Source organism: Vulpes vulpes, chromosome 14 (genome assembly GCF_048418805.1).
Source record: "Vulpes vulpes isolate BD-2025 chromosome 14, VulVul3, whole genome shotgun sequence".
Classification (NCBI taxonomy): domain Eukaryota; kingdom Metazoa; phylum Chordata; class Mammalia; order Carnivora; family Canidae; genus Vulpes; species Vulpes vulpes.
In genome coordinates this window covers 36,349,873-36,421,961 of record NC_132793.1, presented here as the reverse complement: position 1 = coordinate 36,421,961, position 72,089 = coordinate 36,349,873, and positions in this window count along the sequence as shown.

Sequence of the window (72,089 nt, the reverse complement as noted above, 5' to 3'; positions counted from 1 at the left end):
ACTGACTACCACACTGTTCTCTGTGGTTCCCATCCTTTCCACAAGCTTCCTCCCAGATCATGTGTGGCACCTGATTTTATGTTAAGCCAGACTAAATTGAGATGCTGTAATCCAGTCACATATTAAATAGTTGTTAAGTTCAATTTCTTTCCTTTTTAAGATAAAAATATATAATTTAAAACTCTACTTTGGATACTATTCACCCAGACTCTCTGCCCCAGAAAAATGAAACTTAAACTCAGTAGAATGCTTCTTGGCTCTTCATGATTTGTCTTCTGCTTACTATATCCAGCTCTTCTCACCACTTCTCATTCTGTGCTCCAACATCACAAACTTCCTTAAGTTTCTAAAAATCAACCTTGATATTTTATATCACTGAGCATTTGTAAACTCTCTTCTCTGTATCTGTTTGGCTCTCCATTATTTTATCAACCTAAAGAGTAGCAGTATCTAGCAGCTTCTATAGCAACTGCCTCTAGTGTTTCACAATTCTACCCCTTGGCTCACCACCAATGGCAACTGAATTTTCAAGGGAGACTTCCAAGTGAGTTCATTTCTACCTCATCCTATATAGTCCCAAGCATGCTGGCATCTTTTAGTTCTCTGCCCCAGGGACTTCTTTATGCTGGCTCCCATGAATATACACATTCCCTGGAGGAAACTCTACCAATGGAGACAGGAGCCCGTGGTATAAGTGCTCCAGCTTCCTGTCTTTCAAGTGGACAATTCTGGAAGGTATTGTGTTTCTCAGGAAGTCCTAGTGGAACCAAGCCCCACTGCCAAGATACCCATGGGTATCTTGTTAAATTACCCTGACAGTGGCTTTCCTCCTAACCTGTCTCACCTACCCTCACTAATGCTTCCTGGATCCTACTCCAAAAAAACCGACCTGCATCCAAATCCTCTCAGATTCTTCTCTCAGTAGAAAAGGAACAGAGACACCTTTTTCTGTAGAAGTGTCCCTGGAACCCTGAACTCCTCCCTCTCTCCACAAGCAGACAGATTATCTCTGTTTTCTTTGCTACTCTTCAACCTTGCATATATCGTGGTTGTTTAGCTCACCAGAAACAGATGTAATTGTTGGTTATCACGTATATGCTAAGGTCTCTCCTCTGGCCTCCTGCAAAGTGGCCATCCAACCAGGCAGAATGTCACACATACTTATACAGGTCTGTTCACCCTGGCTCTGCTGCTCATTCTGTGTGGCACTCTGGAGTCTTTGCTGTCACTGTGTTTCATGGGCACTGTGGTTTCCCGACACTGACCCATATATACTCTTCCAGGTACAGGTGCCCTCACTAGACTCAGCTCTCCTTCATGTTGCTCCATAAGGCAGAGCAACTATTGTTGGTCCTTCACGTGTCCGTGCTCATACCCTGGGCTTCCAGGCTGCCACAGCTCCAAGGTGCCTGTGAGGAATTGCTTATATTTCAGAATTTTTCCCATTTTGTGAAAGAGATGTTCCATTTTAATTTCTCTAATACACTCTCATTCATTCAAAAAATTAGGCAAAAGATGGGTTCAATCAATAGCTACCATTCTCCATTTAAAATTACTATTCTCCTTAATCTCCCTAAATGATTACTTTTTCACTAAGGCAAATTCATCTTTCTTCCCTAATCCTACCCTCAGTAATCTGTAAGGATCAATCAAGTTATTTAACTTCTACTGGCTTTAGAGTTTTCATTTATAAAAAGGAAGTAATAGTAACTTGCTTACTGAAAGACAATGTAGGTACCAACACTGACTCTTGAGTTTGACTTGAGTCTTCTTAGTACTCTAGCCTACGGCTTATGATTACTGCCACATAACTATATGATTTCAAGCTATTATTCTTGTACCAAATCAAATACATACTCTTACACACACACACATACATACATACGTGTGCAATATCCTCCTCCAGCCCTTGACTGATGCTGTCACCCTTTGAAGGATATTTCAGTTATATATCTGAAATGAGCCCACAATTATAAATGCTGACATCGATTTATTCCCCCCCAAAAGCCTTATTACAATGGTAAGTGTGTAGCACTCAATAAAGGATGTGACAATTGCGGATATAAATTCAAACTTTGGCATGCCAGTGTTACAGCATCCTCATATTTAGACATCAAACAAGACTTCCCTGTTGTACAAAGCAAAGGAACAGGAAAACGTAGACCACTCAGCATGACTACACTGGCTCCAGCAGGTCAGGAGGCTGCTTCTTCAGAGGATGAAAATACTCATGCTTCCTGTGTTTCAGGAAGAAACCGGGTCCATCTTGGCAACATAAAGCCCCTTGGTGCTTAAAAACAAGCATGCCTCATATCCACATCATCAGTCCTGAAATTGGGAGTGGGGGATAAAATCTTTGGATTCCATTGAGAGAAAGAGATATTAAGAGAATTAAATCATTAACTTTTAAAATGTTAGTTAGGGAGCAGGAATTAGGATGAATTTTTCATTTACTCATCCTAGATCATTTACTCATGCTTGTTTTGGGATCCTTTTGCTCTGAAATCATGGGGAATAAGGAAGCCCTGATCTAATCTTAAACTCAGGACAAAAATATTCATTTGGCAGAATAGATGCATGTGTGAAATTTTTTGTGAAGGAGACCAGCAGCACACAACTATTTCATATAAAGCACAAAGGAAAACATTAAAAAGGGTAGGATAGGATAGAATCATTACTCATCTAAAACATTTTTCTATACATTTCAAATATTTAAAAAGAAATACGACATATAATGAACAGCCATGCCTCATGTCCCCAGAGTTTCGAAAACTACTACTCTAGTGTGCACATTTTTAGTCATAGATACTTATGCCACACAAAGTTCAGCCAAACCTGACTGCAGTGCATTATGGCATTTCTTTCGCGCATGATTTTTTTTTCTCCTGCTGTTTGTAGCCACTATAAATCCACCAAATGGAAAAATAGGCCAAAGCTGTGTGAGTGTGTGGGTGTTTTCCCATGCATTCTATTTGTTTATTCATATAGTCCAGTCCCCAGGTAAATTTGTTTAAAAAGCTAGTTTCACTCTAGAGGATCCAAAGAACTCAGCATTTTACAAGCTCTGGGTCATTAATCCTTATAGCTACTTTCCTATGACGTCAGTAAGTGGGAAGTGTTATTATCCCATTTCACAGATGAAGAAATTGAGGACTTTTATGATTACATGTCTCATCCAGAGCCAAACTGTGCTGGCAAAAGAAGCAAGGACTTCCAATAAAGCTCATTTATTTAACCTTTAGATGAGCATTATCCAATAGAAATATAGTGTGAGTGACATGTGATTTAATAATTTCCAGTAGCCACATTACAGAAAAGTAATAACAGGTAAAATTATTTTTAATATTATTCTTTATTTAGCCAATGTCCAAAATATTATCATTTAATAAATATTTTAAAAATTATTAATGAGATAGTTTATATTCTTTAATTTATATTAAGTCTTCAAAATAAACATCTGTTTGACACTTAAAGCACATCTCAGCTTGGATTCACCACATCTCAACTACTCAATAGTCATAGGTGGCTACTAGTTCTCATAATGGGCAATGGAGCCCTAGACCATAAGTTCTTCTCTCATAAGGCCACACTTCTTCCCACTAGGCAGTTTAATCAAGACATGCCTTTTGTTGACTGTTCAGGATGCCTTCAGCTTTTCTTTAATATCACTTGGGTTTGGGCTAATTTAACCAAATTATAGGCATGAATTAAGGCTTTCAGAAAGTAAAGTGAAGTCCAAGTCTAGGAGCAGAAGGGGGAAACCTCAGAAGTTTAGAAAGAGGATATAATGTATATTGAACTCCAGATCCTATAGTTGAAAAGGTTTAATAAAATTAGGAATGAACTTGTCGTGGGCAAGCAAATCAGTTGCTTGTTATAGTATAAGAGCTGTGAAGCTATGATTTTTGGCATTAGTTATCAGGTAAATATTTAAAACATCTTTTTCTGTTGAAAACTCCAATAAATTCCACAAATTACAATAGTGATATAGTTAGTAAATAGTATGATTTTAGGGGAAAAGTAATAAATTCCATTTAGCTCACTCCTTAATGGTGTTCACATAGTCAGAGGGAGCTATGCCTCTTCTAATTAGAGACTACTTGCTTTCCCCATGGTAGGGGGCTGCCCTTTGAACACTGACCTTTATATACCACACAAAACCACAAGCAGATTTATTTGAATCTCTCTCTTATTTCACTGGAGGTCCCTGAATTTGGTGGTGACATTAAACAAAATGTGCAATCTCTAAGTATTTCACAAAGACAAAAATCCATGACAAACTAAGGAGACTTAGCATCTGGGTCAGAGGGAGACAGTGTGACATTTCGACAGGCAAAAAATGTAACTAAAGCCTGTATTCAACAAGTGGTGCCACTATGATGAAGGACAGCCTAAAGTGAAACAAATCCAGTTTGCAACCATCAAAATACATGACTTATTAGCATGTGACTCTAGAGTTAAGAAAACCATTACATAGAAAATTAAAGGTTTATAAAGTAATGAATGCCAATAGCAAATTTAGAACTATTTGTGATGGCTAATATTAATTAACCATAAATGCATCTCAGTACTAGGATATACATTGAATCTTCAGTTATTTCAGAGAATTTTTGGGGGTAGACAGTTTAGAAGAGTTGCCCTATAAATGTTCAAAAAGGAAAGCCAATAAAGGACTTTCACTCTATTATAGGTCTATTTATCCATCCACCCCCATCAATATATAGATCATTCATTCCCAAAGAAGTAAATCATAAAACTATAGTATAAAGCAAATTAACAGATTAGAAAAATATTAACATATATGAATAATATGAAAAAATGCCCACCCCATTTGCTAAATAAAGACCTATTCAATAGATAGAGAGAATGTAGTAGATAATAGATAATTATTCCTCATAAACAACGGAATCCTGCTATTTGCAACAATATGTGTGAAATTTGAGGGCATTATACTAAGTAAAATAAGTCCAATAGGGAAAGACAAACACTGAATGATCCCACTTATATGTGGAACCTCAAAAAGCCAAAATCATAGAGAGAGTGGATTGGTGGCTGCCATGGCTTAGGGGAAATGTGTATATGATGGTCAGAGGGCATAAACTTCCAGTTTGAAGTTGCATACATTCTGGGGATCTAATATACAGCAGGGTGACTATAGTTCATAATATGTGTACTTTAAAGTTGCTAAGAAAGTAGATACTAAATATTATCAACACTAACAAAAACAAATGGTAATTCTGTGTTAACTAACCTTATTAATCATTTAGCAATATATACATGTTTCAAATCATCACATTGTACACTTTCAACTTACACAATGTTGTATGTCGATTTGTCTCAATAAAGGTGGGGCTGTGGAAACCCATTCAAGAAACAAATTTCAAAACAGCTTTATTTTGGGCAAGACTATTTTAAAATTCTTTAAAACCTGAAAAATAGCTCCAGAATTCACATCCATCTGGATTATCTTGAAATGAACTATATGGCTTTACTTACTTGAAAGTGAGTTTGCCTTCTTGCTCACAGTATTCAATGTGATTATCATCGCTTTAGCTCTGCTTCTCTAGACTTCTCCTTCAGATATTTTACCTAGTCAAAGACCCTCTTATTCTAACAAATTCATTTAACTTTACAAGAATTCTGTCATGAAGTGAAACATGGGCACCCACAAGAAACATGCAACATGCATTTATTTGCATGCATGACCGATAAACCTGGATATATCATCAAGTCAAGTGGTGAAGCCAATGGAAACCTCAAGTTTCCTAGGAGGAAATCAGCCAGTGAGATAAGGAAGAAATGATTCTTACCCATATAATTCTTGCTTTCTTGCCAGAGGATCAGATCATCCAAGCTCTATGATGGCCTCTTTGGGAACTTTCCTGACTCCTACTTGGACAAACTCTGTCAGACACTGTCTTAAAGTCACCCTAATAAATAAATAGCTAAATGATTAGAAATTGTTCCTTCCTAAATGAACAGTAAGTTACCAACCACATCATCAGGTTACCAACATGCTTTTATATTTATGCCTTATAAAACAAAGGAAAGGAAAGGAAGAGAGCTTTTATTTCCTCTGTCTCTTGGATAATAAATGTAATACTTATTTTGTATTTTATCATGCTAAAGCAATTTATCATGTTCTTTGAGCACATGTATTACTATAAAGCTGGGCAAATTTTAAAACATTGCATATTTATTCAGTATATGGAGTCTAACAATGGTGAATAAAAAGATCCCTGAATCCTAAAGAAATTTTCAACCAAGAAAATATTTGCTTTCATAGGAGTTTCCTTTTCTCCCACAGACATTTCATAATCTGAGGATGGAAAATCAAGAGGCCATTTGATGAGGTTGGATATCAAACACACAGGCTCTCCAACCCTTAGGCAGTTTACTTGGTGGCCCCACATCACATCTGGGTTGCAAATCTCCCTCCAGCATAGCCCTTATATTCAGGCCACCAGGTTTACACAAAGAGACCGCCCAGCTGCTAGCTGGTAAAAGGCTCCCAGGGTCTCATGTAGTCCCTGAGAGCTGTGTAATTCAGTGCAGAAGCCGTCCATGCAATTACATGTCCCTGTAGATTACAGGGTAATTACATCAAGGAGATGAAAAATAATTGCTTGTAACTTGCACTGTGGCTGAGAAGGCATAAATAATCACATGTGCACTATGTAATGATGTGTGATCATTTTGCCACTACTGTGTCACAGCTACCACATATTTAGAAGATCAGCAGTGACTAGATGAGAAAAAGTACTTGGAGGTTATTTGTAAATTGAAATGAAAGAACTGAAGACCTGACAGCTACACCTTGCCTTTCCAGAGGATTGCCTCAGGAAAAATTTTATAAGACCCCCCCCAACCTGCATTCACAATGGGAGGAAAAGTGAGTAGTGTATTAAGTGTTGCTTGATTTGCACATTTCAGTTTGGTTTGTGCCGTCTGGCCCCTGTTTCCCAGGCCCCAACATTTGATCTTTAGAAAGATATAGATAAAATTATGCCAGTTGTTATAAATTCTACCTAATGCAAAATTGGTATTTGAGATATTATTAAGTCACTTTACATGTTTAATTCATGACATCTTAGGTATTATTTACTAAGATTAAATCCTTATTCCTTTTAGCAAACTATTCCTCAGTCTCATTCACTGTTATAAATTAAGAAAAGAAAGCATTCTATGTCCAAACGACATAAAATTTTAGGGAGCTTTGCTGTACATAGGTAGTTTATGCCTGATTTGCTAACAACTATAAATTACTTAATATATTTAGAAATAAAGTGAAAAAATGTGTATGTCTTTGTACGATTTCTTCCAGAGTAGTGTCGCTTGATCACTTTGCTTAATTAGATTTGTTTCAATAATTGATGAAGCATGGGAATAATTCAAGTATTAAATTAGATGTTTTGAAATCCCATATCAGAGTCCATTTTGATAAGATATTACATTTATTCTTTAAAAATAATGATTTTTCCAATGGAGAATAATACAACATTCTAATAATTTTGAAGTGGCAATAAAAATTCCTGGGAGAAACTCAAGCTTAATCGCTTTCTGATGGGGACTCTCATGGAAAACCAATGTTAGTTAGCATAGTAGCTTGAATTAAGAAGGAAACATTCTTAAAACTAGTTTCAAAGCTAGACAGATGGAAGGAAATAAAATTAACTTTGAAACAAAATCTAAACATTTGGAAGTATTATTTAGTATAGGAGCTTGCAACCTTTTTTATGCCACTAGTCTTGTGGCAATCTGGTAAAGTCTATGGTCTCTTCTAAAACTAATGTCTTTTAAAAAAAAATAATAAAAATAAAAATAATGTCTTTAAAAGCATAAGATAAAACAGGATTACAAAGGAAATCAGTTTTATGAATGCAATTTTTTAAAGTATTTGTGATGTAGTAAAACACAGTTTTTTGTTAGTGAATTAATGTGTGACTACTCAGTGAGTCTGCTACCTGCTGTAGTTTCAAAGACTGAGGAACATATATAAGATTTTCAAATATTGTAACAACTCTCATGCAATATGTAAATAATCCATATGCTGGTATTGTGGTTTGTTGTTCACATTCATTACTGAAAGAAATGCTTGATTTTTATTAGAAGTTACTGAGAATAAGATATAATGTTTACCCCTCCCAATCCACAAATGCCCTGGATCCTATCCATAGACCCTTTTGGGATGAGGGCCTTTAGTTGCTAGGTTAAAGGCTTCTGATTTTGTATCAGCTTCTAAAAGATATTAGAAACATAACTGTTTAATGTTGCCATTTTATTCTTATCATCCCTGAGATTAAAAGAAAGGGCAGAACTAGTGACTTGTTTTACAAAGATACTGGGAATATAAAAACATGTACTGAATCATCTATTTATAAAATTCTTCTGTTATTCAAGATCAGGGCATATCCGGTACATAAAGTTTTCGCAAGTGTGAATTGTATGCAGGGTGATAATAGTCCGGGAACAACTTTACTTCCTCAATCCTTCACTACCTTATGTACAAAATAGTGCAACTGGCCTGGATGACCCTCATCTGATATGCTAATACTAAATCTCTGCTAATCTGAAATTTAGACTATGATACAACTGTTTACCCTTTCCTATCTTCCTTACACCATCAAGCTGCTTATTTAATAACATTATTCCCTTCAAATCCAGTACAAGTTGGCAGTTTATAAAATCATTACAGATATTCCTGTTCCCATTTTCATTATTGCAAGCATAGAATTATGATGCCAGCATTTGAATTTCCCAACCCCCCTAAAAGATGTGAAATGCTACCAGCTCATAGGGCCAAGCTATGTTAGTAGGGGAGGGAAAACTTTTATTCCCATATATAAATACCCCCTCCCATGGGATATTTTCTCCTGAAACTTCTAAGAGCCCGTCTCTCGGTGATTATGCCATTATTATTTATTGAGTTGTGAAAAGTGGTTCTCAGTACACATACCAGAGAGGAACAAGCTTGCAATTTTAATAAGGCCCATAATATAATTAAGACATACAATTTCTTCTCTAATGGCAGGCCAGCAGGACTTCTCAATCTGTAATATGAATGACTGAATGCTTTCATGTTTGAATTTATACATGGCTATAAAATATATTTTGACTTTTTTTTAGTCAGCCCTTTCATTTGTCTTAATTTCCCCCAGGCAAAAATGAAACATCCCACATCTTGTTCCACTAAAAATGGGAAGTTCAATTGGGCTACAGCTCCATCTATTTCTTTTTTCAAATGTGTCCTGAACATTGTGTGCTTAGTCACTCATCTGCTCATGAAAAAAATAACACCAAACTGCCTCCTAGAATAACTCCATATATTTGTGAAATCCTTCCTCCAATCCTTCCTTCACTCTGTGAAGTAAACAAGAGTGAGAATGACTAATTTTGTTTTATAGATGCAGTCTTGTAGTCAACATATTTCTGGAATTCCTACAATGGTGGATTCATTGAGGGATATAGAATATGGACATCCCTCCTCCCCTGGAAGATGCATCTAGGATGGAGCATAACACACAGGGCTGAGTGTAATGCAAAGACCTCTATTAAAAGTTAAGAATTGATCTTAAGGAAGAGCTTGAGGAAGTCATGGGAGAAGGAGATAGTTTTACTGTTGAGGCATCAGAGAAACTCTATGGAGGTAATTTCAAAAGGCTTTGAAATTAAGAACTTTATCAGGCAGAGTCTGACATGGACAAGATTACATAGGGAGGCAGGGGTGGAGGTGTCTGTGACTGATCCAGAAAATACATTTGAAATGCTTGAACCAATGATTTCTGTTAATATATGCCTAGTGGGCCATTTCCCTGTACAAAGAATCAAGATGACTACAGGATAATCCGAGATGTAGATCTTATTTAGAAGTTGCATTATCAACTAATTTAAATGAAGACCCATAGGAAATTTTGAACTGTTGAAGTATTAGAGTGGAAGAAAGAATAGGTGGTATAAGAGGTGAAAAAACAAAGTTACTCAAGAGCACCGTCTTAAAGTAACTGCCTGAGAAAATGTAAAATAAAATTCTGAAAAACTAGAGATAGGTCCAAGTTAAAGTATCTAGTGTTAATCATAATCTATATATACATTTATGTTACTAACCATGGAGATACTTTGTACCAAGACAGATGGCCTCAGTGGTATCAGAGTGAGCATGCTCCATGGAAAAGATCGATTTTAATTTCAGTCTCCAAAGAGGTGAGGTGATAGAGAGTGTAATTTTCTCAATGATAAAACAAAGACAAGCAATAACTAGAAGACAAAAAGAAAGCAAATATTGGTCCGAATATGAAAGCAAACAAATTTTTTCATGAGGTAGCAAACACAGTTTGGAGCATCCAAGTTAGCATAAAAAATGGGAATGTATTATTTCCTCTTGGCACTAGAAACATTCTTCAAATAGCAATTCCAGATAAGTTTAAGACTTTGTACTAGTAGAAGAACTGTAATTATAACTCATTACTTGGCTCTACAATGAACAAGAGTTATATTATAATCATGTGTTACTAGATTTCACCTGTGAAACTCAACTTACATAAAAAGCAGAGAGGAACTTGACTGTAGTTACAGAATAGACTATAAATGTTATAAAACTTAACTATTTCTAGGGAGATAAGAAGTAGAAGTGATGGTAAGTAGTGACAGAAAGGGCAAATACAAAAGGTAGTATATCCTACATGGAAAGAATGAAAGAAATGTTCATAATGTCAGAAAAAGAAAAAGGCTTAAGTTTATAAATTAAAGATATATGAACTTATTCAATGGAATTAAATAAGGATTAAATATAAATCAAAATAAAAAAAAATTTGAGTGAAGAGAGTTGGAGAGAGATACAGGAGCTATACCCTCATTTTTCATATAAGAAAATAGAGAAACTGAAATTAATAATTTAGAAATTAGTGGTATGAATACAGTATTTAAAATTATGGACATAACCAAGGAACACTTGAATAGAAATATTAGAATATATTGCATCTGGAGAATAAAATTAGGAGAGGAGTTAATTGGAGGGGTAGAAGCAGTTTTTCACAAGAAAACCTATTCTATTTGATCGTTATATGTAACATTACAAAATTAATTATAAATTAATATAAACTACATTAAAAATTACAAAATGGAAAGAGGTATAGAAAAGAAACTCCAAAAAGAGAAGACTCCCTATTCAGCTTTCAAAGCACAGAGGATCATTTGGGAAGACAGTAGAGGAAATAAAAAAAAGAAGGCCAGGTAATTTTCCACCAAAGGAATGACCTTTCCTGCTAAGGGAAAAAGTAAAAGTGAAGCCAAGGACTCAGGTGGTGGAAGGGAGAAGTATAATGGGAATAATCTGAGTGTGAATCGAGAGAAAGCACTTCAAACTGAGAAGTTTGTAGGTATAAATGATTTGATCTAAGACAGAAATCTGTTCCTGATGATAGTGCATGAATAAAAAATTCAAAATATGATGCTTGAAGGCCGGTAGACTACTACACAGACCTCCTAATAAATAACCTATCCTATTCTTAAATTATTCAGGACATACACCTTATAAACAGAATAAAAGACTTTTTAAATCAGGAATTTCTTCCCAATTTTTAAATCAAGCACTACTGAAACCTAAGCAGAAAGGAGAATCTCTTCTCAGAAGTGGATTTGCTGGGTTAAGAACAGACATTTGTAATTTTGATAACTACTGCCAAATGTGTCTCTATAGGGACTGCATCAATTTACAATTCCTTTTGTAAAGTAGGGGGAAAATAGCTTGTTTATCAGCTTTATCAATGTCGATTTTGATTTTTTGGAAACTATTCTTTTCAACATTGTAATTGAGAAATGTTAGAAGCATCTAAATGTTCACTAATAGGGGAATGTAAAATTATACCATAGGGTGGAATAACATGCCACTATAAAAAAAAGAACAAAAAAGATTTTCTATCATTGAGATGGAATGATCTTCAAGATATATTGTTAATGAAAAATCAGACTTCAAAAAATATGTACACTATTCTGTGTATTGTGTAAATAATGGAAGGAAGAATAAGGATCTTCACACATATATATCTTTACATGCATGTATACTTCAGAAAGATATATAAAACCAAAAGGAATGGTTACCCATGGAAAAGTGATAGGTAAGAGCTGAAAAGATGGGTGCAAAACAGGGAATGAGACTGTTACTATAGATCTTTAATTTTTAAATTTTTGAATCTTATAAATATATTACTGATTATTAAAAAACACAAGACAAAATACAAAAGAGCAATAATTAATTTTCTTAAGCTACATGTATTTTATATGGTAAGCTATGTATAGTGTTGCTGTTCACAAAATATTCAAACTTCAGTTTTTTCAAAAACAAAAGGACTTTGTTACAACTTAATAAAAATGGCATCCAAAATGACTTAGAACAGATCTTTCAATACAGATGAGCGTTCAAAAGTCAAATACTGTGAGTGAGTATATATGGTTATATATCAAGTTCAGATTCTTAAGACTAAGTCACTTGCTTTATTTTTTTTCTTTTTTTCCACTTGCTTTAACAAACTTACAATTAATACAATTCATCATACATATTAGTAGTTCTAAAAATGAAAACATTTACCAAAATCCAAAACCTCTTCTGATATATACTCAACAAAACAGCAATAGATGGACATTTTCCTAACCTAATAAAATATATTATTGCAATCCAGAAGATAGCATCATCTTTAGTACAGGGAATCACTAGAGATACTCCCAGAAATGTCAGGAAAATACGATGATGTCCATTATTTCCACTAATGTTTAACATTCTACTGGAGGTAGTGCCATATATTTAGACACGAAAAAAATTAGCAGCATAAAATTGAAAACAAAATTTATCACAATTATCAAATGATTTGACTAAAAAAATAACATCTGAAATTTCAAGATTCAACTGAAAAGGTAATTGAGTAAGGTAATATGGCCATTTTATGGAAATCAATACTTTCATATTCACAAATAGCAACCATTTAAGAAATCTAATGGCAAGATCCTTTGGACTACAGTAACAGAATAGGTAAACTAGCTAGGAAAAAATATTTAATAAATGAGCAAAATCTTTTAGGAATACTTGAGTCCTGTATCAATTTTTTATAATTCTTTAGGCTTTATCACTTATTTTATTTAAAAATCATAAGTAATAATATGCAGATGAAGATAGAAAATAAAAATACATACATGAGAATTATTATGTGGACATAGTGGGTACTCTGATATTAAAATAATGGAAAAATGATCTTGATTGAATGGCCTTATTTAAGAAAGCAAAAATCTTTTAAAACCAGTAGGGAGAATCAAGAAAAAATCCTGAAATTTAAGTAGCTGGGCTGCAAATTAGAAAGAAGATAATTTTCCTTATCTATGAAGCTTCAAGCTGTTTTGGTGGATTTTGCCATTTCAGTCTTATCGATATCCTAATGTTTTGTTAACTGTGACTAGATTAAATTGATAGACAACATTATTAACTACTGTCATCTATTAAGTCATTGTCATGTACTAAGGCCCTGTTTTCCTAAAGATTTTACGTATTTTTCTTCATTAGATTACTCAACATAAATACCAAGAGCCATTATTCCTTTCTGCAGAAAAGACACTTGAAGTTAAGATGGTATATCTCTTGGCCAAGATTGTTTACATGATACAGGGCAAGGTCTGATTTCCAATCCGGATCTCAGCCTCACACAGCATACTTGTCTTCTTCCTACTTGAGAATGCTGCTTTCAATATTAGTCAACTTCCTATCACTCCTTCACACATTCACTTTTTTAAAATCAAGAGTTTAAAACTATCAGGGGCAATGGTGTTAACAAGAAGGTTTAAAAAAAAAGATATAAAAGTTCTAGAAACTCTACAACCTTAATAGTAATTTCCCTGTAATTACAGTTCCTGCATCTTCGAAAATAACAAAACAGGAAATTACACATTGACAACTTTAATCAACAAAAACAAAATTTAGAGCCCTTTAGTAGATACTGTATCCATGAAGTAATTGCATCTCTGTTGACAGTCTCTTTTTTTTGCATAATATTTTGTTCTTAGGGCAATGCTGTTTATATTGGAAATATTACTGCTTATTTTAAACAAGTGATTTAAAAATCACCTTGCGCTTCCCCTTGTGAAAGACCAAATCCCCATCATACCAATAGCATCATATCTTAAACCAAAAGGAGCATTTTGGATTGGAGCCAAAAGCATCCTCCCAAGAAAAACTCTGATCAATTAGGAAATGATTATTTGTGCTTTTATATTTTTCTTGTACCAAATTATCTTAGATGGAGCTGAACTCTGTTAAGCATTTACAGACTATGTTTATAGGTAGCGTTTAATATGCAATAATATTTGATTTGTTTTTTTATTCTCCTCAGCCCCTTTAACCTCTAAGCTGTAATGACTTCCATATGACTAGCCAAGTCTATTTTTAGATTGTTAATTATCCATCCCTATTTTTAGATCTCTTCTTTCTTTTGGTTGCTCATTATTATAAGATCTAAAGTGCCTTCTCAAATTTTAACAATGTTGTTTTTCTGCCAGATTAGAGGCCAGTTCTGTCTCCGAATACTAGTTTCTCTCCCCAATACCAATTTCTCCTAGTTTTATTTTTCTCCCAACAAATCAGTTAGGACAATATAATTCAATATATTTGTCAAAGAGCACTAAGTTATTTAATATTTTAGATAAATATCAACCTAGATACACATTTTCAAAGGGATTTTGGCCATGTGGCTACCATTAAGTTAAAGAACAGTTAAACTGCCTATTATAATACTTTGTGAAATTTGGGTTGAAAATCAAGTTTTGCACATGTAAAACAACTTATTTAGGATTCTCATTTCTTACCCTAAAGATATTTTTCTTATTTTAGAATACAAATGTGCAGCAAGAGTTACATTTGAGAACAATAAGGTGCATCAATTTCAGTCTTTAGAGACTATGGCTCTTGCCTTTGAAAATGCCCAAATATAGTAACATCCCAAATTGGTGAGTTTTAATCTATTCTTCATCACATGAAATTGTCAGGTTGTTTTCTTTCCCTTTCTTACTGTTTGTGTGAGTATATGTGTGTGTGTGTGTGTGTGCGTGTGTTTAAAGAACAACAGAGATTAAAACACCAGGGATTCATGCAAATAGCTAACGTTGAAATTCTTAGAAGAATTTCTTCTTTCAGATGCCTATTACATATAGTAATTTAAAAGTCACACACACCAAAAAAAGTCACCAAAATTTTGTTCTGTGAACTATGCTGTATCCCAAACAAGTAATTTTTAGAATTAGTCTAAACCCAGGTAGGAAAATAAATAAATAAACAAACAAACAAACAAACAAACAAACCCAGGTAGGAATACAGCAAGGAAGAGTTTTAGGGCTCTGCCCTAAATCCATTCTATGTTACTTTGCAACCTTAAATCTCTCTGTTGTCAAAGCGGATTCCAACAGTCTATCTAGAGTTTGTTCTGTTTGTGGAGGACTGGAGGAGTAGGGGTATGCATTGGGAACAACTGTGAAGGTGGAGAATTAGGCACCACTGTGGTTTATAAAACACTTTTGTTGACTGTTTTTGTCATTGCATTTGAGATTTTAAGCTAAATACCGTATCCCTTGAAGTGTGAAGGTAATTCACCAGACTCTTCCACAAGAATGAAGTGCATGAAAATGTTTCATAAACTCTAAAGAACTCACGAATAGGAAGAATTACTTTTAGATCCTTTAGTGGTATAAGAATTCAGAATTTCAGTACATTGACACAGGATAGTTAGATATAAAGACATTAACATGGCCAAGTGTTGAAACAAAACTATTTGTTCCTGTAATTGGCTAATTCATCCTTGGTCTTTAGAGAAATATGCCTCAATAGGACAAAATAATCATATGTCTATCCTCTTTATAAAATATTAATCCCATAGGAGGATACCTGTTTGAGAAAGGAATTGAGTGGTCACATGATCTTATGTGCCCTATGTGGCAAATTTCAGGTGACATGGACTACAAAGTAAATCTTAAATGTTTCTTTTAAAAACATTCCCCATATAAGTCTTCATACGAAACAGTATATAACACACACAACAAGATCACAAGTTACATGTCATCTGGCAAAACCATCTTTCCAGGACTGATCTGAATTAAAACTTGCTAAGGCAATAATGTAAAAAAAGAAGCAAAGCAGATGAGGATTTGAGAAATCTATCTTTGTTGTTTGACATTGATATGGGGAAAACAGGCCTTATTTTATGAATTTAAGATTTCCAGTGAGAAATGTATAAAGAGTAAAATATTAATTATAATATCTTACTAAAAATGAAAATTTAAATCTTTATGACAAAATCCCTAGGAGGTGATATAAATACCAACAAGGAAGGTTAGTATTGTAAACCTATACTATATTCCCTTTAAAAAACAATAAATATGAAAAACAGTGGGTTTAAATGTAAATCTAATTTGTGAGAACAAAATATATAAATATCTTTCTTAGATTTTAGTTTCTCTGTCAATGCAACAAATATAAAGATCCATTTCATTTTGACTGAACAGAGTATGATTTCTCATGCTAATCAGCTTCACTGTCACGTATATTTTCTGTCAATGTCCCACTGTGTGAAATCCCCAGTTAGAGGAATATTACTTTATACATCTACTCATTGAGAAAACATTTAGTAATATTCCATGATCCAGTAATCAGCATAAGTGCTTCCTTTTGCCTACCAGGAATCATTAGAGGAATTCAGACAAATTTTTTTTAAAAGATTAGGGAAGCTTTTGGAGCAACATACTGCTTCTATTAAGAAATAAAGGAATACTGTAGAATCACACAAATAATTACATCAGCAACCATTACTTGAGCAACTTCTACATCCTTAATACTTTATCAAAATCTCTAATGCTCAAAAAAATCTGTAGATATGTATTATTTCCTTTACAGTAATAACACTAATGTGTAGGATTTGTCCAGAATAGGACAATGACAGGATTTGAACTTAGGACTATTTGTCTTCAAGTCTGTGCTTTTTCTATTACACAACACTATTTCTGTAAAAATAAATGTGTTATATTTTACTGATCATATGCTCTATATTACTCTATTAGGTGCTTTAATGATTTTATCTCATTTAATCCTTCTAACAACCCTGTGAGTTAGGAACTATTACCATCATGTCCATATTTATTACAGGTGATGAAACAGAAGCATAAAGACATGGCCCAATGTCATATAGGAAGAAGGGAAGAAAGGATTATAAGGGCATCTGACTATGAAATCCTCTGTTATACTATTGCCTTTCCAACAATGGACATGCTAAAACTGACAACATAATGGTAATTTCCAGTATGAGGTTGGAAGTGTGATTTTGGTGTGCTAAATGATCTTACAAGAACTCATCTTTCCTGTCTCCAAGAGGAGCAGCACATCTACTGTTTGACATATCAAACCCAAATGCACCTATCTGGTGTGCAAGATATGCTGCCATGCCCACACCCCACACCCAATCCTATTATCAGCATCATTTCCCAAGAATTTCCAAAGATCCAGTCTATAGAATATCAATGTGCCTCAAGATTGACCAGTGTCCTAGGAGCAAAAGATTTCACACACAGTTTGGAAAAAGCTCAGTTCCACAAACTTTTTGGGGGGGCTGGAGGGGTTGTTTTATTTTTTATAGACAGCAGTATTTCTTAGGAATCTTTAATCCAATGTGTGCTCTAAAACTCTGAATTCTAGAAGTAATCTGCAAATTTCTCAAATTTATTTAATATGCAAATGTTATGAGTGGTGGAACATCTATTAACCCTTCACAGGATATTAATTTCTGCAGGGAAAATCTGCTGTGTCCACTTACCTATTCAAGCTCTGGAACCCCCAAGTGTGTTCTCTCTCTTTCTCTTTCGTCTTCTCTTTCTTTCTCTCCCCCTCCCTCTCTCCCCATTCTCTGTCCATGGAATGCCTTTCTCTTTTCTGTCAACCCAGGGCTTTCAGCCCTTACCAAATCTCACTCAAAAGATCTCCTAGAGAACACTTTCTCTGATATGCTGTATGTCTTGGCTCCCTGTTTGATTCCCAGAACACCCAGATTTTTTCTGTAAGAGGTTATTTATAGTGTTTTCTGACTAATGCAGGTATAAACATCTTTAACCAAAGTAATTTTATATGAATTTAAGAAATATCATTTGGCTTAAAACACACACACACACACACATACACACACACACACATACACACACACACACAAAATTTGCTATGCCTCTATAGAGAAATATCCAAAGAGGGTAAACACTAGACTTCAGGTTCTTTCATGGGAGTGATGTCTTCTCTTCCAAAGTTGTATCTTTAGGCTCTAACAGAGAGCTTGCCATAAAAAGGGGTGACCATATTTGCCCCAACTTTGTAAAGCAAACTTATTTTTTAGGAGAGATAAAACTATACTATGTAACTATGATATGAGGCAGCAAGTCATATTAGAAGAGAGATCTGTATCAAGGTCTTTGCTTTATTTTGCATTATATTGTGTTATTTTAGACTAGGTTCCCCTAGAAAGCAGAGCCTGAGACAGAGCCTGTGTGCAAATAGTTTATTTGGGGAAATGATACCAAGTAGAAAACTGGGAAATCTCAATACAAAGTGCACTGGTCATCAGTCTGACCACCTGGAGCTCAACTCCCCTGGAAAATGTTGAAGAGCCCTATAGAATGGACTTCAGAATTATCTGCCTTAGGGAACTACTAGCTCTTTGTCTGCCACTGGCTAGGGGTTACCTATGGCTTATAACCCTCTGGCACTTCCAGGAAATGCACATTTTGAGTAACCTGAGGTTCTTGTCCCACAGCAGAAAGAAATATGTGATGCAGCTGAGGTGAACACCATCAAACTAAACCTGCATAAAGGCAGATGCTTCGGAAATGATCAAAGAAAAAGATGGTAGGGGGTATGAGGGAAGGCCCAAGGGATAGGTAGGTGGGTTTGTGTCTGGTCCAGTTTCACTCAATAGAGTACGGCCCCTTTGCCAGGCCTGTCTCCATAATGGCAAGGGCAGGAGGAAGAGTCTTAACTAGAAATGTGGAGGTAGAAGAGCTTTGGCTGAAAGCCTCTGAGAAAGAGAAACATTATTTCAGAATAACATTTGGCAAAGAATTTTGCCAAACAAGCTGGCAGATGCAAATATTTATGTATCATTGACTCTATTTTCTGTAACAGTCAACACAGTTTTACAAAAAAAAAAGTATGACTTGCTATTTTATGGCCAAGAGAGCAAATGCAGCCCTCATGCACATTTGTAGAAAATTACAGACATCAATTAGCTTTTTCAAAACACAGAAAACATAAGTTTACCTACCAAAGTACCTCAGCAAATGGGGAAATTACCATGAACTCAGTTACTTAACACAGATTCTTATCTTAACAAAGAAGGAAAGAGCAGACACTTCTGTCTTAAGTTTAGATTCTCTCTAGGTGCTACAAAATACCTGGTATGTAGTAAGAGTTTTGAAATGGCAAATTGTGTAGTTTCAATGGAATCAAATGATAAATTGTCTCCCCATCCATATCTCCAAGGGAGAAAGACAGGAAAACATGGATTTTTTTCCATTTAAAAGATATGAGAACATGAGAGAAAAATACTCAAGGAGAGAAACATCAGAGAAACAGATCAGAGCTTGCAAGGACCCGAAAGTTAGAAAGAAAAGAAAACTTACTGCTTATCCTTAATCACAAGTGACTTATTTAAATAGACAAAATGACAGGCTGACCTCCATCTATTTTAACTGCCAAATCCTATCAGCAGGGTGTGATTACCTCCCAAGACCACCTTGGGGGGGGGGGGGCGGTCTCAAGCCTGCCCTGAGAATCTCTGAAATTCCTTCCTCCATCCAGAAATCCGGAATTCTTCTAAGGAAACATTTGTGGCCATTAAACCAATTGGAGTTGAACCCATGTCCTAGAGGTTGACAGGACAATTTATTAATGTGCTATATAACCAAGTCTGGATTTTAAAAAGATATCACATTGATTTTTTTCCTTTCTTCTTTTTAAAAGTTTTACAAGATGCTAGTATCCTCAAGATCTATATCTGAAGGAAGAGAAATAGCAGTTTCTGGCCTAGGATTTCCTGTTATTAATTTAAAGAAACTCATATTTTATTTCAAAAATAGAATTAGAAGGAATTAAGCCCCAGGAAAAGTTAACTAAAATTATGTCCCATGAGTTAAAAGGAGACCTAGAAACTAGTATAAAACAGCAAACATACTTTCTGCAGCTATATAACCAAAAAGAGTTAAATGAGATTATTCCTTCCAAAAAAGCCACAATCTTGTATGCCAGTCTTTTAGACTCAGATAAGTAAATAATTAGACTTTTGAGTTTGTGTTTGCCTGCTTAATGGACCTAGTTTTCCAGGTAAAACGAACTATATACATGTTTGTATTTCTTATCTGAGAAAATTTATTGTATTACCTCATTTTCCCAAAAATTAGAATTGGGAAGGTAGATATATATATCTGTAGAGTATTAAGAAATAAATAAACCTGCTACTCACTGAATATTCAAAATTTTGTTCTATGCACTCAGCCTCAGCAATTCCCAGTATAAAATACAAACCATGGCAAATGAATGTATTTACTAATGCAAAATCTTAAAGACATAGATCTTTTCATATCTAAGAAGTGTTTTGAGTTAAATTATCAAGAAGCTTGCTCTGAATCTCAGAAATCATTTTCTAAAACATTCAAATATAGATGTGTAAACTTTTTCCTGTAAATGCAATTCTGGGATTCCCAAGCATTAATTGGATAATTGAAATCTCCTAAATTTGTGACTCTGGCTATCCTTTATGTTTCCAGCTATTCTCTAGAGCAAGGAAAAGCTCTCAGACTGTGATATAATGCCACTCTATTGCTTTAGTCTTGCCTAAAATATATTACCCATGGACCATCATGATTTTTCCCTTAAGCATACAATTTAGCATTCCAGGCATTAATCTCTGTTGGATTAACAAAGAAAACACTTCATATTAAAGCAATGAAAAGTTGTTTATGTTCAAAATGATGAAAAGGAAATTCTGCAATATTTTAACTTTCTATGTCCCTGGTGAATAAAGAAAACATCCTAAGATAAAATGACATTTCAATTATCCTAAGTAAAAAGAGAGAAGGGCACACACACACACACACACACACACACACACACACACGGAAACCACAATATATCCTATGTGGACCTGAGGGTTTTTTCTTTGTTCTTTTTAGTTCAAGATGAAACAGCTGTTCATTGTTTAAAATAGAATTTCACATTTAGCTCTTTTTCGCGTCAAAAGGAAGCCATCTTATCCTTCCAGTTTGCTAACATTAGAGAGGAGTAAACACTCATTTCCTACATATATTATTTATAATGCAGACTTGTGAACTTTCGCATCCAGCATCAGACTGACCCCTCTCCCACTAGGTTTTGAACCTTCCTTCCCCTGACCCCATAACAGAGTAGAGTAACCTGAAGGTCATCTTTTCCTTTAATTCATTTTTTTAACACATGTTTCCTCATTGCAATCCGGCAGCTCTGACTAATCCAAGGGTTACTCCTATAAAAGGTGGAGATGGCAGTTATTTTATGACATTATATCAGTAGGCTGATATGAGTGTCTCAAAAGAAACTTCTTAATGGCAGTTAAATCTTTACAAGGGTTTCATATTTCCACTCCTTCGCTCAGAAGCCCAGATTTTTGTAAGTACCTGCCAATTCTATTTGAAAACTACATCTTCATTCCTTGAAACACACACACACACACACACACAAACCACTTTTATAACTAGCAGGTCTCAAGCTGTTTAAGGTAGCCTGAAACATGCTCACAGACCCTAAAAGTGAAAATGCAGAAAGATATATCTCTTTTAAAGGGGTATTTTAAAATAAATCCTCTGCTTTAATTTAGGGAAGTTTTTGAAACCTGTCACACTAAAACTGAATGGTCCACTTAGGTTCAATGCAAGCTCCACTCTGCCCAACTCCTTTACTGATAAAAAAGTTAACTGCCTGTTAAATTAAAATGCCAAAAATTCCTAAAATATAGTTAGCAGTTAATAAGGAGAAATCCAGAGATTTTTCTTCTTACATATTCAGATGGTACTGCAGAAAGACTATAAAGGCACTGTTATATTGTGCTTTTCTAGAAATACAAATAGTTTCAAGATTTGTATCCAAATTGTAAAATCCCTTTAATGAAACATAAAAGCTAGAAAATAATCATACAATTCAAAGAATAAAATTTAAAATTAGCTAATCCCATTCCATCAATTTACAGAGAAGGAAACTGAGGGCCAGGATTAAAGGCCTGGTCCACCGTACATTAATAAGATTTTGCTGTTTGTGGAATGAATTATGTGACTGCTCTATCACTTTGTTGAACAGAGAGAGCCTAGGACATTGGAAATAAGCCAGCATAATCAGAATGGTTGATTCAATTTTTAAAAAATTAACATTGAAATTGAACCAACAGTTATTTGTCCTAGGCTAGTTAAAACCAAAACAGCTAAATCATGAGGGTTTTTTGTTTTTGTTTTCCAATTAGTTATTCTGATTCATAGAAGGTGCCTTCAAACTTCAGACAATTTTCCCAACATATGAAAGGGTAAGATTTTGTCCATTATTCCATATTTCCTGCCTGCTTTTGAATATTTATTCATTCAAATGTAGCTTTCATATTCTCTAAGCTCCTCTGTGAAGCCACTTCTTTTCACAAGTGATCTGAATTTTATCTCCAGTCATTTTAGAAGTTTGTAAAACATGAATATAATAATAGTCAAAAGAGAATGGGAAATTCATTTCAAAAAGGATTTGTAACCTTTCCCTCTTCCCCATGTCAAAATACCACTGTTCACTTCTGGCTACTAGTGCTGGGCATTTATTCTCTATTTCTCATTTTGCCCACTAAGAAAATGGGGAAGAATCTAAAAGAATGAGCCATGTCTGAGATCTGACTGGTTCCCACCCTACGGAGACCCTGTCTCGCCCACGCAAGTGGCACTCCATAACCTTATTTCCACTGACATTTTTTTTTTTTTTGCATCTTAGAAAAACTGGGCACTAGGAAGTACGTACTCCCCCAGGATCTTGAATTTACCCAATCAGACCTTACTCAGCAGCTCAGTGTCTTAACGACCCTGGCAAAATGACATGGGTCATATTTTCACATGGATGAACTATTCCTGAACAATTTCTCCAGTGTGTGAGGCACAAACAGGCTTTTCTTCAACATCAGGCATGCATGTCTTCCCCGCCTCTTGCTTTTTAACAAACATATGTATTGTGACCAGTGCAAAAGAAATTCTATTCTCCATTAATGTTTGAGTTTCTTTCCTACTCGCCCCCTTTTCCTACCCCCCTTCAGATGTCTCTCTCGACATTTCAAGATATCAAAAAAGTGCAGGACCTCTGTCTAGAGTTTTTTTTTTCTTTTTTGCCTGTAGAAATAGAAACTATGTGGCTAATTCATTTTCCCTGTACTCTTTCTACATAGGAATTTGGGGCAAGAAGTATCAATTTCCACAGTCATTTTGGCACTTAAAAACCTGCATCTTCTTCCTCCTTGGAACTGATCATAGCTGTTAGGGGCCACTCTATTTCATGAGATGCCAAGTTTGGGACTGTAAATGGATCCATTATAAATTAAAATTTTAAATATAACTATACCATTATCATTGCTAGTTATGATTTCAAAAAAGAATGGCATCCCCAAATCTCTGTATCTGCCACATGGTATCTATGTAATACCACATCTTATATTGCACTATTGTACACAGTAGATAATCCATAAATTTTGTTGAATGAATGAAGAAGTGAATGAGGAATCAGAGGAGTAAGAATTCCATTTTTTCCTACTCTTTTCTTTTAATTGTACCCTCTAATTATTCCTTAAAAAAATCACTATACCTGTAAGACATCCCTTCCTGAGGAAAAAAAAAAAAGTTTACTTCATTAAAGATAGTGTAAAATATATCCCATGGAATCAAATTGTTTATTCTTAAAAGTATTGAAGAAGACAATTTTTCCATGATATCACACAGACAGTATGTTTCAAAACGTCATGAATCAGGAATTGAGTTACAGGTACTTGATAGTTCAACTTGGCTCTGTTCACAGACTTTCATCTTGAGAGTCCTCCTAATGTCAGTATGATCAATAATAGGAAACTGGGTCCACAGAATCATTTATATGAATGGAAGAAAAAGATAGTCATCAATTATATAAGAAGTTATTAATTCCTTCTCCAAAGGTAATTTTTATGAAAAGATTGAAGGATCACATAGGCTCATTTCTGAGAAAGAAATTACAAAATGGAAATCCAAGTGATGATATAGAAATTCTCAAGAAATCTATTTCCTTCCTTTGTGGATATACTACACTCATCAGTGTGTTCTGTTTGAATTGTGTCTGGGGCTGATTTTCTGAATACAGGCATGCATCTGTTTTGAAACAATCCCCTGATAGGTTTCCCATCATCAGTTTAATGACCCAAATTTTATGACTCTCCCGGGCCCTTGAACATTGGGAGGTACTTTAATATCAGTTGTGTAAAAGAAGAAAAGATCACATTTCTGTTGGCTCAAAAAAAAGAAATGCCTTAATAGCATATCCTGTTTTCTTAATACCAATCCTATCAATGACAGACTTTAGAGTTTTCCAGAAAAAAAAGTGTGAGTACAATCTAATTCTTCCTCAGTGATAAAAACAAAATGATAACTGGATACCAAGGTAATTACTGGACTATTCAAGAAGCCAATGAATTCTTGCCCACATTTTTCAGCACAAAGGGGTATAGTCTGTCTGGGGAACCATGTGAAATAATCCCAGAATTTTTAAGGTGCCTACCCTGAAAAGCGGGTGAAGATAAAGTCCATTTCAATGTTTATTCAGTTCTAGTAGTTTATTAATGCTTCCTTTTACTAATAACATGAATTTAAGGCTCAAATCCACTCATCCAGGTAGTTCTAGATTGTCACAGGAGTTCAAAAGTTAATGTGATAGTAACAACTGCTTACCCATATCTCTTAACTCTTATCTCTTATCACATGGCCAGAAGGTTCACAACTGAATTAATGAAAGTATGTAGCAGTAGTTTTATAAGTGTAACAAAAGATCCTAAAGGATGGTACAACAGGTATCTTGTTTTACCATGCAAACCACCCCTCCACAGACATCAACCACAAAATATCTTCGGAGCCCCCGTTGTCAAGTGACAGAAATTGCTCACTGCCTGAGATCACCATCATCCAGTTCTCTAACATCTCCACATAGAAAATCATACAGTGGCTTTCTAGAATTTTGGCTAAACATGGTTGGCAAAATGGCCTCATTCTACAGAAGTCACTTCCAAAGAGAAGCAGGACAGGGTAAACAGGTGCTTGAGCCCTTCTTCTGTAATTCCTGCAGGCAGGCTTCTGCTGGGATGGCAGAAAACTAAGAAGCCTCTCTTGAGAAAGTCACTCTCTGGTCCTGTCTCCTTATCTATAAAATGATGACTATTAGGTTATTAAATCAGAGGAGCTTATGCATAGAGTCATCAGCAACAGGAATTTGTCAACCATACAGTTAGTTTCATTTCCTCTCAAGAGTCATGAAAGGTATCCATCAAACAAATCTGGAAAATAATCTGGCTGAATTCTTAAAAACACTGACTACCTTAAACATTTTTTCAAGCCTTGTTTATTTAAAGTCATCTACTGAGATATTCCAGCATAATATATCTGTTAATTTAAAAAAGAAAACACAAACCTTGGAAATTCCTTTTTCAGGTATCACTGATTCTTTTCAATATCCACTTATTGGTCAGTCTTCAAATATGGATTTGGCCTTTGGAAGTGGCCAAACATCATTAAGTATCAATCGTGTAAATAGGGTGGGTGGTGAAAGTGGGCAGTGCAAATTTAGATCAAAAATGAAGTGTGACTATAAATATAACAAGACTGCTTTTCCTCTGCCAATCACAAGCCAAGCCTGGGGGCAATTCCAAGGTTGAAGCTATGGATGAGAGGGTGATCTGACAGGGACAGCTGTCATCAGTCATCCTGTTGACCTTCGAGGTTAATTCACCTGATCTGGCTGGCTGACTAAGGGTCATCTCCACTCGCCCTCACTACCCCATGGGCATCCCTTTTGAAACTCCTTAAATGATTATAAAAAAAAAAAAGGAAAAAAGAGCCCTTCTTTCATCAGTAATAACAATTCATGCTTTCAACAAATGTTTATTGAACTTCTTCTACATATTAAACATTGTCTAAATAGTCTGATAAACAACATGAATGAAAATCCTATGCCCTAGGTAAGGACATAGAGAATAAAAAGGAAAAAAATCAACAAAAATTTCAAATGGCAAATACATGTAATGAAAAATATGGAGACATCAGATAAAGAAAGACATCACATTAGGAGATTCAAACAGGTCTTTCTCCAATAAGGCGACATGTCTACTAAGATCTGAATGATTAAAAGGTACCAGCTAAAGGAAGTCATGGGGAGGATTTCCAGGCTGCAGGAATGGTAAACCAAGTTCTAAGATAGGAGATAAGCCAGGTGATTTCTTTGGATTTCATGATCAAGTACCATGTGCCTGAGTATAATGAGCAAGGCCCATTATACATCCAAGTAATTGTATTCTTCTGCCACAAGCATCACGTCACTGGCATTCTCAAAACATTTGACAAAAAGCAGCATCTGAGCAATAGATATGAATTTTCCAAAGGTGAACACCTGGAAAGACACAGTACTAGCTTGTTTTGAAATGATCTCAGGTGTTAGAATTAAAACAAGATATGTCCTTAGAATCACACCAATGGAAATTTAACACATTTTTAAAGAAGATGACAGTGGCCAGTATTTAATTTGGGATTTTTTTTCTAGGCCTAAACATTACTTCCTGCTCAGGCAAGCTTGAGAAGATGGGATCAAGGGAGTTTTGTGGTCCACTGAGCAAAGGATGGGAAAATCAGAAAGATTCTGAGTTATAATCCCAGTTGAGCTACCAGGTGACCTTTAGGCAAGCCATTCGACCTCCCTGTGCCTCATGCTCCCAGCTGGAAAATTGGATAAGACCAGCAGGATATCACTGAAAACCAGATGCTGTACAGAACCCAAGCTTTCCCAGCTAAATAAATTACCACTAAAGAGATGGGGGGGGATGTGGAAATCCAATATATCAGCCCATGTGAAATGCCCAATTAATAATATTTGGTCCCCCCCAAAAAATAATAATATTTGGTCCCTCTTTATATATAAAAGTTATTGATTTCTCCCATATTTATTAAATCAAATTAATAAAATGAGTAATTCAAATGAGAACACTATTTCCTGAGATACTTAGAAGTGTCACTCTAGCTTACGTTTACTTTGCCATAGCATACTTGCAGGTTAATAATTGTTACAATCCCAGTCTTGCCTCATTACACCTTCCCATGACAAGTCACGCCAGTGTCAATGACACACAGCTAGAACAACAAAGAGAAGGCCGAAATAGGAGTTTATTTCCCCATTTTTCAAACAAAATAAACTTGCAGTTTCTATGTGAAACAGAACAACGATGTTTTGTTAAGTATTAATGAGATATTTAAATGGAGAGCAAAATGTCTATCATTCATTAGAATGTTTTGTCTATATCAATAATGAGTAATATTGTGCTTACAAAGACCAATTCAGGAAACACAAAAGTATTTAAAACTGAGGATTTTTATCAATTTAAATCAAAACTCCTCTATTAAGTCCCATGGGAAAAACTATGTACGTGTATATATTTATTCAAATTAAATTATTCACTGCATGAAGAATACTGATATAGAAACTGATCTATGATAAAGTTAATATTTGAAGGTATTTGAAAAGTAACTGATTCTGTAACTTGAAATTGGATCGCAGGTGGCAACACAGACTTCAGGCATCATCTGCAGGCAAACCTGCTCAACACAGGTGTATATCATTCCAAACATCTGCATGTTTATGAATATCTAGATTTCTGGTTTAATTTTTCCTTTTCCACTTGGATATTTTTGATGTCATGTGAACATACATAGAAAGGAAATTAATTGAGCAAACTAAAGATATTAGAAGTATTACTGCAGGTCCAGCATTTGCCTAACATTACACTAAAGGATTCTATACATAGAATGTATGTGGAATGAAAAAGCAATTTAAGTGCTCTCCTCTCTCCACCAAAATTTAACAAACAATTTCCCCTTGCCCCTGGGAGATTTGTAGGGGAGCAATGATGCCTTCTTGGATTAGATTGCCTGTGAATAAGACAACTTTTGGCTGGTTGCTTTCCTTTTACCACAGTCTAGTGATATTCCAGACAGAAGCTAAGGTTGTTTTGTTTTACTTTTGCTGGATATTCTTTAATATTCATTCTGATAAAAACATTTTATCACCTGGGAACAAATTTTTACTTCCTAAAGATTCCATGGACAATACTCCGGCATGATGGATGAGTGGCTAAAGCTTATACAGGTGAATAACCTTGATAAAGTTGCCCAATATCTCAGAAACTCATTCTTGCTCATCTATGAAATGGAAAAGGTAATCATAATCTCAAAATACCATGATAAAGATCACCAAAATAAAAGTGTTTTGCCAATTATACCATGCTATAGGAATGTTACCTCTTAATGTTCTTGAATGTTGTTTATCTTCATGAGGTTGCCTTGAGGGAGTTACCCAACTAGGTAGCTCTTCATCCCCACTTGTACTGCATAATAGATGCCTGACTGGACCTGAATCAGTTACTCTAGATGAACCAGCCAAGCATTTCCTGAGATGCCCAAATCCTGGGAGAGCCAACTGAGGGACCACAGGACGGGAGTCACAGCCACCTGTGTATACATTGGCCCATCTCATCATTCCTCAATCTATAATTATTAGCTATAAGCATTACATTCAGGAGACCATAGGAGTAAGAAACTGACATTATTTAATATGTACCAATCAAGTAGTATATCTTTTTCCTGTGCTCATTTCCAGGGGACATTATCTGTTTTGTTCCTAAGCATGGGTAAGGATCTGGAACAACCCTAGCCAAAAAAGATAATAATAACCAAGAAAGAAAGAGAAAGGGAGAAAAGGAGAAGAGAGAGACAGGAAGAGAAGGAGGGAGAGAAAAGGGGAGAAGGACAGAGGGAGGGGAAAAGAGAGGTTGAAAGAAAGAGCAAAGTAAATTTTGGAAGAGGAAAGAGTAGGGAAAGAGAAGAGCCAATCCCTGCAAAGTCACAAGCAGCTTATATATACTTGGCAGCTTATATAGAAGTATATAAATCAGCTATCCGTCATGTTCAGAAAACAAAGACACTCAAGGTCAGTAATTTTCATACAATTATATTGATCGCACTTTAAAACAGAGAATTGTTAAGAAATAAGCAATACCCTTACAGTATAAGTGTTAGAGATCTTCTGAATGGAGGTTCTAGAGACAAATATATCTAAATTTTTAACAGCCAGAAATTAGGTAAGGCTTGGAAGGAAAAAATGATTGTTATATTATATCATGTACTTGCATGATCTTCTATGCCATCTTTCTTCTATACTGAGGTGTTATCTTTTTAAAAAAATTGTTCAAAAAAATTAAAAAATAAAAAAAATAAAAAATAAAAAAATTTGTTCATAACTCTCTATTCTCTTAGCTCTAAACTCATTATCACCACAGCACTTACATATGCTAGCCAAGCTTAGAGCTGTGGTATACAATGCTAAATACATCATTCATTTTCAATGAATAACTGTTTAAAATCAACAGAATATAGAAATATCAACATAATGGAAATTTCTGTGTAACACATGGATTTTAAAATCTTGGCCTGGCAAAATTTGATAATTGGAACATAGTCTCAACAGAATGAAGACATGTGGATATATATATATATATATATATATATATATATATTTCTTGGAAACAATTGAATGTGCAACATATATTTTTTAGGTATTATGCTTATTAGGCTTATGTTGTGTACTACCCAAATGATTGGTTTAAATTTCATGAAACAATTTAATATTGGAAGGTGAAAGTAATCTTTTCTTTCCCTTTTATAACTAATAATTCTTGAAACTAGTTTGCATGTATGGACAGCCCTAGTCATAGAGTTACCCATGAAAAGATATGATACAACTTGGGAAAGGAAATTCCCATCATGCTTTGTTCAGTTAGTACTAAGAGTATTGAAGAGTTTCCCCCACTCTAATCCCTACAGTAGTGCTGGTAAAGAATTGGTAAAGTTAGCATGCCTACAAACTTCTGGCATTTAGCTGAAAGCAAATTACATTTTTGCTATATGAAGATTTTGATGAAACAGTATAAAGTATTTCAGTGGCACCCAGTTTCGAGAGCCTCTTGGGTTAATAACATGTATCTTAAAATTTTATTTTATTTAATTAATTAATTTATTTGATAGAGAAAGCACATGTATACACACACATGCAAGCAGGGGAAGGAGGAGAGGGAGAAGGAGAGAACTGCAAGCAGACTCTACACTAAGTGCAGAACAAAGGGCTTAATCTCAAGACCATGAGATCACGACCCTAGACAAAACTAAGAGTCAGATGACTAACCTACTGAACCACGCATGCACCCCAGTAATATGCATTTTAAAGCCTTCCAAAATAATAATAGACATTTTATGCGATAGATTACAATGGGATCTTAAGGCCTGCCTGATCTATTTGGTTAATATAAAGAATATTTGCAAAATAAAAGCAACTCACTTTCTTTAGAAAGAATTTCTGTTAGCTTATTTATATCCAATACATCCTTAATTATTAATGTAAGCCAAGCCATTATTAATGTACCAACTTGATCACTCATTAACTCAAAATAAGCAATTAAAATAAGTCAAGTTCATAATCCAATATACCTAGAATTAAAATGTATGGCAGAAATATATGGGAAGAGACATAGCTTTAACCTGTAAAATTTGGTCTGTTTTAATGGCAAAGCTTCTAAAACTAGTTTATTTCACAGGCAGGCTAATAAGTAGGTAACTACAATCAGCAGGATATGTTAACTGATATCATATGATACACAAAACTCAACCTCCAATATTACCTTTGATATATTACAGCATTCGGTATGTTCTAAAACAGCTCACTTCACATTTGGATGCTCACCAAGTTCTCTGAACTTTACCTAGTACTTAAATGTGGCCTTTAACCATGACTTACATACATATTCCAAAATTTACTCTCTGCCTTGTTATGCTCTCTGTGGTAACAACTGCTCATTTGTGCTGACTCATATTCAATACTTGGTCTATGATGGCTAATATTTCCTTATCTATCCAAAAGAAACACAATTATTCATTATATTTGTATATATTTCATTAGAACACTCACCGAATTTCTAAAATTTTAAGATAAGATTATATTCTAGACTTTCATTTCCGTTCCTGATCCCAATTGCCAAGAAGCCTCAATTTGCATTTTTCTCTACCACATTCCTTGGCCCTTCATCCACACTTCTTATAAATGCAACTCTTTCTTATGAAAGAGAATTATAATACGGGACACTATAACTTGGCTTAGATCCTGCCACCACCAAAAGATGCATTATGTACTTCAGGTTTATGATACCATTAACTTTCAGCCATTCAAGCATTGCAATGAAAAATGAAGTCCGCCATGCAATCTATAGCCTTAGTCTCATCTGCAGACCCCCACAGCTGTCTAATCACTTTACACCTCCACCTGGTCCTAATGACATCCCAGACTTAAATATCTGAAACTGACCTCCTGTCTCTTTGGTACCCCTGTCCCACTTTCTGTCTCCCACACCTCAGTGAATGGCACCACAAGAGACCTGTTTGTTGCATTCCATGAAAATAGGGCAGAATCACCCAAATTTTCTGACACTCAGTCAGCAGTCCCAACTGCTTATAACTGTACAAAAATCTCTTGACTCTCCCTTAATCCCTATCTTTCTTGCTACAGCTTCTCAATTCAGGCCTTCCTCACCTCTGCTAAATTCCGGTTAGTCTCTCCATAGCTGACAGAGTGAATTATTAATATGGAAATCTACGTATATCACTTCCTCTATTGATCCTTTTAGGGGCTTCTTATTGATATCATCATAAAAACCAAGCTCTTTGGCATGCTATAGAAGACTCAATACATTGGTTCCTACCTGCCTCCCTAGTCTGATCTTTCCCATACTCTCATCCGGTTCTTTACAACCTTCATTCTAACCCCACCTGTCTTTAAATTTTGAATCTATTTCACACCTCTTCCCTGTCACATCTAGTGGTTTTGCTTCTTTTAATGTTCTTATGTTCCTTCACTAATTAATTCTATTTATCCTTAGAAATTCACTTCAGACATCCCTTTCTTCTAGAAACTTCCCTGGACTTGGACTCAGTGTGGTGGAATGGTATCTCAGATCCCCTTCTGCTTACCCTCTAGCATTTTCATTCACTTTTTGCGGATAAAACTGTACAACAATTACTTCACTTCTTTGAATTACATCTTCACTTGCCTATCCTCTACACCTTCACATAATCAAACTATAAGTTCTTAAAGTCAGGGACACTGGTAACCAATTCTTTCCATGTAATATAACACCTCCTGCAGTGTCTTGCAAATAGTAGATGTTCAGTAAACAGTGGTTATATAGACAAACTAAATTAATTGGTTAATTTTCAACTATATACAAATTCCCCCTCCCTTTTTTGTATGTCTCTTTCCAGCAGAGTTTTTTCTAAGGTTTTTAATGACTGGCTACATTAGAAAAATAATTTGATGTCCCTTTCTACTTTATTTGGCCAATTCTTCAAAGAGCAGTGGGGAATGAGGAAAAGCAAAAAGAGAGAAAAAGTAGACTCAGGTAAGTCACGAACTGTCAAAGAGCTTTCTGTGAACTAAGAACTATATGTCCTTAGAAGATGTTGTAAAGTTTTATAGTCATAACTTCACTTTGCAAAGTATGGGACATTGGAGTCAGACTCCAGGATAGAATAAATAAATAGGCAGGAAACTTACACCACATTACTTAAATGATTCTGTCAAAATTCCTACTTCCTGGCAAATGCTCAAGTGCTAGCTATCTTCCATATGCCCCTCCAGATCCACATTCTGTCTTCTCCACTCTGTACTAGGCGTAGTCCCTAATCTAGTAGTTTCCAGTTGAATTCACCCATGAGGAGCCTGAGGAGGAAACTGGTGGAAGTAAAAATGTGAAGGGAGTTGCTGAGTCTCCTGTCTCCCTGTCTGCTCTGCCAGGTCATCTTGAGCAGCTGAAGGCAACTGATCCTGTCAAGGCAGCTTCCGGTAAATGGCCCACTCCTTGTAATGGTAACAACATGGATTTCTCTTCATCCCTCAAGAGTAACAGATTTCTAACCCCAGGTTACTTCCCTACGCCTTATGGTTATCCTTCACCCCACCTACACCTTTATAAATAGCCCCTTTGTATAAACCTTCCTCAAATCAAATCATTCAAGTATGCCTTCTGTTTCCCATCAGGACTCTGACTGATACACACCCTTCTTGTTATTCTTTAAATGATTCCTTATTTTGCTGATATCATTTGAATTATGCTTCTGGATTAAGGCAATCATCTGAAGGAGAAGAAGACAATATGTGAAAGAGGTGTGCATTAATCCATTAGGATCCACTTACTATATTATTATATGTTACATTCCCTGAGGAAAATGGGACTATGTACAATGAAGAAAGAAATATACACATTGTTCCTACAAAAGTGGCTACAGAAAGATACTGGGAATTTAGAATGAATTAGGGTAAGATGACAGGTAGACAAACCAAAAGGTTGTGTGTGTGTGTGTGTGTGTGTGTGTGTAATGCTATCATCTGATTAAAAAACAAAAACAAAAACAACAACAAAAAAAAAAACACAGCTTTTTAAAGCTATAAAGGCTTTAGGCCAAGCAGTTACCACTCCATGCCTGTCTTGACTCTCATGTACCCATGATGTGTAAGTCATCCTCATTCCAGCCTAGAGCAGGTGGTATTTCAGTGTTGCCGATATCCTACCCACACCCAGTAAGCCTGAGGCCTCAGATGACCCATCTACCTTCACAGAGACAGGCCCCAGGGGGAAAGAGAATTTTTCAGATTGTAGAAAACTAAAATTTGCTTTGGCCCATTATAGCAGTTTAAGTTTGACTTTCTTCTACTTCTGGGGATAAAATGTGATTTGATCTCAGGATATGATTGAAAGCTCCTGGTGGCAAGTGTCAGGCCAGGTACAGCCTCATGTTTTTGGCAGAATGCCTTGGGCTGGTACCCAATAAAGTCTTGGCCAAATGAACTATGAACTAAAATGGTTTAATTGTTTACAGTGTGAGGTGTTTTTTTTTTGGGGGGGGGGGAGGTAACCTACGAAAATTGTCTTTATTTTTAACTGAGGAGGAAGGAATAAAGGAAAAGAGGGTGGTTTGAAGAAAGAATCATAATAAGAGCATTTTTAAAATTTAATTCTAGAACTAGTTCTGTATCTTATGTGATATTAGTCAAATGTAATTATACTCTTTCTCTATAAAATAAAATAATAACTCCCTTATAGGCTTGTTGTGACTATTAAATGCTGATTTCATTCTTTTCATTTCAAACATCCTTCCAAAATGACCTTCTTAAAGAGAAATTAATTCTTTCTCATTGTTGCTTCAATACTAGATTTCTGTTTATCTAGGCACCTGCAGTTTTGTTTGCTCCACCCACCCCAATATCTAATGATCTATAAAAAACAAAGTATTATATAGGTGTGTAAAACTGAGCTCTGTCTAAAGTCTACCAATACAAATCTCTACAGGCCAAGGAGTTGCTTTATAAAACGTCTTAGCTCTTCTCACCTGGAAGTGAGCAATTTCATTTCTTCTGAATGGGGAACTAAGAGTCAGCCAAGAAGCAAGTTTTCTTATGTGAACCCCACAAGAAATATTAGAGTAGAATATGAGCACTCAGTCACTTGGCATTAAGTCACTCTCTTGAAGAGTCTACCAACAAGGGTTTAAATTGTATTGGTGGTTTTTGTGAGTTGGACCCTGGTCAACTGAGCTCTTGACTCAAACCATCAACTTATTTCACATAATTGACTGCACAGCTCTCAGTCTGCAACATTTTTTCCAAGACTTACCTTGTAGAGGTGAGGTTTGAATCAGTGCCCTCAAGGCTCCAAAGTACACCATTAATAACCTCTGCATTCCATTCACACTAGACAAGGCCCTCTGGATTGGGGGAAAATTCATGAGTTTTATCTATTTGAGTTGGCATCACTGTTCAGCCAAGCCCTGGCTAGTCAGTTCATTTCACCCCAAGCCACAAGTCTACCTTTGGGAAAAAATTTCTAGAGTAGTTAAACATGAGGGGAGATGTTATAAAAGAAGAAGCTGCCAGTATATCAGAAAAGGTAAAACTGGATTTAGCAAGAACCTATAAATTAAAAAGCCTTTCATTGTTTTGATATTTGGGTATGTTTGCTCTGTTGAACCATTTCTATAATAAACAGAGTAGAATATCACTTCTTTATTCTAATTGGTACCAGAATTGATCAATTTTTCTTTTAATATCTGAAAGTTATTAGGGGAACAAAATTTCTGTACACATCTGAGTTGGTCAAACCCATTTGATTTATAAAAGAATTAATCAGGCAAAATCATAAAGAGAAAGAAGAATTGATAAAAGAAGGGTCTTTATTATTTTTGATAGTATCTAGCCCTTGAGTAATTTACCAGGGTTAAGAAACACAATAAATCAATCTTAACAGGATCTTTATTTATTGTATGATTTTCTTACATTTATGTGATTTAAATTAATGAAGTATTTAAATTTTTTCCATTTTTGAGCAATATGACAGTAGTCAACATCTAAGAGCATATATTTTTCAGCAGTGAATTGAGTGTGCTCTTGCTAAACCTTTGGACTGTCCCCAACTTAAATTTAATTTCACATTCAGCTGTACTGTGAGCAACCACAGATATGCCAAAGGGCTTTTGTGAGTCTTTTTGTAAATTTTTTCATTACAAATGTATAAAAGTATAATTCAAACAGATTTTGATCTTTTTTGATGATTGAGGTATCTTCTCAGCAACTGTATTTTCATTAGGATAAAACATGACTCATAATTTCTTAGTCACTGTGAATTGTCTTGAATAAAACATATAAGGAGAATGAAATGTTACCCTTAAAGATTTATTCCCATATTAACTAAAAATAAGAATACCAAAAGGATAGCAAAAATAAAAATTAATTTTAAAAAATGAAGTATGACCTAAACAGTTTGTTTATAGGTATTTTGGGAGAGAGGGGCAGTTAGCCTATGAAAATTGTCTTTATTTTTAATTGGAGAAGGAAAAACAAAGGGAGGGTGGTTTGAGGGAAGAAGGATGCTTAATGGGAACATTTTAACAACTTAATTCTAGAACTAGTTCTGTATCTTATGTGATAATACTCTTAAAATATTTTTCAAAAATATGCTCTTTTAACCCCATTATCTCCTTGGTTATTAGGCACTAGCATTTCTCTATAACTCAAAGACCTTCTGATTTGCAAAGCTGGTATTTTTACCTTATAAATTAAAATCCTGCATGAACTGTCCATGTTTTCTACTCCTGGAATATTCAATTGGTAATATTCCTACAAAATGTTTCATTGCTAAAAGAAATAAATTCAATCCCCTTGCCTACTATGTGCACTTCAACCAATAACTAGTGGATTTGAATCATTACCTGATTTTGTGATCTTGGACTAGAGTATCATTAGTTACACAATGAAGTGCTCAATTTAGGACTCCTCATTAGATTGATCAAACTGTGATGCCTTAAGATTAGGTTAGGGAAATGTCAGCACATATTAATTTATTTAATTTTAGAATTACATATCAGAGACCAAAGCAATTTGCAGGGTCAAATTGTCTTTCCACATATCAGATTCATGATCTTCTGGGTTCACAGATCAAGTTCCCTTCTTCCCATGTGCCATGTGAAAACCATCAAATGCTGTTTAGCTTACACAATGTGTTATACACAGCAAAGTCTGCTCCTTCAGAGGGTACAAAGAAGGTAATTCAATCTTAAAGTTCTACTGCTGTCATAAGTGTTTATGACATCACCAAGACCTAGCAGATGAATTGTAGCTTTGTCTTCCTTCTGCTAACATGCACTATTAGAGATGGACCGTCAACATCTAAGAAGTCATTTTAACCCCTCCTTTACAAAAATTGCTGCTGATGAAAATTCCCCAAATTGTCAGGATAGTAGAACAAATGACTGCTAGTCTTCTAATTATCAATGGAAGAAGGCATAACCCTTACTCTTAATTCTCAGAATTCACACACAATTATGCTTTTCATTCCCAGACCTCAGAAGCTCTTGCAAGTTAGTGAACATTTTAAGATCACCTTTCTTTGCCCAACACTGAAGGCCTAGTTCAAGTCTTACTTCCTGGATAAAGACAGGGCAGTCTTGAGGGAAAGAGTATAGGATTGGGCTTGGAGAATAGTTCAAATTCTGTCCCCACCACTTACTACCCAAGGCAGATATTACTGGCCTCCTATTTCTTCCTTCTACCATTTGTGTGAGAGCTAATAAGGGCTTTGATGGGAATGGCCCAGACCATTGTTCAGGGGATGATCCTTGATCATTTAAAGCAGTCAATATAAGCCTGCTGCTTATATCAAGTATTTAATGAATAGGGATAGCCCAGCCTAAGCCAATTAGTACATGGTTTTCTTAGAGACATAATGATTGATTCAGAAATGGACAAGTAATCTAAGTTTGTTATAGTCTAGTAAAAGTTTTTTTTAAGTAAAACTTTTTATTGTTTCCTCTTAACAGTAGTGTGGTATATACTTCAGAGGCCTAGAACTGCTACAACTACCATAAGATAAGGCATGTGGAAGACAAAGCCAATGCAAGGAGAAGGGCTAAATATCAAGAATCTTGAAGCAAAGGAGATGAGTGCCTGATTAAACTATACCTGAAGCTTTCCCTACCTTGCAATTTTCAATTACATGAGCTAATTGCTTGCATTAAGGCAGTTGGAGTTGGGCTTTCTTTTGCTTCCATAGTGCCCCGATTCCCTAGCTCCATAATCTTCAGCTACTTAATGTCATCTTTAAAATGAAGATACCACTGAAAAAGGGAAGATGAAGGGACCTTATGAAAGACTGCTTTTTTGCTTCTTCTATTCTTGCTACAACCTACACTCCTACCCTAAACTCGTTATGGTACAGGTAATACATGTCCTCCTTGTAAATATCAAGGAGTTCATGATTGCTTTGGTGTCTTCCAACACAACAGGTAACATCTAAAGGGTGACAAGGGGAGATCATCATATAAGTTTTCCAAGACCACTGACTCCAGACACCTGATGCCAGGACCCCTGGCTCTAGGGCATAAGTGACTTATGGAAAGCACCGAAACACCTGTCTTTGTTTTAACCTGAGAGGACACATACACCAGACCACCATCTTCAATAAAAACTCAAGACCCCAAGCAAAGATGCATCTGCATCTGCATCTTCCGGATGTTCTGTCTGTCTCTACACTCTACCTATATTTCCAATAAAGTATTCTCACTTCCTCTCGGCTTGCATTTGATTTCTATTCTACACAAAGCTGAGGGCCCTCTTGGCATGACCAGCCTGCATCACTAGCAAGTACCCTTTATAGCATTTTTGAGGAATAAGTGAACTAATGCACATAAAATACTTGGCACATGGTAGCTCTTTTTCTATCAGTGGCCCAAAAGAAGTACTCATTTTTCTAAATTCTTAAAGGACTTGTCTGCATTCTACATATTTATCATTCTGCACAGCATTTTGCTGTTCATCCTTTTGGATTATAGATTCTTATCATGGGGTTGGGGGACTGACCTTCAATAATCCCTTGGGGGAACCAAAAGAGACCTACAGACTCTATCACAAAAAGAACAAAGCAAATGTGTCACATATGCATTGATGCATAGACCTATGGTAATTCCAGGAGAGGAAAAGGATGATTTCTCCTTTATTGGTAGGTAAAGGGACATGGTCCTACCAATATTTGGGGCCCAGGTCCGGTGATTCTGATTAAATTGGTTAATGATTCTGATTAAACTGGAACAAATACATTACACAGATTAGAAGTTGTCCCAGGTGATTCTGATGTGCTGCCAAGATTAAGAACTACTGGCCCAGTCACTTTCAAAGTATTGTCCCAGAATCAGCATCAACTCACCTGAGAACTTATTAAAAATCCAAACCTTCTGGCCCCACCCCATACCTACTGAATCAGAATCTCTGGGGGGTAGTGCCCAGCAATCTGTTTTAATACATCCTTCAGGTGATTCCAGTAAGTGTTAAAGTTTAAGAACTTCTATATTAGCATATACTAACAATGCGAAGTAGCAAAGTTAGTGTCTAATAAATGATACATATTCCAAACCTCATATATGTTCTGAGAAACTCATGCTTGGGAGTTCACTGGAGCTAGGCCACAGAGGAGGAATAAAATCTGAATGAGTAGAGAGAGAGGATGGACTTCCAATTCTCTTAGCCAAAAGAAATAAGTGATCAAATATAGATGGAGATCAGAATCCATAGGGGTTCCTGGGGCAGTGAGTTGACCATACTAGAGGCTGCAGGTAGTTTATGCAGTGAAGTAGAGAGTCCTCAGTCCACACTGGAATACAACCTGTTCCAGAGTTTCATTAAAAGATGGAAAGCTGCATGATGGGACTATTCCAATTTCCAGACCAAGGCAGCAAATGACCTTCGGAACCCCTGTTACCTCCAGAGAGTTGGAAATAAAATCATTGGTGGAGAGATGAATTCTCCTGCTATGGGAAACAGGAGGAAGGAATGGCTTATTGTGAGAACATGATACTGCCCTCTTTCAGAGAAAATAGATAATGCCAGTGGCACTATTTCCTTTCCTCATTCAACAAACCTTATTGAGTGCTTCCCATATGCTGGGGATCATGTTAGTCACTGGAAACAAAACACAATCCCTGCCTGAAGGAACTAGCCTAGTCAGGGAGGAAGAATCAAAGGAACCCACAAAATGCATATGACTTTAAGGTGTTTCATCATATATAGGAAACTGTACTTTTGCTAACAGTGTCTTTAAAAAAGAAAAGATTCTGTTCAGATTTAGGTATCTGAACCCTCTCTTTCATCCTTCCTCCTCTCTTAGGTTGCCACAGGGAGGCACACACAATGAACAATTGCTAAAATAGAGGAAAATGTACCATGAAAATGTAGCCAGCAAGGCCCAATGAAGGGTTCTCTGGTGTAAATGGATTCAAGGGCTTAGATTCATTTACAAAGACCTAGATGAGTGTTTCTATTCTGTTTCCTTAAATCTAAAAATACTGAGTTTTCACAGGAAGCACTAATCCAGTTAGCTAATGAGCTGTTCCCTGGACAAGGGAAGTAAAAGCCTCCACTACTCAAGGAGGAAAGCTGTAAAATAAAAAATAATAATAATAAAAAAATCACCAGACTGGCCTAGACCACCTTTCTGAAGGTTAAGCCAATCTCTCAGCAAAGGCCAGGCTGCCAGATGGGAGATGAACATAGATGAAGTGAAATTAGAATTAGCTCCAAGGAATAAGACTATCTTTTGAAATCAACCATCTGAAAGAGAGGCAGTGGAATAGAAGACTGAACTATGGACATATGCCTGTTAAAGAATAGTAATCCTGCCTCATAGTAAAAAGTATTCCAACCAATAGCTGAGGCTATGAAAAAATCACCTTTACTACTCTTCCTTCCTTAAAAAGGATATAGTAAGGGGATAAAGGGAGCTGGATCTCACACAAGGAACGAGGCTGAGGACCCTCCTAACATTTTAGACTATTTAGCCCATGATATAATGTTGTATCAATCCATACATAGTTTATTAACCCAACGCCTTATCAAGGAGCTGGCAAATACGTTTTTCAAATTACTTCATCATTTACTTGATTGCATCTAATCTCTTGGTTCTAGTTGGTATGTCCATGTTGAGTCCATTTCCAGCCCACACTTTTTTCCTGAACTCCAGATTTACATTATAAATTGCCTCTTCAATAGTTGGATATAACAGGCATTTCAAACTTACAGGGTCTAGAAGTAAACTCACTCAGAATCCCTCGCCCTGGAGCCAGCTCTTTGGTAAATACCATTTCTAATCATCCAATGGTTTCCCATATAATTTGCCACAGAATCCTACACAAAACTCCATGTGATATGGACCCAAGCCATAGCAGCATCTCTGCTGTGGCTATAATATGGAATATGTCAACATCCTCACCTTATAGCTTTAGTTCTTTCTTTTCCCTCTTCTCCCAAAGGTCCACATGGCTTCCTTCTTCACTACATTAGGTCTCAGCTCAAACTTCATCTCAGCAGAAAAAAGCATTTCCTAACCATTCTAAAATAACTCTTCCCTCAATCTCAATACTCTATTCTGACATTTTCATTATACTCATCACCATATATTACATTATAACTATGTGTTTCACCCAACCAGAAGATAGAGTCCATGACAGTGGGGCTTTGTCTGCCTTTCCTGAGTGCCTTGCACTGCAGGTGGCATATAGTAGATGCTCTGTAAATACTTACTAAACAATGTGGGGATTGGTCCACTCACTTTATAAATTGGATCTGTGGCATCTAAGAAGCAGTCTTGGAACAGCTTTTTGTGTGTACATAGCCTCTAGTTTTATGTAGTAGGGAACACAGATAGATTAAAGAGCACTTGAGCCCAATGGCTCCTAGAAATTTTAAGCTCAGCCCACCATTTGCTTGATTCTTCTCTACACACTCACCTCCTTCCTACCTCCCCGGTCAAGTGGTCTAAGAATAGTACCCATATCTTTGAGCCCCCTACAACTCCAGTGAGACTTGTGGTCTGGGAAATTACTGCCCTGCTCCTTCCAGATGTGAGATTCAGAGTCATCCACATGTGTGAGACAGTGTGAATGAAAAAATATTAGAGTATCTGGGACATTTTTATGGTTGGTGGGAAAACTATAACACAATAGTTAAATGTGGAACTACCAAGGGAATACAGGTTGAATAATCATCATAATTCTAAGAAATAACTGTTTATTTCTACTTACAACCAACTGAATAAATTATTTGAAAACAACACCGCTAAAGGAGCTAATAAACCTGAGAAACCAGAAACTTTAAAATTTACTAACAATGGGTTTGCTGAAGGATAACATTTTAGTCCTTATGGCTGCTTATTTGGAGGTCATTTTAGCTTCTTACTGAAATATTTGGAATATCTGTGACCAGTCTACTCAAAATTCCTTTCCAGAATTTCAAAGGATCTAGAATGTGTTCCACTCTAATTCGACAATTTGAGTCTCTATTTAAACTGGAAAATTATTTGTAAACCATTGGAAATAAACATCTAAACCCTTGGGTCACCCATGAGAATGAACCTCTAATAATATAGAAAGAGTAAACTCAAAAGCACTTTCTTTTGTCAAACCCTCTCAACCTATATCTTATTAGCCTCCATAAGGTGACTCCAATTCACTTTTAAGACTGTACCCTCCATGCACTTTTGTCATTTGCTCAGTCTCCCATAAAAAATGAGTTCCAATGACACTAATCTCTGTAGGGAAGGAAAAAAATAATCCTAAAGGCTTTCATTAGGTTCCCCTTCCCTTTTGACTGTCAAATCTAATCACCTCCCCACTTCATTACTGCCTGTCAGAACAGTAAGTGATAACAAGTTTGATTTTCACCAAACATATTTAAATTTCACTCTCTGAAATTGTAGTAGTAAGGGTCTGGGGAGAAGCCACATTTTTATCTTACTACTACTTAAAATCAAAACATGAAGTCTCATCCACAGAATTGAAGACACACATTCTTTTTTTTTTCTTTTTAATTTTTTTTAAAGACACTCATTCTCTAATGCTTTTTCCCTGACACAGAGACACACTCCATTTTCTCACCTGAGTTTCTTTTTTTTTTTTAATTTTTATTTATTTATGATAGTCACACACACAGAGAGAGAGAGAGAGAGAGGCAGAGACACAGGCAGAGGGAGAAGCAGGCTCCATGCACCGGGAGCCCAACGTGGGATTCGATCCCAGGTCTCCAGGATCACGCCCTGGGCCAAAGGCAGGCACCAAACCGCTGCGCCACCCAAGGATCCCTCCCCTCACCTGAGTTTCTTTTAGCAGAGTCACATATAGGGGGAAACTCAGATTTATTTTTTTACCTGAGTTCCACATCTAAGTTTCATAAAGACTGGATTAACCCATTATTCTTTTCTTCTAATTTCAAAAGCTAAAACTAACTTTTCCAGGGGTATTTTTTTCTCTAAAGTAATATGTACTTCTCCAGTACATTATCTCACATTCTACAGGAGGACCCTTTGACTATAAAGAAGTAAAAACAGCACAAAACCCCCCAAAAGTATGACCAGAAATCTATGGGACCAAGTTTAATGTGTCTTTTAACATTAAACTAAGCAGTATCTATTAAGTACCTACCATAAGCGAAGCTCTGGGAAAGGCAGTGGTGGGAATGAGGTGCTGTGGATAATCATAAAGTAGATTCTTATTTTCTTATAGCATCAACCTCAGGCTGGCAATAAGCAAAAATGTCCTTATTTATTTAGGAGGTGCAATTTGAGGAACAAGCAAAAACACTATAGGCAAAATTGACTTCCTTACCCAGGTGGCAGATTTGAGAACATCAGGAGATTAGTGAGCCCTTCAACTTGAGTTCCTCTATAATTCTCATTCAAAGCACCAGTGTCCCTGTGCAGTGGAGAAGATGGAGCTAAATCACTCTAATGTCCTTGTCAATCAGAGACATACATTTCCCTAATGAGAGAGATGACCATGAAAGTCCTAAGACCTTGGAAACAGCATGGGGCCCACCTCGTTCCTCTCCTTGTCTCTCAAGGGGGAGAAAGTTAAAGATAGCCATTATCATGAGGGTTGAAGCTATGGAAATGTAGCCATATTTATATCAAATTATTACCTCCCACTATGGCTTCCTACCAGAGCCACATCCCATAAATACACATCCACTTCAGGTAGCTTCAAATCTGTCACTGTTTGAGATTTCTTTATTTTATTTTATTTTTTTTTTTACCTTCTGAGGTAGGGGGGACCCAGAATTGAGGCGGTTTCAAACTGTACACTCTCTCTAGCTACCATCTAGCCAGACATAAACTATATTTTTCAGGACTATAAAACCTAGTTCTCAGTTGACTCCTTTGTGTCTTGATCTTCACAAACTTTTGATGTTCTCTCTTATCTTGAGAAAAGCTCCACCTTTTCCTTGTTCAGGCAAGCTTATTAAGGTCACCCAACTTCAAAGTTCCTTTCTGTGGCTCAAATGCTGAAGTTCTCCTGTGTGAGTGTCTAGGGGATGCCTATGAAGAAGGAATAATACTTTTCTGTAAGGCGATCTGCACCAATGACAATGCTGCACTCTTTTTGCCATGAATACCAATGGTGATTTCAGCATCACAGGCAGCCCTGATAATGTCTCTAAATGGCATCAGTGTTCTGTGAGATGCTTCCCAGGTATCCTGTTGCAAGATCTAAAGGGTCTCCGACCTGAATACAGTTGCCCAGTTTGTCATAGGCCATGCCAGAAATGCTAATCAATTTCAGATACATTCTCTGGATAGCAGTGGAAATTTTGTTTCAAATCCATCCAACAAGAAGTAAGATGCAAGAAGACCTGTCTGTTCCACAAAAACTTTCCCTTCCCTTTGCCTGGTTTGAGATCACAACATGTAGCCTCCTGCCTTTGCCTAGTGTAAAGATATCTATTTGTGCTTGTAAATAAATCAGTTCACATGCAGCCACCCCAAGCTAAGGATTTTAGCATTAATTTCTTTCCTTTGGATTTTACCAAGAAGCATCTTTAACATAATTCAAGGTAACTAATTTATCTGATATTTACTCCTTCCCAAACTGGACAAGTCTAAACATAGAGGGCAAGAAAGAGAAAAGTCTCATGGAAACAGGCTGTAAATCTGTAGGGGAAGAAAAAAGCATAGCAGAATCAGGTAAACAAAGAGGTACTGCCTCTAAGAAAAAACAAGAGTCATCCAGGCTGCCTACAGGTCCAGTGCTGTGGCAATGTCAGGCACTGTGTACAATATGATCTTTTACAAATCTTCTTAAAGTTGGAGAAAGAAGGAACATCCTTCTTCATTTCTCAAAAAATGTGTTTCTTTGGCTGAAAGGCCAAAAGATACCCTTCCACTCATATAATCAAACCTTCACTTCTAGTTAACCATTGTTTTGTTTCCCTGTTTTCTTGTGTTTGTTCATCAACCGCAGGAGAAAATCTGATATAGGGATTAAGTAGATTCAAGTCCCAAATCCACCAATTACCAGCTGTGTGACCTTGGGAATGTTACCTAACTTCCCTGTGTCTTAGTTCCTCATCTATAAAACAGGAACAGTAAAACCAGTACCTACCTCATGCCATGATTTGAGGGCTAAATGTGATAATCTGGGTAAAGCATTTAGCCTGATGTCTGGCACATAGTAAATGCTCAACAAATATTAGCTGCTATGGTTATTCTCAAGGGAAGGACAGCAGTAGTGAAGGCATTGAAGAGACAAATTATCTTAGACACTACTAATATACAGAGCTGCTCGCCTTAGTCCAAAGCATTTCAGTCTGTCTCTTTTGGAGGCCAAACATGAGAATGGAGGAGGCTGCACTGGAGGTAAAGGACGCCCACAAGAGGACTGGAGGACAGCGTATGTTTTCATTGGCAGGCAGCTAACCAGCCAAACCTCAGGAAAGTCACAACACCCACTTGGCAGAGTGATGCTGTCTGCTTTATTGAAAACATCTTAGTATAATAAATAAAATGCATTTTGTTTCCATAGTTTGAACTTGTAATTCTGTTGGCCAAGAGTTGTCAGAGAGAGGATTAGCGAGTGCAATAATGCTTAACAAAGTTGAGCCGATGAAAGAAGAGCTTCAGCAAGTAGCCCTGTTTGTGAACAATAAAACACTCTTAATTGAGACAAAGCAGGCACTTCCCAAAAGGTCCTAGGGCCTGGCAGGCACACTTCCCATGGTTTGGTACCCAAAATGTTTTCCAGAGTCACCCACACACCAGAGAGACACCACAGGTCTCAGTCTGTTTTGTGGGTATGCAAGACAGATCAACAATGGTGGAAATTCTCAAATCTGCCAACATGTAAGGCAAGCACAAACACAGCTTGTATAAAGTGATGGGAAGCCTGGAAGGTCCCTAGGATTAATGAAAGACTGTGGTGCTGAGCTGTGGGGCCATGGCCTTCCGAATTGGCAAAGGAAGGAGAGTGCCACAAAGGAGTGGGCTCTTCTGATGCCAGCAATGTAGCCTTTAACTGGCTGGTGCGGTCCAATAAATGCTGTTTGGAAAATGATGGAGGAAATGATACATGTAGCTTAACTGGGGTAGAACTGATCAGTAACCTAGACATCAGTGCCTCAGGCAGCTGAAGAAGCAACAGCTTCAAGAGCTAAAGAGCACAACCAAACATGAGGACTGAGAGGCAAGAACACAGAGTTGTAAGGCCTAGTTTCCCACAGGTTTATAAACAGGGAAGGATAATGACAGAATGTGTTGCATGGTCCATATCGTTAGAGGGTAAGCTGGCACTCGATTATGGTGATACAATGTCCAGAGAAGGACCACATTGGCAGCTAATCAATCATCTTACCACAGGAATTTGTGTGTTAAGATCCAGGTAAGCAGACAAGTGGCAACAAGAGGGATTCGAGTTTATCATACTTTACAAGGCCAAGTTCACAAATACATACAAAATTGTCCAAACAACAATGGATTTAAAGGAAGGAAAATTAGAGAGGGCGGGAACAGATCATGGAAGTGAAAGGACTTTAGACTTGATTCTCAGATAATACCAGCTTTTAAGATTAAATGACGGAAAGAGGGATCCCTGGGTGGCGCAGCGGTTTGGCGCCTGCCTTTGGCCCAGGGCGCGATCCTGGAGACCCGGGATCGAATCCCACATCAGGCTCCCGGTGCATGGAGCCTGCTTCTCCCTCCGCCTGTGTCTCTGCCTCTCTCTCTCTCTCTCTCTCTCTGTGACTATCATAAATAAATTTTTTTAAAAAATTTAAAAAATAAATAAATAAATAAATGAGGGAAAGAGTACCATTTGATCACCCAATATCAACTAAATCTCTTGGCTATATCAAAGTTGTCCTAAGGTTACACCATGGTTATCCATCTTTCATTTTCCATTTTTTTTTTTTGCATAGAAGATTAGCTGTGTTCCAGCTACCCTGTTCACTATAGACATTGCCATAGTACTTTGTCACATCCACCTTCTCTACTCCCACCACCACCTTTGCCATCACTGTCACTATCTCTCCCACTATCACTTCCACTTCTGCTATTCCTTCCATCTTCACTGTCACCACCTCTACCTCCATCGCCACCTTCACTTCTACCTCTACTACTACTTGAAGCAGCTCTAACAACTCTGCTACTATTATCCCCATTCCATTTCCACCATAACCTCTGCCACTATGATCACCACCTTCACCATCACCACATCCACCTTACCACCACCACCGTCACGACATCCACCTCCCCTCCATCTCTACCAATACCACTACCACCACCATCTCCATTTCCACCACTACTACCACCACCATCACTACTAGCTCAACCACCTGCACTATCTCTTCCTCGTTTACCACCTCCATCACAATATATTCACCTCCACTTTCACAGATCCACCACTACTCTCCCATCTTCCATACCTTCACCTAAGCCAACTCGACTACCTCTATCACCACCATCACCACCTCCCATTATATCCACTACAATCTTCACCAATTCCAGAAATACCCCTGCTTCCACTATCGATACCATGACTTCCACTTACTACTTCCTCAAGCTTCTCCATCACCACCCTCACTTCCATTTTCACCATTGTTACCACCTCTACCATCATCACTACCAGTACTATATCTATTTAGTGCTCACCAGCATCAAAACCACCTCCACTATACCAATCACCTCCACCACCTCTATCACTACCTCTATAATCACTAACTCCAACCCCACTTAACCACTGCTACCACATTAATGTATCTATAAGCTAGGACTGAGTATTTTATAACCACTACCACTATTTAATTCTCACAGAAATTCTATGAGATGTGCATTCTTATTCCAATGTTATAGATGACAGTCAGAGAAGTTATACCACTTGCTTCAAATCACACAGATAAAAAGTATATCCAAATTTCAATCCTAGGAGTGTCTAATTCCTTGCTCCTATGTTCTACTGAATTGTGGACTATTCTCTAGGGAAAAAAGAAAGTAAGTACAAACAGAGTTTCTTTACATACATATAAGGACAAAACAGAACGCAGTAAGTGTTAAGAGCAGAAATAGAAGTATGTCACTCATGAGTGTCCATGTTTTCCTTTACTCAGTACAGACTTAGCCCATGTCCAAAATAGGCTTATCAATATGAGGTATCCCTTAAGAGGAGACAAATATGTCACCAGAGAATTGAAGCTATCAAAAATAGTTGATTTTATAATAGTTAATGTCTCTCCATTTCTTTAAATGAAGATTTATTACAATTAAGCTAACAAACATTTTGAAATGGAAAGCATATTTCAGAAATAAAACATCAAAAAGTTTATGTGGGCTGATTGATACACATCTATAAGTCTACATACTGACGGTGAAAATGAATTGCTCATTTCCTTAATATGGTATTGTCTTAGTTAATATTACTTTAGAATATCTATATAAATTAGATGAAAGGAAAGCATCATAATTGTTTGCTTATCCCATAATACTGAACCAAATTTAGGAATTAAAAAAGACATCATATATCTTAGCCAACAGTCTCAGGATATCCTTCTTTTTTTTTTCAGGATATTTTTCAAATGATAAACCAGCTCCATAATCTATAACTTCTAAAACCCAAGCAAAAATCACTGCTTAAAGTAGTAGAAAGAATCTGAACTTCAGAATCAAGCAGGATTGGATTCTTATTACAATTTTTTTTTGCTTGTTAGTTCTGCTATCTTGGGCAATTTACTTAACCCATAATTTCCCAACTGGTAGGCTGAGGCTCACTGTCATGTCACCCTTCAGCTATAGCTGTGCCAAGATATTGATGACTTTAGCCATAGGGAGAGCATTTTATCCACTCCCATGCATTCAAGTTCTTACTAAAATATGAATGATACTCAAATTTACATCTCCATTCTTGACTTCACTACTAAGGTCCAAATCCAAATTTCAAATTTGTGTCTGGATAAAGACGCATATTTAACACAGCAGCATCTCAATTCTTCCACCTGCTACTAATCTCAACAAGCCTAATTTCCTCCTGTCTCTTATCTTAATTGCATCAGCATCCCTGTTAGTTGCTCAGGAGCACAACTTCTATCCTTATTTTTCACCACATCATACAGTGCATTATCATGCCACCATGGCAAATCTTGGGAATCTCCTTTTACAATACTTCAAACATCTTTATACTCCTATTGTCCTAGTTTAGTCTCACATGATTTTTCTTTGATTTATTCTATTAGCTATCTCAGTGGCCAACACGCCTTGATTCTCACTGGATCCCAATTAATTCTACAGTTTGTTTAGCATTTAACAGTTTTTAATGAATGAATCCTAAAATACAAAATTAGTTATATGCTGTATTTGAACATCATCCTTCACTCTTCCTTATATCTACACCATTTAAAATATGACTTTGTAGCTCTTCCATCAAGAGGGATATAAAAAAAAAACAAGTGGGACTACATCAGACTAAGAAGCTCTTGTCCAGCAAAGAAAATAATCAACAAAATGAAAAGGCAACCCACAAAATGGGAGAAGATATTTTCAAATCAAATATCTGATAATAATAGGGGTTGGGCAGCCCCAGTGGCTCAGCAGTTTAGCGCCGCCTTCAGCCCAGGGCCAGATCCTGGAGACCCTGGATCGAGTCCCACCATCAAGCTCCCTGCATGGAGCCTGCTTCTTCCTCTGCCTGTGTGTTCTACCTCTCTCTCTCTTTGTCTCTCATGAATAAATAAATAAAATCTTCAAAAAAAAATAATAGGGGTTTTTTAAATCCAATTTAAAAACAGACAAAAGACCTAAATAAACATTTTTCTAAGAAAGAGATACAAATGGTCAAGAGGTGCCTGAAACAGTGTTCCATATCGCTAATCATTAGGTAACTGCAAATAAAAACCACAATGAGACTCACACTTATAAGGATAGCTTTTAGCAGGAAGACAAGAAATAACAAGTATTGAAGAGAATGTGGGGAAAAGGGAACCCTTGTGTACTGTTGGTGGGAATGCAAACTGGTACAGCCATTATCGAAAACAGTATGCAAGTTCCTCAAAAATCAAAAATAGTACTATATGATCCAGCAATCCCACTTCTGGGTATATATCTGAAAGAAACAAAATCAGTATCTCAAAGAAGCATCTAAAGCAGGGACACCTGGGTGGCTCAGCAGTTGAGCAACTGCCTTAGGCACAGGGCATGATCCTGGAGTTCAGGGATCAAGTCCCACATCGGGCTCCCTGCATAGAGCCTGCTTCTTCCTCTGCCTATGTCTCTGCCTCTCTCTTTCTGTGTCTCTCATGAATGAATAAATAAAATCTTTAAAATTTTTTAAAAAATAAAGTTCACTGCATGTTCACTACAACATTATTCACAATAGGAAAGATACAAAAACGACCTAGTGTTTGTAAATGAATGAACGGATAAAGAAAACATGGTATGTATACACAATGGAATATTTTTACCATTTGCAAAAACATGGATGAATCTAGAGAACATTATGCTAGGTAAAATAAGCTATATAGAGAAAAACAAATTTTATATGATCTCCTTTATGCAGAATCTTAAAAAAAAAAAGTTGAATTCGTGGAAAGAGACTATAGTAGTGATTATCAAAGACTGGGGATGTAAGAAGGGGGATTAGGAAGATGCTGTTTAAAGGACATAAGCCTTAAGTTATAACATGAATAATTTCTGAGGATCTAATGTATAACATGGTGACTGTAACTAGTAACATGCTATTATGTAGTTCAAATTTACTAAGAAAATAAAACCTAGGTGTTCTCATCACACACAATAAGTAACTATGTGTAGAGATGACCATATTAATTTACCTGATTGTGGTAATCATTTCACGATGCATATGTATATCAAATCATCACACTGTATACTTTTAATACATTTGTTAATAAACCCCAATAAAGCTGGGAGAAAAAAAGAGGGAAAGGCTGTTTTGCCATCCTTTGAATAGTGATGTCTATGACTTGCTTTGGCAAAAAAGTAAAAAATAAAAATAAACACAGTGGCAAAATCATCTGTGTATAAAATCTAAACATAGGTATGAGGAGTCCTTACATGTTTCTACTCTCTCTTTGGAAATCCTTTACTCTCCAAGTGAATAAACCCACACTGCCCTGCTGGAAGATAAGGGACCATGGAGAGTAGAGACAAACTTCCCCAGCTGATGCCATCTTAGACCTTCTTGCCCTCAGCCAACACAGCAGATGATCACAGATAAATTAACAAACCCCACCAAGACCAGAAGAACCTCCCAGCAGATCCCAGCCCAAACTTCTGATCCGCAGAATCAGAAGCTAAGTAATAGTTGATTGATGTTTTTAAGACACTAAATGTTTTTGGTCTGCTTATCAATCAATAAAACCTTATTGATACATTTACCCTTGTTGGTAGTCAGCTTGTGATATATATCCACAGAGTAGAAAACAGACTAATATCAGTCTGATATAAAAATACCTGACTCCTACATAAGATATGTTCTGATCTGTCTTCTAAGATTTATCTCCCATTTTTCTCCCACAGCCACTATTAGACCAACTGCTAATCTTCAATCATTTTCCATATAATTTTCTCAACTTTTACATATTTTTCTATCCTTATTAATTTAGTATTTTTCTTTAAATTGATTCACACCTAACATTGCTTCCTACTTAAGCTTCCTTCTGGGCGATGCTATCAAAGCAACCAGAATTTTGATACACTAGTCACTTTTCTTGAGAATATATTAAAAATAATCTAGAACTATTAAAATGAATATATAAACACTAAAATTAAAAGATTTTCATCCAAGCCCTATACAACATGTTCACTAGAACGTGATAAGCATTCTACTTTCTCTCAGACTTTTTAATATGTCTATATTCTCAGATTGAGATGCAGTGTATGGCAGAGATAATTTTTAGTTTGATATCCAATAAGTTATGAAATGGTTCTGAATTTCGAGGGGAGTCAGAAAGAAGCTTAAGTAAAAAAAAAAAGGAATTTGATTCATGTGGAAACTGGTACATCAGGGGTATAACAGACTAAACATTAAGGGAGATTAGAAACAAGGGGATCACTTAGGAAACAATTTCATTAATCTAGGGAAGGGCTAATGTAAAAGATAAATTAGAAAAGAGGTAAAAATAACCTAAACTGAACTGAACTGGCCAGGAGAAGGGAAACTGAGTTTTGATATTTTAAAAATGGATCAGGGAAGGGAAACATGTGGAAAACAATGATGATGATTCTATATGTTGTTGAATTAAACGAATAAAAAACATGAAGGAGGGATGCCTGTGTCACTCAGCAGTTGAGTGTCTGCATTTGGCCCAGGGCATGATCCTAGGGTCTGGAATCAAGTCCTACATCTGGGTCCTTGCAGGGAGCCTTCTTCTCCCTCTGCCTGTGCCTCTGCCTCTCTCCCTCTGTGCCTCTCATGAATAAATAAATAAAAATATTTATAAAAAGAAACATGAAGAAGGTAAAGATCATACTGAAATTTGGTTGTGATATAAATTAATTGACAAGGCTAAGGGGAACAACTGATTTAGTAGACACTGAAATGTTAGGGGTAGACAATAGTGAAAATGTTGGGTTTTATTTTAGATGTGATTTTTGCAGCAGAATTTAAGCCTAGAATTTGACAAGCAAGAGGGTGGAGGAAATAGTTTTTGAGCAGCACTGATAGAGAAACTCCAAAGAGCTATAAGTAGGTAGGATGGCATACCTAGTGGTCTTGTTCTGATTTTATTTTGTCTGATTTTTTATGATTTTGAATTTCTTCTTCAGCATCTTCAACTTTTGAACCAAAGATCAGTTTTGTGTTTCATTTCATTTTTGTTTATATCTCCAATCCAGCTTAGATCTATGAGCAGGACATATATGTTTATTAGTCTAAGCTGCAGAGAATCTGAGGTTGTCTGTTATAAAGTATTATTGCCACAAAATTTGACTAATATACTGCTTCTTTGAGGAAATTAACAATTGATTGAGTATTGGTATAAGAAAAAGGAGAGAGTCAGAATTTACTTTGAAATTTAGGAAATAGGTGACTGAGAATGGAAATGTCACGCCCATTATATAGTCATGTACAAGGTAAACATTTATGTCATTTTCATTTGTTCTTTATGTATAGTTTTAATTCACTTATAGCAGTAAATAAAACTGTAGTTTGGGGAGAGTTTGGAACATTTGTGAGACAAATACCCTGTTGAAAATAGGAAAACTATGGATACTTTCTTGGAAAAAAGAACAACGAAAAAACATTTCACGCATCATCTTCTTGTAAACCCTAATTTCAGAAAAGCATTTAAAAAGGAGATAAAAGAAAAGGCTTTTTGTTGATATTCTCCTCTCTGGGTTTGGAACTTTCTTTACCTTTCTTTATATCATCTGACTGCAGCATTTAGATTGTGATCAGAGAAGAGTAGGTCTCCTGTATTCTGAGCAGGGCTATAAAAAGTGTCTTCATTACAGTTTGAAAGGCCTGGCCAAGATCATTGTTTGGAAGAATGAGTTAAGATATATAAAGCATTGCATCTAAAATCAGTAGTGTGTAAATAATGGCACTCATTAATTTTCAACCTTTTCACTGAAAAGTATACTGGGGAATAAAGGAAATTTTGAAGTAAAAAAATTGCTTAAGTTGCTTTCCTCAAAAAAAATAAAATACAGAAAATATTTTTAATGGAAAATTTTTATTTGATACAAACTTACAGAAGTATATCTATTCTAGATTAGCAATTTTCCATTCAAGACTATCCTCTAAAAAGAAGAGCGTGGTAGCCAGTATAAAAGATGTTAAGACTCATCTCCTTAAACTTGTAAGAAGACAATAGAGCCTCCCACAGAACTCCTTACAGTCTTCTAATATACATCCTTCTGGAATAAATTGTTTATTATTAGAAACACCTGAAAGGGACAGAAATATTGAGCCAAAACAAGGGTAGTCATCTACACAAACATCTCCTGAACTATTCTAGGTTAACCCTCTCTAACAAGTTTTCACTTGTTCTTTTGACCCTGAGAATCTACATGTAATAATTTTTCCTTGAAAGGTGGGAGTTACATTTGAAACAATATGAGAAATTTCTCAAAGCAGCAAAAATAAAATTGTTCTTTGCCTTAGCCTGCCACAATTACTTCATTGCTATGACATATGACATCATAGTTAGTCCTCAGATTCGGGGGTGTTTCTAATGAGCTGGAGTTGGAAGGGTCCCAGTGGAATGCAGTGAACCAAAAGGCCCACTGTTCTTTCAAATTCCAACATGATATTAGAAGGGAAAACAAAGCGCTCTTCAAGAGCCAGAGGTCAACCTGTTCAGTGGTATCAAAAGGTAGAAATAATGAAAGGGAATGGCAAGACAGTTTCAGAGCATAGCAACAGATAATTGTTACCTGTCTCTACAGTTTTATTACTTCTGCTTCATGAATAAAAGTAATGAATATATTTTCAAAATATTCTGATAACTTGGTATGCTATCACATGAGATCTCTGACATAGAACTGTATCAAAAGAAAATTATTACAATCTCTCTCTATATATTTATATATATTTCATATTTCCATATGTATATATATATATTTCATACATATACACATATGTATAATAAATGAAAATATATTTTCAATATTAAAAACTATACATAGAGAGTAAATGAAAACAAAGATACAAATGTTTACCCAGTATATGAGTTAGGTCTCTTTCTGTTCCTGGGCACAAAGGATCCTCAGAGGGACAGCCACCTTCCCTAGAGCCCAAGTGAGCCATTAACTACATATTCCCTTCTGGGAATGTATCTAATTATTTAGCCAATTTATCACTAAGACAGTCCCCGTGGCCAACCCCAACATCAACATACCAGAGGTCACAGGAACTAATAGAAGCCTCTCCATAAGCCAAAAGTCAGAAATGGACCTGGCATCTCATTCCTAGTCCTTCCACTGACCCCTAATGCTCAGCTAGCTTAGAGAACTTAAACAAGCTTCTTATCTTAGTAACCTCCAAACAAAAATGATGAATAATATTCAGTTTCCAAATACACTTACAAATTTCAGGACAGGTCTGTTCAACACTTACCCTTCTATCTATGAAAGGGTTTTGACAAAGGGAGGGTGATGCTCTATATTATCTTTAAGCTTCACAAACATACTCCATAAATATTTTCTTGGGAAAGCCCATGAAAAGACCATAATTACAGTGGGAGGGTTTAGTACAACTATATTTAAAAAAATAAAGGAGCAATAGAAATACATAACTGGGAATATGTGAGATTTGAGTAAAACAATAGCTTTGATATAATGGACCTAGATAAAGACTTTTACAGCCAACAAACATAGAATATACCTTAATTTTTTATTATGGAGAATTCCCAAACATGCATAAAAGGAGACAGAGCAATATAGTCAACTTCAATGTGCCCATTAAGCAGCTTCAGTAAGTTATTAATATTATGCCAGCATAATTTTCTCTATTTTTTACCAATGACTTCTCCTATCCTCTTCACTTTTCTTCATTTTTCCTTTTTTGTATTATGGAGTAATAGAACACACACTTTTTAAACTCCTATGATAGATTCATTGCAAAATGTGTTCCCAGTTCTTCACATATCCATCCACATCCTTGCCCTTTCCATGTTACTTCAGTGCCCTCCCAACATAAGCAACACAGACACAGACATGCAACTTATTTTAGCCACAGTTATCATAGCAGAAATAGCAGAGAATTGAAATAGTGCTTCTGCCTTCTGTCTTTGTTTCTACCATCCCCATGAGAAAATGCCTGAGCTAGCTGACAGGAGATTGAAAGTCCCAGTGATCCTAGCTGAGGCTAGCCTAAATTAGCCAACAGCCAGCCAACTTCCAGATCATCAAATAAACCTAGCCAAAATCAGCAGAACTTTCTAGCCAACCATCCCTGGACTGTGAACAGTAAGTGCTATAATTATATGCAACTGAGGACTTATAGTTGTTTCACAGCATTATTCTGACAATAGGTACCTGACACAGAACCTATGAATTATATATAAATATTATGTATTTCTGGTCAAGATCCAAAATGAGGCACACAAAAGACAAAAGCCCCCCACTCTCACCATATGCATAGAAGTTAGGTAAGTAGATATAGAATATTTTTTAAGATTTATTTATTTATTTATTTATTTATTTATTTATTTGAGAAAGGGAGAGAGAGAGTGGAGGAAGAATCAGGAGAGGGAGAGAATCAAGTGGACTCCCCACCAAGCATAAAGCCTGACACTGGGCTCGATCCCAGGTCCCTGAGATCATGACCTGAGTTGAAACCAAGAGTCAGACACCTAACCAACTGAGCCACTCAGATGCCCCAGACAGATAATATTTTTAATCAATAAAAACAAATACTACTTAGCAAATTATGTGTTAATATAAAGAGAAAGTAAGTGAAAACAAAGAGAACAAAGTAAAGGCTGACAATGCCAGCTTTTGAGCTATTGATTGGACAGAGATGCTCATGGCCTGAATTTATCTCCAATAGGGAAATGTGGCATCACACACCCAGAGACCAGAGTCAGGGCCACTGTGTGAATCAGAAGACTAGTGCAGGGGCTCTTGGAGCATGAACACTGGCTGAGAAAAGCTGTCATAACCACCCATGTATTTATAGTCAACTGATTTCAATAAGAGTACCATGACAACTCAGTGGAAGAAAGGAAGAGTCTTTTCAACAAATGATGCCGGACAATTGAATATTCACATGAATGAGAAACCTGGACTCTTAATTCACACCATATGTAAAAATGTACTCAAAATCGATCAAAGATCTAAATGTAAGATATAAAACTATAAAACTCATGGAAGGCAAAATTGATGTAAATCTTCTTACCCTTGTATTATGCAATGGTTTCTTAGATATGACACAAAAAGCATAAGCAATCAAAAAATTAACTAGAATCTAAAAAGAATAATAAAATAAAATAAATAAACCAGGTAAGTTGGAATTAATCAAAATTAAAAAGTTTTGTGCCTCAAAAGACATCATCAAGAAAGTAAAAAGAGAACCTATGAAATGGGAGAAAATATTTGCCAATCATATAGCTGACAAGAGTCTAGCATGTAAAGAAAAAAGAAGTTTTACAACTCAACAAAATAGAATCCAATTTAAAAATGAGCAAAAGACTTGAATAGACATTTCTCCAAAGAACATATACAAATGACCACTAAGTATATGAAAAGATATCCAACATCATAGTCATTAGGAAAATGCAAATCAAAACCACAATGTGATATATCTTCACATCCACTAGGATGTCTATTAATAAAAAAGGGACAATAGCAACTATTATTAAGGATATGGAGAAACTGGAACCCTCATGCTTTGCTGGGGGGAATGAGTGTAGCCTCTTTGGAAAAGAGTTTGGCAGTTTCTCAAAAAGTTAAAGTTACCGTATGACCCAGAAATTCTATTCCTAAGTACACACCCCAGAAAACTGAAAATATATGTTCACACAAAAGTTTATACACAAATGTTTGCAGATACTATTCATAATAGCCATGGAACATAAACAACTCAAATGTTTATATGAATAAATAAAATATGGTATATCCATACAATGAAATATTATTCTGCCATAAAAAATAATGAAGTACTGATTCATGTTACAATATGGATGAATCTTGAAAACATTATGCTAAGTAAAAGAAACCAGACCAAAAAAGGCCACATATTGTATGATTCTAATTATATGAATTGTCTAAAATAAGCAAATATATAGATATAGAAAGTAAATTTGTGGTTTCTAGGGGTTGAGGGAGTGAGGAATGGGAAGTGACTGCTAATGAGTACATGATTTCTTTTGAGGGTGATGAAAATGTTCTGCAATTAGACAGTGATAATGGTTGCACAATTCGGGGAATATAGTAAAAACTACTGGAGACTTTACTAGAGTGTGTTTTATGATACAGGAATTATATTTTAATAACAGTATAATAGAGACACAAAGAGGATAGATTCAGTAGATTTACCAAAATCTAACAGGAAATCCAAGAGAATTGAGATGAAAAAGTAGAACATCAATACTCAAACAGGTGAGAACTTTCCAGATTGAGGGATTATGTGAAACCTTAAATTAAAATAGTATGAAAACAACAACAACAACAACAACAACAACAACAACAAACAGTATGCTGAGTGTGGAGCTGGATTGATAAAATAAATCTATATATGAACTTACCTTGGTGAGAATGAAGAAAAAAAAATACCCAAAACCTAAAGTTGCCAGAGAAACCATAAATTACCTAGAAAAGAATGACAAAGACACTAATTGCAGCCTCTCAACAGTTCCAACAGCTTTTAAAAAAATAATGGAGCACTATTCTTATATTATTCAGGGAAATTACTTTCAACTGGAACTCTATATTCAGTAAAGCTATAACTCAAAAATGAGGTTCCAGAAAGTGACATTTGTATATTTTAAAGAAAAATCAGTGAATCCCCTAAAGTTAAAATTTATACAGGACACATTATTTGGCTACATTGCAGTAAATTATATGTTCATAATAAACAAAAGTTTTTCAAGGAAACTACTTCAAAACTGATTTTAAAATTCTTCTAAATCCTCTTCAAGGAAATCAGAACTGAAATGCTATTTAAAATGAATGACAAGAATATAAGTGACCAAAAATAGCATTTTTAATGATCTGATATTCAATTCCTCCTAAATATTCCCCGCATTATTCAATATAATTTTATGTACCTTCAATCATATCTTTTTCATTTCTATATTACTTTTTTCTACTTATTTCTATATTTGTTCTTTATTTCTATTCCCATTTTTCCATTTTTTCATATATTTTGTATCAACTTTCCATTCTACATTTCTATTTCTATCATCCATTTCTCTTCTCTATTCCTATTTCTTTCCTGCATTTCTATTTCTTTATGTATTAGTTGTATAACGCCATACACCAATGATATAAATAAGGAAAATGTAATTTATTTACAATACCTCATGTCTCCTATTCTCCTGCTAGTATTTGATATTCCTGTTATTATTGTGATTTAGTTCCTTTTTTGATTTTCCTAAATGCCCCCACCCCTTATCTTACTGAGGTTCTCTCCTGCTGGAATGAACCTTAGTTCATTCCAAGGCTTGTTATGTTTACACTCTGGTCCCCGTTGAGTTTCCTGCAGTTTCTTCTGTTCTGGCTACCTACTTCTTCCACCCCCTAGAGCCAGGCCACTGTGCACATTCATACTCTGAACGTCAGACTGCTGCTTCTCTGCTCAAATCCCTACCTAGGCTGCCCCTTGCCTTGAGGCTGTCATCACCACTGCTCCATTAGTGCTACCAGTGTTGGCCTCCCACTGCATTTGCTCTCTGAATTCTCATCTTCCATAGGGGATTTTGAACAGTCATGATGATTTTATGTTCCCAACACTGTCCTTCACAGTTATGTGTATCTTGCCAAGATGGATGCTTCAGGGTTGATTACCATGCTGGTTCTGTGACCAAGATCCCTCTTTTCATCCTCAGATTAATTAATGGATCTAGCTAATTTTGTCACAATTAGGGAAAAATTATCTCTACTACAGCTTCTACAGGGCTAAGAAAAGAGTCATGTATCAGGTGACATCTGATTCTTTTAAAAATGTAAGCAGGGCAGCCCGGGTGGCTCAGCTGTTTAGCACCACCTTCAGCCCAGGGCGTGGTCCTGGAGACCCGGGATCGAGTCCCACGTCGGGCTCCCTGCGTGGAGCCTGCTTCTCCCTCTGCCTCTGTCTCTGCCTCTCTCTGTCTCTCATGAATAAATAAATAAAATCTTAAAAAATATAAAAAATAAAATAAAACAATAAAAATGTAAACAGATGAAAATAGCTGATGTAATGATTGTGCATCCTGTTTATGAAAATTAATCAAGCTATATATTTATGATTTATAGACTTTTCTATATATAAGGTAGTAAAATATTTTAATAAGTAGTTTTGAAGTATGCTATAATTTTTAAAATTTAAAAATAGGAAATAAAAAATAAAAATAGGAACTAAAGTAGAATTAAAAGTTTAAAAAAAAACAAATGAAAAAGTGAACTACAGAGAGAAAATGTTAAGAGGATTGCTGCTTGGGGTGGGAAGTATGAGGACTCTATAATTTTCTTTGTTCTACCTTTCTGAATTTTCTAGATTTTCAGTAATTAGAAAATATTGCTTTATGTTTACATTATACATATATTATACATATGTGTGTGTGTGTATATATACATATATACACACTATCTTTATATCTCCTAAATCATCTCTAGTAATCTCTCTCTTCTCTCTGAATAGCATTTCTGAGCAGAATACTTATGCATAATAATATGAGAGTAGAGATAAGAAGGATCTTGAACACATAATCCACTGATACATCCTTACCTATGGCCCATTTTTCTCTTGTCCCCACTATTACTATTTTTTTTCTTCTTTATCTGAATCTTCATCACTGTTTTCAATGTACCCGTGTTTCACCATTTACTTAAAATGAACTTTTTAACCCTATCTCCTGTACTATTTCAAAAATTCCTTATTTTAGTCATTCAGTAAATCTTTAAAATAAAAGATATCAGAAAAAAAGCTTTTAAAAGTTTTCATAACAGCTAAATGAAGCTCTTAAATAAAAGATGTCTTCAGGTTAATCACAATAATGAACTGGAACTCTCTGAACAAGGAAAAGTCTCAAAACATTTTTCATTTTGATCCAGCCCTAATATTTTGCTTTTATCAGATATCAACTTTGAGATAATCCTTTTAGAAGCTGGTCCATTGTTTACAACTAACCCAGAACAGTTTTAAACAATTCCCCTTTATCTGATGGAATGAAGATTGTCAGAGATGAGCCCCAGCTGGGGCCCAAATTAGAGTAATTAAGAAGCAAAAAGCCAAAGTACTTTCCTATAATGTGTTTATTTTATTAGAAGATTAAACAGTATTACTGGTACAGAATTTGTCATACTTATAGAAACAGAGAGAGAGAGAGAGAGAGAGCATTGCTTAAGTGCTGTGTGTAGCAGATATGAAAGTTAGAACCCTAGAAAACAAGACTGGGTCATCAAATAGTAATATGTATGTGAAAAAACGTATTTTTAATTTTATGATAAGAATGAAGGCACTACCAAATAAGGAAATGGCTCATTAAAACTAACATGTACCTTTTCTGTCATGTTTGTAAAATTCAATAAAAAATTAAAATTAAAAAAAAATCCCACAACACTCATTGTTTACATCAGTATCTCCTTACTCAACATGCATGCAATATTATATAAAGAAACATTTAGGTACTAAAATTTAGCCATTCCACCTTTGGATTTATTTCAAACACTTTTCATGACTATGGCCAATTTTTTTTCTCACTAAGTTTTTTATTTTAATTCCAGTACGGTTAACATACAGTGTTATATTAGTTTCAATTGTACAAATAGTGATTCAACAATTCTATACATTTCTCAGTGCTCATCATGATAAGTGTACTCTTCATTCACCTCCACCTATTTCACCCATCCCGCTGCCCACCTCCCCTCTAGTAAACCATCAGTTTGTTCTCTAATTAAGAGCCTATTTCTTGGTTTGTTTCCTTTTCCTTTTTTTCACTTGTTTTTTAAATTCCACATTTGAATAAAATCATATGCTATTTGTCTTTCTCTGATTGACTTATTTCACTTAACTCATTAGCTCCATCCCTGTCATTGCAAATGGGAAAATTTCATTCTTTTTTATAGCTGAATCATATTCCAGTGTGTGTATGTGTGTAAGTGTGTGTGTGTGTGTGTGTGTGTGTGTATCACATCTTCTTTATCCATTCTTCTGTTGATAGATACTTGGACTGCTTCCATATTTTGCTATTGCAAATAATGCTACAATAAACATACTGGTTCATATATCCTTTGGAATTCATATTTTTGTATTCTTTGGGTAAAAATAGCCAGTAGTGTGATTGTGGATCACTTTTTCTGGAAGTTCCATACTGCTTTCTACAGTGGCTGCACCAACTTGTGTCCCAACGAAAAATGCAGTTTCTTTTTTCTCCACATTGTAGCTAACACTTGTTTCCTGTGGTTTTGATTTTAGCCATTCTGATAGGCAAAATATGATATTTCATTGTAGTTTTATTTGAATTTCTCTTATGATGAGTGATGTTGAGCATATTCTTATGTGTCTGTTGGCCATATGTATGTCTTCTTTGGATAAATGTCTGTTCATGTCTTCTGCCCATTTTTATTTTTATTTTATTTTTTAAAGATTTTATTTACTTATGAGAGAGAGAGAGGCAGAGACACAGGCAGAGGAATAAGCAGGGTCCATGCAGGGAGCCCGATGTGGGACTCGATCCCTGGACTCCAGGATCATGCCGTGGTCCAAAGGCAGGCAATAAACCACTGAGCAACCCAGGGATACCCTTCTGCCCATGTTTAATTGCATTATTTGCTTTTTGGGTGTTGAGTTGTATCAGTTTTTTATATATTTTGGATACTAACTCTGTATCAAGTATATCATTTGCAAATATCTTCTTTCATTCTGTAGGTCACCTTTTAATTTTGTTGATTTCCTTCACTGTGCAGAAGTTTTTTGTTTTGATATAATCCTAGCAGTTTCTTTTTGTTTTTGCTTTTCTTCCTCAGGGAACTATTTAGAAAAAAGTTGCTATGGCTGATGTGAGAGAAATTACTAGGATTTTTATGGTTTCAAGTCTCATGTTTATGTTTTCAACACATTTTGAATCTATTTTTGTGTATGGTGTAAGTCCAGTTTCATTCTTTTGCATCCAGCACTCCAGTTTTCCCAAAACCATTTGTTGAAGATACTTTCTCCCATTTGATATTCTTTCCTGTTTTGTCAAAGATTAATCAACTATATCTCATTGTGGTTTTGATTTGTATTTCCCTGATGGCAAGTGATGCAGAGCATTTTCTCATGTGCATGTTGGTCATGTCTATGTCTTCCTCTGTGAGATTTCTCTTCATGTCTTTTGCCCATTTCATGATTGGATTGTTTGTTTCTTTGGTGTTGATTTTAATAAGTTCTTTATAGGTCTTGGAAACTAGCCCTTTATCTGATACATCATTTGCAAATATCTTCTCCCATTCTGTAGGTTGTCTTTGAGTTCTGTTGAGTGTATCCTTTGCTGTGCAAAAGCTTCTTATCTTGATGAAGTCCCAATAGTTCATTTTTGCTTTTGTTTCTTTTGTCTTTGTGGATGTATCTTGCAAAAAGTTTCTGTGGCCAAGTTCAAAAAGGGTGTTGCCTGTGTTCTCCTCTAGGATTTTGATGGAATCTTGTCTCACATTTAGATCTTTCATCCATTTTGAGTTTATCTTTGTGTATGGTGTAAGAGAGTGGTCTAGTTTCATTCTTCTGCATGTGGATGTCCAATTTTCCCAGCACCATTTATTGAAGAAGCTGTCTTTCTTCCAGTGGATAGTCTTTCCTCCTTTATCGAATATTAGTTGACCATAAAGTTCAGGGTCCACTTCTGGGTTCTCTATTCTGTTCCATTGATCTGTGTGTCTGTTTTTGTGCCAGTACCACACTGTCTTGATGACCAGAGCTTTGTAGTGCAACCTGAAATCTGGCATTGTGATGCCCCAGCTATGGTTTTCTTTTTTAAAATTCCCCTGGCTATTCGGGGTCTTTTCTGATTCCACACAAATCTTAAAATAATTTGTTCTAACTCTCTGAAGAAAGTCCATTGTATTTTGATAGGGATTGCATTAAACGTGTAAATTGCCCTGGGTAACATTGACATTTTCACAATATTAATTCTGCCAATCCATGAGCCTGGAATACTTTTCCATATCTTTGTGTCTTCCTCAATTTCTTTCAGATGTGTTCTATAGTTTCTAGAGTATAGATCCTTTACCTCTTTGGTTAGGTTTATTCCTAGGTATCTTATGAGAATGTGGAAAATTAACAAGGCAGGAAACCACAAATGTTGGAGAGGATGCGGAGAAAAGGGAGCCCTCTTACACTGTTGGTGGGAATGTGAACTGGTGCAGCCACTCTGGAAAACTGTGTGGAGGTTCCTCAAAGAGTTAAAAATAGACCTGCCCTACGACCCAGCAATTGCACTGTTGGGGATTTACCCCAAAGATACAGATGCAATGAAACGCCAGGACACCTGCACCCCGATGTTTCTAGCATCAATGTCCACATAGCCAAATTGTGAAGAGCCTCAGTGTCCATCGAAAGATGAATGGATAAAGAAGATGTGGTTTATGTATACAATGGAATATTGCTCAGCCATTAGAAACAACAAATACCCACCATTTGCTTCAACGTGGATGGAACTGGAGGGTATTATGCTGAGTGAAGTAAGTCAATCGGAGAAGGACAAACATTATATGTTCTCATTCATTTGGGGAATATAAATAATAGTGAAAGGGAATATAAGGGAAGGGAGAAGAAATGTGTGGGAAATATCAGAAAAGGAGACAGAACATAAAGACTCCTAACTCTGGGAAATGAACTAGGGGTGGTGGAAGGGGAAGAGGGCGGGGGGTGGGGGTGAATGGGTGATGGGCACTGAGGGGGGCACTTGATGGGATGAGCACTGGGTGTTATTCTGTATGTTGGTAAATTGAACACCAATAAAAAATGCATTTATTAAAAAAAGATTAATCGACTATATAAATTGTGGGCTTATTTCTGGAGTTTCTGTTCTGTTCTATTGTTCTATGTGTCTATTTTTGTGGCAGTACCATACTGTTTTGATTACTACCGCTTTGTAATATAACTTGAAGTCTGGAATTGTAATGACTCTGGCTTTGCTTTTTCTTTTCATGATTGCTTTGGGTATTCAGGGTCTTCCAAATTTTAGAGTTGTTTGTCTGGTTCTGTGAAAATGCTGTTGGTATTTTGAAAATGTGGTCAATTGTTAATGCAATGTGAGCCCCTAACAATAGAAGCTCTCTCTATCCTTTGTTCATTTTTCATAACTTCCACAATCCCTTATAAAGAGTAGCAACCTTGCAAAAAATCTATCAAATAACTTTTAAATAAACTCTTTTCTGTACCAATGGTGAGTGTAAGTGATGACATTACTTTTCATAGATTCTTCGTTAATGCTGTATTGTATGGATTAAGTAAAACTAATTTGTCCTGGTGATGCAGATACTGATAATCATTAGAAAGAGAACCTGATTTCAAAATAGATACTGGCTGGGGAAACAGTTTACATTATTAATTTGCATAGGAGTAATATAGGCTTTTTCTTAACAAAATAACAAGACAGTTAAAGCACACTCAAAAATTTACAAACCTCCTTGGTATTTTTATTAATTTATTGAATAAAAACATCTTTGAGAGGCACTATTACTTTTTGTTAGGGTGCCTATCTGTATCACATATTCTTGATAGTAAAGTAATCCTTCTAATGGAAACAAACATATCATTAGAGAAATCATCCATTCCCTCCTTTTCACCTCTATTCCCACTCCCCGAAGGCAGTATCATCATTTCTAATTCTAATCCTAAAAATTCCCCACATAAATATCTAAAAAATATGCTTATGCCACTATTTCTTTATGCCATCAGTTAACTTCATGATGCAAATAATGAGAACGCGGCTTATTTAGAGTATCTCTTATCTCTCCCTTTGTCCTAATTGTTTGATATGTACATAGTTATTATTGCAGCTGATACTACTATTGCTCTTATTTATTTCTGCTTTTGGAGGAGACTCTAGAGAAAACAAAAGAAGAATAGGACAGAACAGGAGAAAAGAAAACCATAGTGTAGGAAAAGAAAGGAATAACTATTTGATGCCAAAAAGATGAAGGAATTGTTGTCTTAAAGTTTCCATATTTCCTTTAAATTTGGAGATGCAATCAGGACATGTGGATGTGGTCAGTAGCTTGAAGAGCATTCAACTTTTATTAAGCATTTACTAAGGGGGTTGTGATAGACCTTTCTAGCCTTGATTAAGGATTTGGGGGAAACTTGGAGAAAATTGCAAGCTGGTGATTGAAAGATAGGGTTGACTTAGGAAAGTGAAGCAATGGAGAAAGGGAGAAACACATTCCAAGTAAAAAAAATAAAAAAGCTTAAATAAAGGCTTAAGGTATAGGGAAGTTATGAGTAAAGAAGCTTCAGATGGTAGATGCAACTGGAGAGATGGTCAGGGGTCAGGCTAGGAGAAGTCTTTCACGTTATGCTATGCATCTAGAAATGTATGTTTATGAAGTGAGGCCACTGAAGAATGATAAGCAGAATAGAGACATGGTCACTTTTCCCCTTTTACATAGTTCACTCTGGCAAGAAAGGATATAGCAGAAAGGGAAAATGGAGTCAGAGAAGTCAGTTTGATGTTTCTGTTATGTTACTGGTAAGAAATGATATGGAAAATTATTGAAGGAATGGAGTAGAAAGGACAGGTTCAAATAGCCTTCGAAGATAAAATAATCATGACCAGAGGATGACTGATTTTATGTGATGGAATGGGATGTATTTGACAGGAAAGAAAGAGATTTATGAGTAGCTCCTTAGTTTCTGGCTCATCAAACCAGACAAACAGTGATACCATTACTGTGAGAGGAATTGTGGGAGGAAAAGAAGGTCTAGAAGAGATTGAGGGAGAGGCAGAGAGGTTGAAAGATCTGTTGAACATTCAAGATGAAATGTCAAGCAATTATTAGCATATATAAAAGAGGAGTCAGCCATAATTCTGAGGTCATGGTGAACCATGAGAATGAGTTCCAGTAGAAAAAGAAGGTTAAAACCAGAATTTTGAAGAGTACCAAATGATAAGGATTGGGCAGCAGAGGATAAGCCCATAAAAAAGAGTCTGAGAGAAGAGCCAGGTGGTGGTCTTCTTTCATGTCAAAAGAGACCATGAGATTGAAGTTACAAAGATGGAACGGTCAGTAACTTCAAGTTTCACAGAGGGATGAAGGACACCATACAGAAGCAGTAACCTTTATTATGGCAGTTGCAGAAGCATTGGAGAGAGGCAAAGCCAAGTCAGAGGATGTGAAGAGGAGGGGTGAGAAGTATCTACAAAGTGAGGAAGAAGTAATTGAGGCTCTTTGGCAAGTAGCTTGACTAGGAAGGAAAGAGAATGATGGACAGTGTGGCCATATCAACAGAGGGATTTATTTCTCCAGGAAAGAATAAATATAATAGGCTCTTGCTGGGAGTCAAGTTGATGCCTAATATTCCTCTATTTTGACAATGGAATATGAGGTGAGGTCACCTCCTGGGAGTGAGAAGGTTAGGTTGAAAGTAGAGGATTTGAAGGGATTAGCAAAATTTTGGAAATTACACACAGAGAATTAAGAGAAAATCTAACAATCCAGAGTGGTCTTGGGGGCCCTCTACATTTGGAGGAAAAATTAGAAGTTTTATTTTTGTTTCTCTTTTCTATTTCTCCTTCCCAAATCAGACTTTGTAATTCTAACTTCCCAAGTGCCAGCTTCCCAACAACATGAATGAAAATGGTGATAGTGCTTCACAAAATGACAAATAAAACATTGAATACCTTCTATATTATTAAACATACATGAGGAAGCAAGCCAGGATTTGACTGATCTAGCTACAATGTTTAAATCTTTGCAAATTACTTGACAACACTGTACTTGTGCCTTCCCACCTGAAAGACAGAAATAATATCACTTACCTCATAAGTCTACATGAATTAATAGAAATGATATGTGGACAAGCTTAGAACATTATTTGGTCTACAGTAGATTTAACTTCCTCCCATGAAGAGGGATAAATAATAATAATGTGTTTAAATGGATGGAAGAAAAGAGAATTATATTAGATGATAAAATAATAGGAAATAGTGCAAAGGAATGGGAAAGGAGCTTGCTAAGTAAATTCTCACTGCAAGGAAAAACACATGAGAAAGCAAGACATAGATGGAGATAGATGTTTCTAAAGAAGGATGCTCATAGTACAAAAGTGTGGAGGAGGGCAAGGGAAATACTCAAGCACCATTAATCACAATCCTTGATGTCAATCCCTCTGGGGTTCAGGAGGAAAGAAACAGGCAGAAAAAGCATGTGTTGTCCTGTATATCATTCAAAAAAGCAGCTGCTAGTCAAATCTGGAAAGTCAAAGCTCTTAAAAAAAATACTGGAGCCAAACAAGATCCCAGAAATAGCATATTTGTAGAAAACCACTCACTGCTTCTGGGAAAATAGATTTAGGGTTGAATTGAGGATAACATTGCACAACGCTGACTTGAAGAAAAAGGATGTAGAACTTAACTGGGTTTATCTAAAGGTTTCTGTCACTGATTCATTCAGCAAAAAACTACTGAATACCTAGTGTGTGCAGGACACTGTATCTTCCATAAGAAAATGATTTCTCCTTTAAACATATTAAGGTTCATCAAAATACATGCTGGCTTTATAGATGTGCAAAACCACGCAACTTTTAGAGCAAAGACACTCAGTCTAACATGAAGTAATACTGAACTGAAAATCATTTTATCTCTGCCACCAAATACTGGCACCATAATTAAACCTCTATGCCTTTGAACCATAGTCTCTTGTGTCATAAATGCAGATGAGTGTCTATCAACATATGTGACATTTAATGCAGCCTATAAATAGGCTTCCCTTTGACCAGTACTACTAGTGATCTATAAGATCTTTTCTAAATAAGATTCATTATGAGGAGAGTAAAATAAAGGAGAAATTTTGTCATTGATTAAATATACTTTCTTGGGGACACAAATTATGATTGCTCATTTCTTCCTTGCATCATCTAATATAGCATTGTGGACATAATAAATGTCCATTAATTATCTGATGAGTTAAAGATCATTATTGTCATTTATTTTTTAAAAGATTTTATTTGTTTATTCATGAGACACACAGAGAGAGGCAGAGACATAGGCAGAAGGAGAAGCAGGCACCCTGAGATCACGACCTGAGCCAAAGGTGCTCAACCACTGAGCCATCCAGGCATCCCTATTATTGTCATTTAAATACAAATGAAGTTTCTAGGGCACAAACATGACCAACTTTACACATTACTTAACATCATCTCCCTCAATGAGATTTCTTATCAGGTTACACAGAATTAAAATCATATTCTCAATCTTGCTTGAGAATCTAGGTTCTAGTCATGTTTTTAAAAGAACATCGAAACAAATGAGTAAAATTTGCTGATGGCTCTGATATATTATGCCAGATAGTAAATGAAAGGAAGATACAAAGGAAGTCTGGATGGATTTAGGCACATTAGGGGAGGGAGTGTGCATTGGTCCATGAACTTTGGCTTGCTGGAACACAAGGTACATTAGGCATTTAAACAGTACGGGGACAGTAAGACCATGGAGATGACCCAAACATACTGTCTGAGGATATCAGTAACAGAACAAGAACATTAGATAGGACCAGAAGGAAGAAAGATCAAAGGAAAGACATTAGTATAAGACCAAAAATGATAGATAAACTGGAAAGTAACTCTTTATTTCACTGGATAGACTATTTTGGCTAATAAAATCCTCCCTGGTATCTCTTAAGGGATTAGAGTTCTCCGATTAATGTAGTTCACTCTTTGTTGACAGTTCACAGAAAAGAGAAGTGTACAATGTTAAAACTATTGCTGTCCTTGCTGGCCAGTACAGGTAGGATTATTGGACAATGACAGCACCAGGTTGTCTAGTAAGACTCATGATAGAGAAAAAATATGAATCATTATAAGACCTACCTAATTACAAGCCTGCTTCTTCTTTGCATGTATTTCTAGCTAATCAAAGATACTGGGTGAGCTGACATATCAAAAGTCAACTCATCCTCTACTGCTTGGATTTGGCCGATGGCCAATGTGGAGCCACTCAGCCAGAGATGTGAAAGAGAATGACAGTGAAGTTGAGATGTTATTTCCCCATTATCTCCCTGAGGACTGCAATGGACTGGCTGCATCCCTTGACCAAAGATCATTGCTTCTCTCCAGATGGACCTCTCTCCACAGCTCTGTGCTCTCAAGGCCAAGAAGTGGTAACAGCCTGTTTATTAGAAGCTCCAGGTTACTGTCCTACCTCTTGTCATTATCCTCAGCCTGCCCATAGCTTTTCAAATAGTCCCTTTATTAAAGCCTCTGCTTGGTTACCTATAACAGCTTAATAAATTACCCTCAAAAGTAAGCTTAAAGTAGTAATCATGGCTTAGCTTCCACAGCTCGTGTTGGTCAAGAATTTGAGAAGAGCTTGGCAAGGGAGTTCGTGCATGGGATCTCTCATGTGATTGCATCTGGGACTAGATGATACAGTTCCATGGTGGCTTACTTACATGGTGGGCAAATTGGTGCTATTAGTTGAGGACTTCAATTTCTCCCAATATGGGTCTCTCTGTGGTACTTTTTTAATGTGGCACCTGGATTTTCCCATTTTGTGTGTATGTGCACATGTGTGTGAGAGAGAAACAGAGAAAGAGACAAAGAAAGAAATACAGAAATAAAATAAATGTCATATTGCCTTTTATGGCCTCATCCCTGAGTTTACAGAGAATCGCTTCTGCATCCTTTCCATCAAGGTGGCTTAAAAGATCCACCCAGTTTCAAGCGGAGGGAACACAGATTCTACCTCCTGATGCAAGTATGCCAACTTTACGTGTAAAGAAAGCATGGGGGATGGGATACACACACGCACACATACACAGACATATCAGTATGCCCATCTTTGCTAAATACAACCTGCCACCTGCTCCTTGAATTATCCTGATTTGACCCTGCCATCTCTCTTCTGCAGGTATTCTGACAAATATAGTTAAGATTATTCTAGGGTAAGGACACCTGGGTGGCTCAGCTGTTGACTGTGAGGTCAACAAAACTGTACAGAAGAGCAGGAATCAAGAGGATATACTGTTGAATCAAACAGAACTAGATTTTAATTCTAATTCTGTCCCTTGCTTGTTGTAGGCCCTAGGCAACTTGCTAAGTTTATTGAACATCAGTTTTCTCACCCTTTAAATAAAGATGTGATCAAGACATCTGCTTGAGTCAGGCAGGATCTAATAAATAAAACCACTTTACATTTTACAAGAGAAACAAGTTAATGCAAGGTTTTGGTCCAGATATGATGGAGAAGCTGAGAGTCAACAAAAAAATATTGAAGTAATTCAGAAATTATCAACTACTGGAAACCAATCTCACCCCTAGGCTGGAGGGATAAAATGAAGTAGGGACCTTGAGGAAGCTGGAAACTCTGTTAACCTAATTGCAGATGCAAGAGCTTCAGGAGAAGAACAGTCATTTTTAATATTTATCAGCTTTAAAGTCACTCTCTTCTCCTTTAGCCTTGTCCAAGCAGTAATATCCATGAAATCAAAGCTTTGAAATGGGACTTATATTTTTTCTGATCCATTTAAAATAATTTCATATCTCAAAAATAAAAGTATTGTTAATGCATATTAAAATAACCACATAATTTTTAATATGAAAATATTTGTCCCAACTTTGGGAAGCAGTGAGACATTTAATAAGTCTAGCATTATGTTCTTGTAATAAACATGCATCCATTAATTGGTAGCTGCTGTTATTATTATTAGCAATTGTGCAGCCTGAGAGTGAGGAATCAGACTCTGGCTATGGTTTTAGAGTAAGAGCAGGGCATGTCAAACACCAGGACAAAGCATTTGTTAAGACAGGGACTTGAGTATAAGGAGCTTGAGAGAAACCCAAAATGGAAAATCAAACAAAGATTTAGGCTGGGTCTCAAAAACAAGAGAGAATCCCACCTTCTAGAAATAAGTAATATGGTTGCATCTTCCAGGGTACTGAAACCCTAAGAACAAGATTAGTTCCGGCTCTTGAGTGGAACTTAACCTGAAGGTAGTGTGCAGAAGACATTATCCAAAGAGAAA